Consider the following 71,596-nt stretch of genomic DNA (forward strand, 5'->3'; position numbering starts at 1 on the left):
AGAGGCGGCCGGCCAGGAGGAGGCGCGCCAGGGAGGAGTCCTACTCCCACCGGCAGTAGGACTCCCTCCTTTCCTAGTTGGAGTAGGAGAAGGGGGAAGGAGGAGGGAGAGAGGAAGGAAAGGGGGGCGCCGCCCCCCTCCTTGTCCAATTCGGACTAGAGGGGCAGGGGGCGCGTGGCCTGCCCTGGCCGCCTCTCCCCTTCTCCACTAAGGCCCATCTTGGCTCATTAAACCCCCGGGGGGTTCCGGTAACCCCCGGTACTCCGGTAAAATCCCGATTTCACCCGGAACACTTCCGATATCCAAATATAGGCTTCCAATATATAAATCTTTATGTCTCGACCATTTCGAGACTCCTCGTCATGTCCATGATCACATCAGGGACTCCGTACTATCTTCGGTACATCAAAACACATAAACTCATAATATAACCATCATCGAACTTTAAGCGTGCGGACCCTACGGGTTCAAGAACTATGTAGACATGACCGAGACACGTCTCCGGTCAATAACCAATAGCATAACTGGGATGCTCATATTGGCTCCTACATATTCTACGAAGATCTTTATCGGTCAAACCGCATAATAACATACGTTGTTCCCTTTGTCATCGGTATGTTACTTGCACGAGATTTGATCGTCGGTATCTTAATACCTAGTTCAATCTCGTTACCGGCAAGTCTCTTTACTCGTTCTGTAATACATCATCCCGCAACTAACTCATTAGTTGCAATGCTTGCAAGGCTTATAGTGATGTGCATTACCGAGTGGGCCTAGAGATACCTCTCCGACAATTGGAGTGACAAATCCTAATCTCGAAATACGCCAACCCAACAAATACCTTCGAAGACACCTATAGAGCACCTTTATAATCACCCAGTTACGTTGTGATGTTTGGTAGCACACAAAGTGTTCCTCCGGTCAACGGGAGTTGCATAATCTCATAGTCATAGGAACGTGTATAAGTCATGAAGAAAGCAATAGCAGAATACTGAACGATCGAGTGCTAAGCTAACGGAATGGGTCAAGTCAATCACATCATTCTCCTAATGATGTGATCCCATTAATCAAATGACAACTCATGTCAATGGCTAGGAAACATAACTATCTTTGATCAACGAGCTAGTCAAGTAGAGGCATACTAGTGACACTCTGTTTGTCTATGTATTCACACAAGTATTATGTTTCCGGTTAATACAATTCTAACATGAATAATAAACATTTATCATGATATAAGGAAATAAACAATAACTTTATTATTGCCTCTAGGGCATATTTCCTTCAAACTATACATATAAATGTAATCTTTTTAGTTTTATAGGTGCTACTTTTGTTCTAAATATTTATATATTTTACAGTACTATACGTATAGCAATTGTTATTTTCAATATCATATGAAAATAGCAAACAGATTTCGCTTAGTTACCGTCTCTTCTTGCAAATACGACTAACAAAATTATCTGTTTGAATTATTCTTTTTTCTTGTGGGTGGTGTAACCTGTTGGAAAAGCAAGAGATGAAATGCACCATGTTGGCCTTGGTTATCAAGCAGGGGCGAAGCTAGGAATTTTTTCCATTGGGTTCACTCACTAACTTGTTATAAAAATTTGGTATGAATTAGTTAAATGTAAAGTGAAATTTTATACCATCTCACAACCATATTATAGCACTAGGATAGTGTATTGGAGCTTGAGCTCATCTACACCCATTGTGAAAATTAAATTCGAAAAAATAGTAGCAAACATAAAAGAAACTTTTTTTTGCATCAAAGATGCTCAAGTGTACCCGATGCTTCCAAACTTTCGGGGTGAGATGCTCTGGACAAAATAAACAAAACCGGACCTCTCAAAAAGCTTTAGAAATAGACATTTTGATGCAATTTTGTTTGTTATGTACAGAGCACCACGACAGTCATCGTGGCAGCAAATTTTGGATGCACCCAGAACACTGGAGCATCTTTGAATTCTAGATATTTCAGATTTTATTTCTTTTACTATTTTTTCGAATTTTTTGTCCACCGAGAGTAGATGAGATCGGGCTCCAGTAGAAATTTTCAATATGATATCGCTTATCCAATGTTGTGCTACATTAAAAACTGAATACTGCCATCATAAGGAAACAAATCTAAATTAATTTTTCTACGAAAGAAGGCTTTGGAAGACTACCTGCAGTGGCATTTGATGCGCTTTGGCTACATCTTTATCTTAATCTGGTGATCGATTTCTCTTCGAGAAATGGCAACCCATGGTATAGATCAATCAAGTACGTAAAAGAAGTAATTAGAAAACTACGGCATGCAGAACAAAGAGGAGATTTGAGGACGACTCAGTACCTCAAATTTGGTCTACAACTGCAGGCACGGTCGCCGCTTCCGACCAGAAGGGGTGGGAGATCGCAAAGTTTTATAACTTTGTTGGCTCAGCGCTGGTCGAGGCGAACAGAAGAGGGTAGATCGAGTTGAGGTCTTGAGGAAGCGACCGAAAAAATGAAGGGTTTGTTGCGGCTGGCGGCTGGTATAGGAGAATAGGAATTGGGGCAGGAAGCCACGAACAAGCCTAGGAGGCTGCACGGAAGGTTTTACTTTGTGGGCTTTTGGGCTTGTCATCAAGCGATGCAAGTCGATGGGTTCAATCCTTATTTTTTTACGGGGTTCAAGCACGTACGTATATGTGTGTACATACCTGGACAAGACAAATCGTTGGGTACGCTCCTGTGCTGGCTCCGCCCCTGTCATCAAAACGTCAACTTTGATGCGTGTTGCCCGTTTGTGCTCTCGGCCAACAATACCATACAGGGCGCCTAGCTTGTACAATGTAATGAGATATATCTTTGTCGGTCGACCCAACCGTAATTTCGTGTCATACACACCAACGCCCGAACTTTATGGTGATTAACAATGATGATAAAATAATTTCTAATTTGTATTAAAATTTTATACTTATGTTAATTAAGTTTACATGCTTGTGACTTTTTTACTAGTTAGCATCATTAACTTTGTAATAATATTTCGGATTATATATTAAGGTAAAACAAAATCTTATATAATCTTAATATTTACAATGAAAATTTATTTGGCTACATTTAAATTGGATTTTTTTACTAGCATAAATTGTGTTAATTTAAGGCATTGTTGTTTTAAAAGATCTTTCGATAGACTAAACCATCTTAAGTAGAAAAAAAATTTATTTTATGCCTATGCATAATTTGTGGCATTTACATGAATTATAGTCTATACATACATATGTGTGAGGCCGCATATATGTTAGTATCCTTCAATACCTTGGTACCGAGGTCTATAGCGTATGGTCTAAGATATATATCTTGCTAGTGGTTTCTAGTGGTTATTATGGTTTTCGTAAATTGCGAAGTATAGAGCCAGAGTATTTAATGTTTTCAAGTGGATATTGTGGTTGAATTGTTGGCATTGTTTTTTTCCAGTCTCGGTCAAATATGTCTTACATCTTCACATGGGGTCAATAATCTCATGGCAACACATGGTTGTTACGTTGTTCGTATTGAAATAGCATCAGTTTTAACAAAGATGGAAGCTTTCTAGCTACTCTTTTTTTCTAAACTATGTGGCCAATATGTATTCTAAGGTGGAAAATTGAAGTCTCCAATTAAGTAGAAGTTAACAATGCTTTATGACATATGTGCTAGTTACCATGATGGAATTGGTTGTCATAAGCTATCAAGTATTTTAGGCTTTTGATACGAGCTCCTCAACATGAGCACTAGTGTTCTTGGATGCTTATGGAGACCGGACGTATTCTTCCAAATTACTACATACGTACAAGTTTGCACAATACCAAGAACAAAAATATGTACTATTCCTACTTGTTTTTTCAGTACTTAAACCCGGAGAGTCGTCGTCGTCTCGTTAGCAACAAGAGACAGACGGAGCGCCGAACCCCACGTCCACCGTTCCCCGTCGTTTCTTCTCTTCTCTCCGGCACTCTCCACGCACGCACGGCAATGTACCTCTCCTCATTCCTCTATCTCTCCCTTCTGCTTGCTCCGACGCAGCCATGCCACTGCACCACTGTTGCGCTGTGGCGTGAGATCCTATGAGTTAGGCCGATTTTTTTGTTCTCCTGTAGCCGCACGAGGTCTTGTGGTTTGTTTGCTTGCTAAAATCAGCTCATACGTCGCCGGTCAGCTTATATGTCGGCTCTGGTTTGAAATACAGTGACAGCACTACAGTTTGCTCCTTTAATTTGGTCTTCCCATGCTACATGCACTTGCGCGCCAACTATATATCCATGGTCCCCGGCCGGCTATAGCTTAATTTGCTTTCTCTCCATCCATGCATGCGTGAATCACCATCACCAGTTCACCACGACCCCAGACTTGTTGCCTTGTGCGCCAGTGGACACGAACGCTGCGTACGGCAGGACGGCCACTCGTCGTCGTCGTCTCGTCTAGTTAGCCCACGTCCACTCATTCTTTCTTCTCTTCTCTTCTCTTCTCTCCTCTCCGGTGTACTCTCTCCACGCACGGCACCTCGCCTCTCCTCGTCCTCTCTCTTACTCCCCTCTCCCTTGCCAGCTTCGTGGCACCGTTCAGGGCCATGGCCACCGCCACCGCCGCACTGCCCTCGGGCTACTTCGGCTCCGTCCAGGGCCGGCCCACGCGCCTCGCTACGGCAGCCAGCGGACGTAACACTCTGCTCCTCCGCTGCTCCGCGTCGGGTGGTGATGGCGCTGGCGGCCCCGACCCGGTCCTCGAGGAGCAAAAGCGGCGCCGAGACGAGCTCTCCGCTCGCGCTTCATCCGGCGAGTTCACCGCCCAAGGCCCAGGGTCAGTGCTCCCCGGCGAATTCCTCGTCCTCTCTTCACATTTCTTTCTCCTCGATCATGTAGCTCCGGTGGTGATCGGGTCGGGTGGGGCGAGGCATGATATTTTCTTGTTCAGATGGCTCATGGCTTGAATCTTCTCTTGTTCAGATGGCTGGCCAAGCTGGGCCCGCCGGGGGCGCTCGCGGCTGGGCTGCTCAAGGTAGCGGGCGTCGGCGCGGCGCGCAGGGGCCCGGAGCTGCCGCAGGTGGCTGGGTCGCTGGCGGCCGGGGACGCCATCTTCCTGCCGCTCTACGACCACTTCCTCACCCACGGCGGCGTCTTTCGCCTCAACCTCGGGCCCAAGGTGAGCGCGCCACTAAAGCTAGCGGATTGCTTAACAGTGTTTTTCAACGCTGCCATGTTGCTAATGATCTCTGGTTTTTCTTTGGTCCAGTCTTTTGTCATCGTCTCTGATCCAGATATAGCTAAGCATATCCTCAGGGACAACTCCAAGGCTTATTCCAAGGTTTGGTTCTAGTCACTTTTTTTTTCTAGAGTACGCCAATGACGTAGCATATTTTTATAGAAGATAGAGCATATTTATAAGAAGTGTAGCCCACATGCGTACATACGGGCGTCCACATAACACCCACACCAACACCGACACTAAACACCTAGGCTAACTTCTCACAAAACATTGTAAACCTTCAACACCACCCGCCGCCTGCCGCCAATCTGCGACCTCGCCTAGGATGTTCACGACAAGCTCCATGGGTGGTTCTAGTCATTTTCATTTTCATTTTTATCAAGAAGAGGGTATGACCCCGAGCCTCTAGCCCTCTACATTGACACACAACTTTCTTTTATTGCAAAGTTTCTGTAGTTACTTTTTTTTTTGAAAAGGGGGGGCACCCCGCTTGTAGTTACTTTCAGACAGTAAAAAAAAGTAAAAAAATGTCTGTGCTTCAGAAATAATGAGTAGCATGCTGTTTGTTCATGGTGGGTGTAGGGTATTCTTGCGGAAATACTGGAGTTTGTGATGGGCACAGGTCTGATCCCAGCTGATGGGGAGGTTTGGCGTGTTCGACGACGTGCCATTGTACCATCATTGCATCAGAAGGTTCTAGCTTTCTACTCACTGTTAAGGTTTTGTGTGTATTGCTTTCTTTCTTGAGCAATTTTATTCACTTTTGAATTCTGCTGGGCAGTTTGTAACAGAGATGATAGGTCTCTTTGGAAAAGCTTCAGGCCGGCTGTGCCAGAAGTTGGACAAGGCGGCGGCGGAGGGAGAGGTTGTGGAGATGGAGTCTTTGTTCTCTCGACTAACATTGGATGTCATTGGGAAGGCAGTGTTCAATTATGATTTTGATTCATTATCTTATGATAATGGAATGGTTGAGGTTATTATTTAGATCTTGCCGTATTGTTGTGTATATTATGAAATTTCATTCGCTTGTCTTTCTTTTTCTTCTGTTAAACTATTCGGTTTGTTGGTGTGTGATCAGGCTGTGTATGTAACACTACGAGAAGCAGAAATGCGGAGCACTGCTCCTATACCAACTTGGAAAATACCCATATGGAAAGACATCTCCCCTCGGCAGAGGAAGGTTAATGAAGCTCTTGTGCTGATAAATAATGTTCTTGATGAACTAATTTCTACATGCAAGGTAAGCCCTTTCTTATACTTCGATACCAATTGTTGTGTTTAGAAAAATCATGACCCTAAGACTCCTGCTGCAGAGGATGGTAGATGAAGAAGATCTGCAGTTTCATGAGGAATACATGAATGAGCAAGATCCTAGTATTCTCCGCTTTCTATTGGCATCCGGAGATGATGTATGACATACAAGCACTTGTAAAGCATTTGTGATATTTTGGTTTTCTGATATTTAGAGTGCTTCACTGTTAAACCCATCTACCTTAGGTGTCCAGCAAGCAGCTCCGTGATGATCTGATGACAATGCTCATAGCTGGCCATGAGACCTCTGCAGCCGTCCTGACATGGACATTTTATCTTCTATCTAAGGTGTGATATGGTTAATAACTCAAAACTCAATGTTGTAATAGTATAGCAATATCATGTGATATTATATCATTGTTCATCTTCAGATTCATTAAACCAATATTTTTGTTACTTATCCTCATTGTGTTTAAATTTGCAAACTTGTAGTATCCAAAAGTAATGTCCAAGCTCCAAGCTGAGGTAGACTCAACTTTTACCTCTAATGTGGTTTTTACATGGAGGTTCACACTTCTGGATTGTAAAAATGACAACTGACATTTTCTTTGCTCAATTATCCACAGGTTGATGATGTTCTAGGAGATGGTTTACCAACAATTGAGGACGTCAAGAAACTAAAGTATACTACTCGAGTTATTAACGAAGTAAGTACCAAATGTGTTACGTATCACATAATGAGTTTTGTCACCGAATGAGTACATTAACATTGTTGCAGTCTTTGAGACTATATCCACAACCGCCAGTTTTAATTCGTCGGTCCCTTGAGGATGATATGCTGGGGGAGTACCCAATCGGCAGGTAAACATTTTCTAGCAAAATTAAATTTATTAGTTCACTAATGAAGCGGTTGGATTTAGTCTCACTTCATGTGCCAGGTGTAACGACAATTTATTAATTTGTCACAAAAGCATCGTGATTACCATGGAGTTATAATCCTTTTGCCTAATTTGGGCTTTTCCTCATCCTTTTCCCTTGGATACTCATGTGAATAACATATTAGCATTAAGTGTCCCTGCCGACTATTTTGCTCAAAATTTGCTTTACCTGCCTTTCCTTATGTTGTTTCCGGTAGCTAAGTTTGTTTAGTTGTTGTTATTGTTGGGCATTTGCATGTGTGATGTTGTTTATTTCAGCATTTCCATAGAAACCTAAACTTTTTTAGTTCTAAAAAATACACTACTCTTTTCAAGAGGAGAAGACATTTTTATATCCGTGTGGAATCTTCATCACTGCCCAAAGCACTGGGATGAAGCAGATGTTTTCAATCCAGAAAGGTGGCCTTTGGACGGACCAAATCCAAATGAGACAAACCAAAAATTCAGGTTCCGTCCCTATTACTGCAATGGAATGTTGATGCCATGTGTCACCTAAGTTATGAAGTATATATTAGTTGTTTCTAATTTCTGTTGCAAGAATTGGAAGACCTTTGAAAGTTTGAATATGTTAGTGATGAATCATAAATGGTATGAATTAAGCTCGAGTTAGAATTTATGGTTAATGGAATGAAAACTCATGCTCATGGTAATCATGTTAAAAAGCTAGTCCAATCAACATCTTTTGCGACTATGTTGTTGATTTGTGAGTGCCCTTAAAAGGATTCACACAAATGCCCCGGCAAATACTTTAACAACGCACCCCTTTTTAGGACCTAGGAAGGCCAAACATGTATATGAATATTTTCTTCATGGGAGATATATTACTGGAGTTTGCATAATCCTTAGTGTCATGGGCGATAAATCATAATGCTCATGCAATACCTTTCTAAAGGGGCTGAGTGTAATTGATATATTCTTGATATTACATATTATCCTTTATTAAAAAGTGCATTTCTAAAGGAGTACGGACTAGGGGGTTTCTTCCGCTGTGATGAATCTGATAATTTAAATCACTATGAGGGAACAATTTGAATTATTGAAGAGGGTTGAGGCAAAGACAGATTACAAGATAAAAATCGTCTCCTAAGTATCCCTCTGAAACTCAAAACTAGTAAGAAAACAATATTCAGTACAATTACGTTCTTGTGTCTTTTTTGCTTGTGTTTCTCTATGTCACTATTTTTTCCAATTTACACCAGCACCATTATTACAGTAAAGTTGATATATGTCTTATGAGAGGACATATTTCAAATAAACATAAAAAGGTATTTGTCATGTTAAACTCTTAGATATCCATTAATATTGGGTGGTTGTGGTAACTTTCCTTTTGAAGAATAGTGATGCCATATGTTTGCTATCATTATTTAACTAATGGCTTACAAACCAATTATAGGTTATGACTATTGTATTTACATAGTCTTGTTGAATTTTCAGTTACTTACCATTTGGTGGCGGACCAAGGAAATGTGTAGGTGATATGTTTGCTACTTTTGAGGTACACCATTCTGATTATTTGGTGTTTGCAGCTGATAACTTCAAAATAGCATTTTGTGATATCATAAGCTTTACTAGATTTTAGTGATTTAATTTATTCGTGTTAAGGCCTTCTTATTTTTCCATATTTTAACTTAGACTTCCTGGAATCTATGATAGTTTTTCTGGTGAAAAGAAATATATGTGGCTTTCCTAGTCAATTCATGCACCAAGAAGATGCACATCCTACATTGTCATTTTTTCTGTGACTATTGAGAATCCCTAACATTTATGTAATTTTTGTGCAGAATGTGGTGGCAACAGCAATGCTTGTCAAGCGGTTTGATTTTCAGATTGCTCCAGGAGCACCTCCAGTATGTTCCCCACCAACTTTATGATTCGTCATTGTTAGAATAAAACGCTAATGCAAGATCATAGACGACACACCGAGGCACGATATTTGTTAACGAGGTTCACCGATATGGATACATCCCCGGGGCATGACTACGGGCGCTCCTCCCCAAGATACCGCAACACCGGCCGCCCGGGCGCCGGCACAAGCCGTCGGCTCCCCCGCGTACCTGTTGCTATCAAGTCGTCATGAGTTACAACGTGTGGTGCCCCTCCGTATATAAGAGGCCTAGGATACAAGTGTCCGACTCCTACACAACTCGTACCTAACTACACCAATTACAACTCCAAGTCCACGTAACCCCTTGCGTACATAATATTCGACACAAATATAACAAACTCCACCTTGGCGAATATTCTCCACCACTTAGAAGTCGTCCATGCTCGAACCTTCATGTACTCCGGACTTGGGTTGTCTCCTTTGTAGCTTACTGAGAGCTACCCGACGGGCTAACAGTCATAACTAATAAAATATATTCTAACATCTATGAGCACTATTATAGGTGGACATGACAACCGGGGCAACGATTCATACAACTAAGGGGTTGAACATGATTGTTAGTCGGAGGACAAAGCCACCTGTAGTTCCAACTTAGAGATGAAAGTCGTATCCGATAAAAGGAAGTGCATGTTCTGCTGCATCAGTGGTTGTTTCCACTGTTGGTATTGCTTCTAGAGGAGACCAACAAGCGGAGGTATCAATAACTCAAGTGATACATAATGAGTACGTTCCCATCTCAGATCTACTTGAAAGTTCTACTAGTTAATTTTGTATCATTACTTTGCAAAATGCTGTCATGGATCCACTTGATTTATTTGTTCCTTAATTCATCTCTTGCCTTTACTGATACCTATTCCAAGAAATTACGTTGTTTGGCTCGCAATGTGAGAAGGCAGGCTACCTTGTTCTACGAGACTCGTCTCTTGCTACTAGTTGTTCTCTCATTTGTCAAGCATTTTATTCCATGGGAAATTCGCACACACCAGACCATGTTTTATGATCATGCATCCAGTGTTTCGTTTTTTAATGGAAATGAAACATGGCAATGGGATGAAAGAGAGCTTAAATTCAAACATGCCTTTATTCAGTGGTTATGTATTTCTCGAATGAAATTGATCCATGAGGGATAGTTTGGAAATCAAATTTATTATCATGATTTATATGTTACTGGCATCTCTAGTATAAATTAGAAAGCAGTTTGTGAAACTTATTGGACAAAACGTTCCTCCATCCCAATCCAAGCTGGCTGTAATTTAGCTTTCATGAAAAAAGTTTGTTTTTGGCAACAACAGCTTAGCTTCTGTTTTGTGTCGATGTTCTTTAGCAGCTATCCTCTGGTTATAGAAAAGTTCTACTATATATATCCTGAACCGCTTGTGTCCTCTATGACAGGTGTGTTGATCATCTATCTTATACTCCCTCCGTGTCATAATATAAGAACATTTTTCAAGCTATTTGCCAACCATCACTCTAACGGTTGTCATAGTTTTCGGCTAAAGCGGCACTCGGCATTTATGGTCTGCAGAGGTACATCATGTGACATCCCAAGTTATATCATTGGTAATAATGCATCCATCCATGCTCGCCAGAGGAAAAGACCAGGATGGTCTGTGTCAGTGCCTGTTGGCTCGACGCATTTATAGTGAAGTTCGCTGAGATCGACGAAGCCAACCAGTCAAATTAGATTCAGATTCAAGTAGCATGTCGTCTATCAATGGATGGAGGAAATGGCCTAAAGTCATATCTCCCCTTGTGAGGGTAACAACCAACCGAGCTGTGAAACTGAGCAGGAAGCCCACGTGTTTATCGGCATATGCCATGGTGTAAGGTCCTATGTGTCGTGTGAAGCGCGCGGGCAAGCTGCAGACAATAGAAACATTTGGATCGTTGCGATTGGCCTTCGCAATTATACACCTTGCAATTTAAAGAGAGTTCACTCACGCATGTTCTTCTCAGTTTCGTGGTACCACTGATTGCCCTGTGCACCGCACTCCAATTGATAAAATAATCCTGCATATTTGATTTACTCAAGCTTTTCATATTTCGAAGTGATGAGAGCAAAGTATTGGTTAGCTCCAGGAGTACAAACATCTGTTGGGACCTCATGATACTCATCTCCTGTTTAAAGATCTTTGGAAAGCTACCAGCAGGATCAGACACAAAATCTTCTTTTGGTTGCTGCTTCATGACAGAGTTAGCTCCAGGAGTCTTCTCAAAAGGAAAAATTTCTTGCTTCAGAGTTATGAATGTGCCATCTGTCAAGATCATGTTGAAGAAACATCCCTACACCTCCTTTGGGATTGCCATTTTGCCCTCTCTTGCTGGGATTCTATTGCTCCACACAGATGCAGAGGTGTTTCTGCTTTTGATAATATCATTTCTCTCAAGCAATGCTTCCCAGCCCCGATTGCCATGGACATTGTGATTATGGGATGTTGGAACATCTGGATGCAAAGGAATGGGAAAATCTTCAAGGCTGTTCCCCCAGGAATTCATGCCTGGAAGCAAGGTTTATACCAAGATCTTTCTCTAGTCAAACATCGAACAAAAGAAAAGAACATCGCTGCTCTTGAGCAATGGATGTATTCCCTTCTCTCATAAGAACTCATAGATAATGTTAAATATGTTGGAAAAAACTGGAGTTGGCTAGATGGCCTGCATTTTTTTACCTTTGTATGTACATATTTATCTTTTTATAAATGAAAATATACCGATCGGAATACACAAATGCACACAAAATTTGCAGAAGCTTTATGTAAGAATGGGATTTTCGGCGCATGAATGCTTGATTTAAATCATACTGCTAGCTATAGTTCATAGCCCAGGAAGGAGCTACAGCCCAAGACCATTTTGTTGTATGGGGCTAAGGTCGCACGGATTCTATTCCCCGTGTATGTCCGGGAGGTGATCAAACGCGTACCCCCCTCGCGCCCCTCGTCATCTGTATGGGCCGGACAATTTTTGGGTCCCCGTCGGCTTTGGAAGGTTCTAGAACCTTCATGAAACAGTTTTCCTTCTTTTTGTTTTTTTTCCTGTTTTTTTTCAGAGACAAAGTTTTTTGAAAATTCGTATTTACAGCAAACATGAACAACTTTTAAATTAAACTTTTGTGAACCTCATGAACAATTTTCAATTACACAAATAATTTTGATAAATGTTCATCTTTTCCAAAAATGTTCATCGAATTCGAAATTTTGTTCATCAAATTCAAAATAATGTTCAATTTAAAGCATGTTCATGAATTTCAAAAACAGTTCATTTATTTTCAAAAAATAGTTTACAATTCAAAAAATGTTGATGAATTAAAAAAATCAAACAATGTTCGTATAATTAAAAAATCATCAAATAGAAAAAAAATCATCAATATTGAAAAATGTTTATAAAAATATAAAAATTGTTCATACAAATTTACAAATTGTTCATTTTCAAATAGTGAACATTTTTGAATTAAAAAATGTTTGAATTCATAATATGTTTTTAAAATTCAGAACATTTGTTGAAATCTAAAACTTTTTTTTGCAGAAAATACCCAAACTTTTTAGAGAAGAAAAAAACAGAAAAGAAAAACAAAAAGGGAATAAATACAAGGGAGCCCCGCCTCGTACCTGGGCAGGCCAAGTTCGTGCGCCAGGACGTGGAATCACTAGTTAAGGAGTACTCATTGCAAAGATCACTCCCACCTTTCCAGGTTGCGACAAGTGGTGCACTGCATGGGCGCTACTTGTCGCAACTTGAGTTTTCTCTTTTTTCGTAGATTTGTTTATTCAAAACGTTTTATCTCTTAAACTGTGCGTTCAAATCTCGAACCGTTTTCATCTTTGGCTTTCTCGCGTCGAGATTTTCAAAACTAGATCCCATGTTCATAGGTTCTGGCAAACTTTTTTTGCACGAAAAAAATCAGACGAAAAAAACCGGATGAAAAAACCGAACCAGGAGCATGGGTTATTTTCCTTTCCAAAAGAGGCACGCCTGTGCCTCTCGCGAAATCACAATCGTGCCTCTCGCGGAAGCAAAACCATGCCTCTCGTGAAAAAAAAGAGAAAACACATTTTTTTTCGTCTCCAAGAAGGCTCGGCCGTGCCTCTCACGAAAGCACAACCATGCCTCTCGCGGAAGCAAAACCGCGCCTCTCGCGAAAGAAAAAAGAAGCAGAAAATAAAATTTTTTTCGTTTCCGAGAGGCAAGCAAAACCGTGCCTCTCGCGAAAGTGAAAGAAAAATAGAAAATACATTTTTTCGTTTCCGAAAGGCACGGCCGTGCATCTCGCGAAAGCACACCGTGCCTCTCTCGGAAGCAAAACTGTGCCTCTCGCGGAAGGGAAAAAACAGAAAACATATTTTTCCCCGTTTGTGAGAGGCACGGCCGTGACTCTCGCGAAAGCAAAACCGTGTCTCTTGCGGAAGCAAAACCGTGACTCTCGCGAAAAAAAATATTTTTTCACGTGAAAAAGAATTTGTTTTTTCGTCCAAAAGTTAAGGGAGACCAGTGAAAAAACAAAATGTCAAAAAAACCAGAAAAAACTTTTAAAAGGCCGAAAATGCCTGCAGAAAAATAAAAAAATTCGAAAGAAGCGCCCAAAGCGTGACACGTGACGGACGGCTAAGAGCGTGTCAAATAACACTGATCGTTGTGAGGCTCCTGAATGAGGGCTCGTTAACTAGCAGCTCACTCCAGGACGAGGTGGTGCACGTTTGCTCGTTCTCGCCCGCACAAGTCGGGGTTCACCCCAAGAATTAACATCATCTCCTGCTCGCCCGAATGGTTAGTTTGGGACCCGACCCGTGCCAGGGTGGCCCAACGCGATACCATCACGCTTAAGGCCTACCTATGCCTGCCCCAGTAAACACACCACTCTGCAAACATATATTTTTCTCTTTTTTCTTTATGCATAAACATATATCTTTTTTCTCTTGTTATCGAAGAAAAAAGGCACAAAGTTGTTCTTCCACAGAAATATTCAAAATGTGTATTACATGCCAATTAAAATATATCATTGATTTAAATATAGTTTCTAAATGCCTTTTTTGACATGTTACAAGCTGGAATGGACGACTCAACCTTTAGGAGTCAGTGAAAGTTTTTTGTTTCTGAGCCGCACACATTGTATTAACTAATAAAGCATTGCACATATACATGACAAGTGTCTAGAAAACTTTGCAAAAAGGACCTCACATAAAAGAATATTAGAGATAAGCCCACCGGAGTCCCTGCAAACAAACAAGTTGGAATTGTCATCGAGCGCCAGCGCCGCCGAGATGCACAACGAGGAAAAAGGAGGAGCAATAACAAACCAAAATCCTGGCTAGCGCCATATGTAGCCTTGTTGACATTGTGAACGGGGGAGACCAGACCTGTAGAATAGGTGCTTGACGATGTGGCATGTCAATCGAGGACGTTCCCCACGCCGACCTGGATGCAGACAGACGTATCCCAACGCTGTTGTCGGGGAAGAACGCCAAATACGTCGACATTGGGCCACCAACCTTGTGCTGGCACCAATTTGTCCCATTTGCCGGCGCCGTCAAGAGAGAGAACAACCGCCAGACATAGGAAATGTAAGGTCTGCCACTCCAAATGAACGATAAGCAGACGAGGCCATCATTTTAGCAACGCCACCGAAGAAAACGCCACTGTGGTGAGGAAGAGCCCGAGGCCACCTCATTTGACCCAACATCAATCTCATCAAACTAGTCTCGCTTTTTTTTTGCAGGGAAACTAGTGTTATTAGACGAAGATGAAACCCTGTGAGAGTCTCTTGCCCTAACACATGGGATACGAGGGAATCCCAAGGCAAGCGAGCATCTGAAACACTGTTGGCCCAGCTCAAAATCGCCATTTTCGCTGGAAATTCGTAGGGGCACACGAGCGCAAAGGCACTCATCTGCCAAGCCTGCTGCCCGTTTGATTTGCCTCGCGATTTGCGTAGTAGTTGAATGTCGCACGAGGGCACACTAAGCTTTAAGTGAAACTTCTGGCTTTTGCATTTAAAATTGTAAAGTTTCAACCAGTTTCCCGGATATAATTTTATGCAAAAAATATTGTGTCGGTCGTAGACACAAAATAATTGATTTTTATTGCTCGCTCATACTAAGTTTCAACATTGAAACTTAGCACATTTTTTAGAAGTCGTCAAAATATATTCAAAATCAATCATATCTAAAAGTGCTGGTCACGAGAAATACGAATATGAAAACATAACTTAATTTGGATTTTTTTGTTTAGAAGATATAAAACTTTAAAAATCAGAAGCCAAAATAAAAGGCCGGCACTAGGACTTGAGTGCCCTGCACTTGTCGTGCCCTAAATTCTTGTCCCATTTTCGCGAAGTGTTCCTTTTATTTATTACCGATACAGATATTAACTCATACTCCCTCCGTAGTGATCTAAGTGCTCTTATATATCTTTACAGAGGAAGTATTTTTGTGTAATTGTGTGGTACTTCTGTTTGGTGCTGTGTCTCAAGAGGTCGTAGGCTGCATTCAATCACCATGCGCGCCTCCGGATTTCGTCCATGGCGTCAAGGTGACAGCTCGTTGACGGCACGCTGCGGCGCGCCTTCTCCACCTCGCAGCAGCTGCACGGCGGGCTCACCACCGGTGGCACGAGCTCGAGGTAGCCCTTACGTGCGACAATGACGGAGTAGACCATCTCGGCGTTCTCGGGATGGTGCACGGCCAACACCTGGAACCCGCCCCGCCTGACCTCCGCGGGCTCCACGACGGGGCACAGGAAGCCACGGGCCCCGTGCGCGCTCCGCACAACGAGGGCGGCGCCGGCGGCCATGTGCCGGCCGAGGTGCGCTATCACGCGGGCCTTCTCCTCCGGCGCCACGCCGACGGGCGCCGCCAGGAAGACCACGTCGTATGCGGCGAGCTCGTGCGTGAGGCCCTCGACGTCCGCCGTGCGGAACGACATGCGCGCGGCCACGTTGCCGGCGTCGTTCCCGCGGAGGAGCAGCCTCCGCGCGCGCTCGTTGGCGGCGCCGCACCGGTCGAAGCAGTCGACGGCCGCGTCGGGCATGTGGCGCGCGGCGAGCAGGAGCGCGCTGAGCGGCAGGGATCCCGAGCCGAGGAACGCGACGCGCGCGGGCACGGCGAGGTGGTCGGGCGCGTGGCGGGACAGCAGCGCGTGCTCCAGCTCGCCCAGCCGGACGTAGTTGTCGTGGTAGGGGAAGAGCCTGAGGTGGTCGAGCGGGGCGTCGAGGGCGGCCAGCGCGTCGGAGCAGCGCGCCTCGAGGCGCGCCTCGGCGTCGGCGCAGAGGCGGACGAGGTCGGCCCGCATCCTCCGGGCCCTCGGGCCCAGCGTGGCCACGTCGACGGCGGCGCTCGGCGGGGCGCACGCGGCCACGAGGGCGGTGAAGAGCGCGTCCGCCTCGGGAGACGGGCTCAGGGACGGTAGCTTGGAGATGGCGGCGTGCAGGCCGGCGATCTTCTTCACCAGCGCAGCCGCCTCCTTGTTCTCGCCGCCCATCTGATCGTTGTACGTGTCAGGAAAGACCGGCGTAGCTGCTGATGTCTGGACTCTGGAGCTCCGGACAATGGCGGGTTTGATGACCTCTGGACTTGACCGGTGATGGAAGTGATATATATAAGCTGGGTGGCACTGCACTGCAGCTCGATCGTGGCTCGCTTCACGCGTGCCATGCCCAAGGCCAGTTTCATGCCTGTGTTACGACTGGCACCTACGTTGGCTACGTACGTATCAGGCCAAAATTCAAAATTATGGTGGCACTTTTGAGCCCTCATGTGTGAAAGTTGAGTTTATTATTTCCGCCGAGATATTGCATCCAACACTTTCGGTGGAGCTTGTGTTGTGCGAAACCATCCGGGTCCAAGTATCTCCTGCTTCCTGCGCAGAGACGCTGTCATTTTTATTCACGGCGAGTTGCGACGGAATGCATATTATCATGGTGTCCAATAGGGCAAGGAAGATGAAGATCAAGGATAACCAAATGCTCAGAAACAATGACGAACGAAATGAGAGCCCAAGAACAGAAATTTGTATCAATACACGGGGTGTATCACAACTGTTAAATATCCACCTCAATAACCATTTTTCGCAACCAAGCGGACAGCTTGGTAAGCTACCAACAAAAAATTGCAATAAAAAAATAACCATTTTTGGCCCCAAAGAAATAACCATTTGAATCGCTACAGTGTCAGTGACCAAAAAAGGACTACAAACTCATGTGTGTAGTTTAACTCAGTTTCTTGCTCTCCTTTTTGTTGAAATGACTGAAACAAGAATTACATGTCGCATGAATATGTGATGGGAGGTGATTGTCCGTATAGCTTCGGGTTTTTTCTATTGGAGACCATAAGTGGATTGAAATCAGCTCATGGCAAGTCGCCAACTTCTCCAACTTTATAAACTATGCAACTGTTCTCTTTTTGCGAAAGAAATATGCAAGTGTTTTGACTCCACAAAATTTCATCGGTCCAATAAAATATAGCAACTTGATCGGTGATTCTATTGGCTCGGGCTTGGGGAACTCAGGGAAGATGGAAAAGCAACCGAATTTTTGGACTGCCTGTTATAAAGCCCCCCCCCCCCCCCCCCCCCCCCCAAAAAAAAAGCATATACTAGATTATTCATTGAATTGTGTCAATCCCAGTTTAGCTCATATGTATAAAATTGTAGGACACACCCAGGGCCGGTCCTGAGATTTTGGGGGCCCGGGGCGAAACTAAAACTCGGGGCCCTTAGTTATAACCATGATAAAAATAATAATCAATATCTCTACGATGTTTACCCTCCCACATTTTCGATCATCCTGTCTGCATGTCACACATGCAATGTTGGTTACACTGTATTGCAAAAAGACCCCAACTACTCCGCTCCATGTTTGTAGAAAACCCCTTAGTCCCCCTAATGCAGCCCCAACCCTTCGCCACAGCATCCATACAAATAGAGGGCATATACTTGGGTGAAATCTAACATATTTAGTGATATATAAATAGGTTTGTATTTTTTTTCATGTTTCCGAATAAGGATCAGTCATTTTGGATCTGTTGCCAGGCACTGGCACTATATATATTTAAATCCATCCAAAAACAATATTCATATGAAATAGTTTACACGCTCAAATACACAATGTTACCATATGGCCTGTGTAGTAAGCAACCAAGAAACAAACAATACGCAATGGTGAAAATAAAAGAATACATCATAAGTTGAACAGTGAAAAAGCTATGCGCCATATAGGTAGAGATAAATTACTTAATTATCTTTTTTTGAGACAAATTACTTATAATTCTCTAATAGGGGAATAGCAATATGGAATACCTCAGATCAATTGGATCGGCCTTGGTGATGGCCTGATCGAGTGCTCAGCGATGATGCGATGTTGATTGGCAGAGCGTGATTGTACTTGGTTTAGTCAGTATGTCTACCGTCGGCAATGAGGGATGACACCTGGAGCGGAGATTGGAGGGCATGGTACGCCGGCCGGTGAAATGGCGACTCATGATAAAAACCAGGGCTGGGACAGGATCGTGATCCTCATGAAGACGCGAATCGCGACCAGATCTTGCCATCTCAGAAGATCATTTAATTATTCAATAAATCTCGGAAGGGAATTTAATTTTTCAATAAATCTCGGAAGGAAATTAGGAAACCTAACAACCAGGCGTTGAAGGCTACAACTACGAGCTACACTGGACGATGGAACGCAAGCCGCTGCATGTGTGTGCAAACCTAGCCCAAGGCCAAGTGGGGGCCCCTGCATCTGGGGGGCCCGGGGCGGCCGCCCCCCCGCCCCCCCCCCCCCCTCAGGGCCGGCCCTGGACACACCGGGCATCCATGGGCTTTTCATTGAGCCCGAGAACTTCAGTATGCTACCGAGGGGGATGAAAGTGATACGATTGAGATGTTGTGGCTTTCGCACCGAGGAAGCAAAAGTCTTTGGGCAGCATTCAGTCTCCGGATGACTTTTTTTGTACATCATTGTAGAGGGAGATGTGGGCAACATTTTCCAGGCATGTGAAGAAGTCCTGGGCAAAGTAGTTTTCATCGAGATTGAGTGCTGGAGGATAGACATGCCATGAAAGGAAGGGAGTGGACCCAAGAGCGAGTTGTTCCTAATGTTGATGTTCTTGACATATTGGACACTGGAGATGCTTGGAGATAGGCAGCCCAAAAGGCCTGCAGATTGGAGGTTTATGCTTACAACATGCCTAATTGGACACGGGTTATATTATAGCGCCACATTCACTCGTTGTCTCCCCATGTTAGAGCAACTAGGAATACTAGTGAGGGAAGGGTGATGACGTCGACGTGCCTTCGACTTGCTCATGTGTTTGTAGTCGTCATCAAGTGGTCTATGAACACTGATGTACTTACTTTGTTCCTTTATGTAAGGTGTATTTTTTTGGCATGGTGACCAAGGCACCAAATTTTATAAAATTTAGGATGAAATTGTCCTTCGCTAATTTGTTGGTTAGCGACAAGTAAATCAATTAGGTCAGGAAAGGAAGTGATATATGCAATCAGGAGAGAGATACTTGTTTTTCTGGAGGGCTAAAAAAGGAATTATGAGAAATTGGAAGAAATGTTCCTTACATTGTAGAATTTTATCAGAAAACAAATACACCTTATATAAAGAACAGAAGGAGTAATTTCCATTACTTCTTCTGTTCTTTGTATTGTCATGATGTTTGATGAATAAATCGAGAATTTCCTTGCAAAAAATACTATAAAATCTAGCCGATAGACATGCATAGTGGCAAGAGTGACTTTGGCTTGATTGTTCACGGGAGATAGCATGGATGGATTGATCATCACCACTCAACTCGGGCCATGCCTTTCTACAGACCAGACATATTGAGTTCTTCTTTGGTCAAGTGGAAATTGTGGCGACAATAAGGCAGAACACATGGATAGTAGTTATTCTAGCATCTACAAGTCAAACAGACACCTGCCATAGAGGACACAAACGGTTTATAATATATGTAGGTTTTTCTATAATCAAAGTATAACCACTGAAGAACATCAACACAAAACATAAGCCAAGCTCTTTATATGTGATTGCCAGAAAACAGATTATTGTCATGAAAACTAAATTATATCGAGCTTTGATGGGGATTAAACTTAAGCATTCATTTGAGTTGGGATTAAGGAATGTTTTCCAAATAATTCCACAAATTACTTTCAAAGTTGTACTAGAGATGCATGGACAAAAAAGTCATGATAAAAATTTGGTTTTCAAACTACAAAGTCACCTAGCCGAATAGTCCCCTGAAGGGCTGAACTTTGAATTTCATCCCTCTTTCACCCTATTGTCATGTTTCATTTTCATTAAAAACAAAAAACGGAATGCATGTTGATAAGAATATGGTGATTGAATATCAGTGGCTAACGAGATGTTTTATTAGTGTTGTCGTTACATTCCTCAAAATATTTTTATTATCCAATGCATGGAAAATTCTCTGATTCTACTGTGCATGGAAAATGAGGTTCTGACAAGGCCTAAAAAGGTATAAATGAGAATGAAGATGTAATTACTATCAAAAGGCTCAGTGATGATTATGAACAAGGTAACGAGGAGCTTACAAATGAAGTAAATTTTATTGCCAAATTGTAGCACCAGAGTCGTGTTAGAATTCGTCGTCCTTGCATTCATGAATGGATAAGCTTATCATATATGAATACTTACCTAACAACAACTTGTGCCTTCCTTTTTGTATGTTATGTTCGCTTATCACTTGAACTTCTTAGATTGGCAATTGATATTATTTATAACAAACTAATGCTTGTTGACATTTCAAGATGCTGCACCAAAAATCATAGTTTGATTTGCCAACTAGATTCAAAATAATATAGGGAGTCGCGAGAGGATTTATGTATCTCCACCAATATTAAAGTTTCAAGGTAATTCATAGAGATCTCAAAGCAGGCAACATCTTGTTGTACGCATGAATGAATCCCAAAATACCAGATGTCGGCATGGCAAGGATCTTTGGTGGAAACTAGAACAAGCAAAAATGAATCGTGTTGCTGGACCCCTGAATTCAAGGATATTGCCGGATTTGTTACTAACTGATAGAAACCCCTTAATACAACGTTCGTTTTTCGCCATGCAGTACGAATTGCATGGCTGCATGCAGCCTTTGTGAACAAACAAACTTTGAAGAGCCGTTTCACCTAATCGTTTCTTTCTAATTGTTAGCTAGAATACATGGATGTATTGTCATCCAGAAGTCTTATTAAGAGAAAAAATGGAACCGCATGCAATATACAAAATCCATCAGCGAGGACTGTATCATTTAGCGAGCTAAAAACTTGAGGAATATGCCTTCCTCCACTAGCAGGTTTCTTTGGAAAACTCTATCTATTCTAGTGTGGATGGCAAGCGGGCCTATATTTTTTGGTTTCAATAGGACTCCTTACAAGCGTTCTTTTTATCGGATAGCCCAAAATGTCAATAGTTAGCTCTAGGTATTGCAGTCAAAAAACAAAGATGAAGGCGTGTAGGTGCACTATTACGCGGAAGGGGTTGCAATTTTTCTTGCTAGTTAGTCCCTTTTGGCTACGATGGAACCTAGATCAACGGGTCATTGGGTCAAGAGAAGTTTCGATTGGACATTGTAGGTAACTACTTATGCAACCCTTGCTCTATGGTTTTCATGGTGTAGTTTAACTCAATTTCTTTCTCCAATTTTTGTTGAAACAACTGAGATAACAAATTACATGTCGCATGAATATGTGGTGGAAGGTGAATTATCCGTAAAGCGGACATCTATAGCTTCAGGGTCTTTCTGTTGGAGATCATAAGTTTGAAGATCGGCTCATTGCAAGTCACCATCTTCTCCAACCTTATAAACTATGTAATTATTTTGAATCCACAAACTTTCATTAGTCCAATATAAAATATAGCAACTTCATCAGTGATTCTATTTGCTCAGGCTTGGGAACTTTGGGAAGATGGAAAATCAACCAAATTTGTGGGCCGCTTGTTATAATATATTCAATATGGATTCCTCAAAAAAAAATCTTTAATATGGGATCAAGTTATGTTTGAGATCTCTGTGAATTATGTTTAATATGGGATCCTACGAGAAAAAGACGAGGTGGGGGTGGGGGCCTTGGTCCCCTCCCCTCAAAAGCATACACTAGGTTATTAGTTCAATTATGTCAATCCCACTTTAGCCCATACATGTGTGGCTCCCTGTCATTACAATGTGCCCGGGATCAGGCCATTAGAGGTATTTGTAGGACAACGTCCAGCCTCTGGATGACATGTTTGATATATTGTTCCAAAGGGAGATGTGGACAACGTTTTCCAGGCATGTGAAGAAGTGCTGGGCAATTGAGCCAAAGTATTTTTCGTCGAGGTTGACGTGTTGTAGGCTGGACCTGCCATGGAAGGGAGTGGACAAGAGAGGGAGTTCTTCGTAAGTTTGATGCTCTGCAGATATTGGAGGCTGGAGGTGCTTGGAGGTAGGTAGACCACAAGCTCTGTAGATTGGAGATTGATGCTTACAACATGCCCAGCAGGGTTGCAAGTGACCCCTGTCACCCTAGGAGCGTGGTGGGGTCAGTGTTGTATGGTCGGAACACAACCTATCGATTGGTCATTGATCTTCGGATTTCCTCGAGCACCGTCGGGTTATTTGGCTGATGGTGGCACCAACGTGAGGCATGGCGGACGAGAGGAGGACGAAAGTGTTGTGCCCTTGCATCTCCAATAGCATGGACATGGGACCATGGGAGGAAGGTGGAGGAGGACATCAGGAGGATGATGGACGATGAGGATAGCGGGAACAAGATTGGCAAGGAGAGGAAGAAAAAAATCACAGGAGGTCTTACATCAACAACTCATTCCTTTTGGTGGTTAATACCCATCCAAATTTGGCGCTCGTCAGATTAACTCGAAGTGCGTGGAAGTCAGATTAATACCTTTTGTCTTAATCCCACAAATAAATGATGTATCCAATTAAATTCCAAAAGCTGTCGTGAATCACAATGAGGCATCCTCCGCTAACTAGATTTTACCTTTATATGTCGAAAATTTAGAGGCTAGGGTGCTCCTTGGCGCGGCTGCTGATCCATACATTTTCTCTCTCTTACAAACAATTACAAAAACGGTAAATAAATGGCACATACACAAACATTCAATTGGTAACTCTTATTCATTATGTGATGGTAGACGGCCCTTAAACTGCAATACTGTCCACACCACAAATTGCTAATGTTCTTTGACAAAATTGAGATGGTAAGGTTTTTATGCTCACTTAGAAAACGAATGACTACCCCTGGAAACAAAATGTTGATAATCATCATTAGCTTCAATGTTTCTCTTTGCCCTGGACTTGTCTTCAATCAACCCTAGGAAGAAACGAAAAAGATTATTTGCATAGGCTGTGGCTAGGTCTCAATCAAGATTTATCCAAGTCTCAGTCAAGTGCCATAGTATATAAGAAGAAAAACTGAAAAACTAAAAAGAAAAAAATTGCATGGGTCTTCATGCAATGCAAGATTAAACGAATATAGCATCGAAGTCTCAGTCGACTAGGACTTAGCAATATTGATTTGAATATATCATATATGAAGAGTGACCGCACTAACTCAGTTTTTTTCTGTTTTTTTACTTCCTGACAATGTAGGTGGCAAAGTAGAGATTGATCAGTGTACTTGCACCAGTTTGGATTAATCAACTCGTAAAATGTTTGAAGTTGCAAGTGCAGCGAATAAATAAGTTACATGCATGATGCATGTGTGCATGAAGGAGAAATTGGTAGAATTCCAACCGCTTTCCCCGCCATTTTCCTCTCCTCTCCTCTCCTCTCCTCTGCTTTCCACAGCCCCGCGAGGAGGAGGGCCACACGCAGACCACGAGCACCACCAAATCCCAACGTACCAAAACAAGGAATCGATCACCCCGGCATGGCTCCGCTCCTGCGGCTGCTGGCCGGCGTGGCCGCGCTGCTACTCGCCGTGGGCGTGTCCCCGGCGAGCTCCGCCGTGGACCTCGGCGTGAACTGGGGATCGCAGTGCACGCACCAGCTGGACCCCTCCGAGGTGGTCAAGATGCTCAAGGCCAACGGGATCATGAAGGTGAAGCTGTTCGACGCAGACCCCTGGCCCGTCGGCGCGCTGCTCGACTCCGGCATCGAGGTCATGCTCGGCATCCCCAACGACATGCTGGAGGCCATGACCAGCTACGGCAACGCCGAGGACTGGGTGGCGGAGAACGCCACCAGCTACGGGGACAGGCTCGAGCTCCGCTACGTGGCCGTGGGGAACGAGCCCTTCCTCAAGAGCTACAACGGCAGCTTCATGGAGAACACCGTGCCGGCGCTCAAGAACATCCAGAAGGCGCTGGACGAGGCCGGGATCGGCGACAAGGTCAAGGCCACCGTGCCGCTCAACGCCGACGTCTACGTCGGCGACAAGCCGTCGGAGGGCAAGTTCCGGCCCGACATCGACGACGTCATGACCGACATGGTCAAGTTCATGCACGACCACGGCGCGCCCTTCGTCGTCAACATCTACCCCTTCCTCAGCCTCTACCAGAGCGACAACTTCCCCTTCGAGTTCGCCTTCTTCGACGGCGGCCGCAGCATCCAGGACAACGGCGGCGTCAGCTACTCCAACGTGTTCGACGCCAACTACGACACGCTGGTGAGCGCGCTCAAGAAGGCCGGCGTGCCCAGCCTCAAGGTCGTCGTCGGCGAGATCGGCTGGCCCACCGACGGCAACAAGAACGCCAACCCCAAGCTCGCGCGCCGCTTCTACGACGGCCTCCTCAAGAAGCTGGCCAAGAACGAGGGCACCCACCTCCGGCCGGGCAAGATGGACGTCTACCTCTTCGGCCTCTTCGACGAGGACATGAAGAGCATCGCGCCGGGCAACTTCGAGCGCCACTGGGGCATCCTCACCTACGACGGCAAGCCCAAGTTCAGCATGGACCTGTCGGGGCAAGGGAATGACAGGCGGCTCGCCGCCGTGTCCGGCGTGGAGTACCTGCCCAAGCAGTGGTGCGTGTTCGACGACGAGGCCGCCAAGGACGAGGACATGGACAAGCTGGGGGGGAACATCCAGTACGCCTGCGCCAGCGGCGACTGCACGGCGCTGGGCTACGGCTGCTCCTGCAACGGGCTCGACGAGATGAGCAACATCTCCTACGCATTCAACATGTACTTCCAGATGCAGGACCAGGACGTGCGCGCCTGCGACTTCGACGGCCTCGCCAAGATCTCCGACAAGAACGCCTCCACCAAGACCTGCCTCTTCCCGGTGCAGATCATCAGCGCCGCCACCGTCCCGGCACGCCGATGGCCCGCATCGTGGTTACTGCTGGCCATGTTGGTCGCGCATGCTCTCGTGTCATGAGTCATGACGACGGGTTCTATCATGTAGACATCGGAGGAGGAAATCGGATGATTAATTTGTTCCAGTATCTTTTTCCTTAGAAATATGGGTGAAGGTGTAGACATTCACATAATCGCATGGACGTCCCATGAGCAACTCCGACTCCAAGACCATGCAGAAAAGCTTGAAACAAATCGAGAAAAATGAAAGCGCTGGGATGCACGGAAACCCTGAACTTAAACCGAGGGCGAGGAGAATGCTTGCTCTCAACTGGGAAGTGCAATGCATGAATTAAATTGTGTAAACAATCGAAATATGAAAAACTTGAGTAACTAAATTTTGTAGCTTACAACCCAATGATGGTGAAGGAAAACATCTCCATCGCCAGTGAGCCCCCACCCAATGACGGCAGCATGCTTCAGGATCGACATGATGGCGACGCTACGCATGATCGACGCACCCGTCAGGAACTTGGTGAAGTTCACCCACCTGCATCCAGGGGCGAAATCACATAAAAAAGTGGCAACTTTACCATGTTAGAAGAAGCATTTGAGAATGTCAGGAAGGAAGATTTGTTCATCACAGATGGTCCACAACATACTAGCCACCGTTTGAAATCTAGATATGGTGTAAGAACTTTTGTTAGAAAACAATACAAGTACCATACGTAACGCATATCTTTTTGAGTAAAAATTGTTATGATTTACTCCCTCCGTCCCATAATGTAAGACATTTTTTGACACTACACTAGTGTTAAAAAACGTCTTATCTTATGGGACAGAGGGAGTATTAATTTTCACAAGCGTGATTCATAACAAAGCAACAGTACTGGCTACCAGTTGAGGCACGGAAGGTTCGTCACTTACCCATCACCCTCATTCGACATGATCGATGGAGAATCGGAGCCCAGGAAAAGCATGAGTGGCATCGCTAGTACGAGGTACTTACGTGAGAACTGCACAAAATGCCATGGTTCATTTACATCTGAAACCAAGTACGGAATAAAGGTTTGTCAATTGTAAACAAAAGTTTCGAACCTGTTAACATTGGCCACCAGTTGTTATACAGAGCGCAGGCCTGAAGCAGACAGGGTTACAGAGATCTAGGCAGCGTCGAAAAAGACCGGTATTGCCAGAGCGGCAATTCTTCCCCTATGAAACACATGTCCTTGTACTACGTGATAGTGCCGTCGTTTCCTTTGATGTTCTTCAGACACAGATGCTGGAATGAGTAAAAAGCGGACAATCAAAAACATTGCAGGCATAGTGAGTAAAAATACAGTATGATTATCGTGAACTAATGAATTGATAGCTCCATTTGACTGAATTGCAGTCATATAATGTTTGCTGAGTAGGCATAAACAACCTATCTAGAATAAATATTCTCTCCACCAGTCTAAATACTACATAGATTCTCAGTCCATGTTTTCAGCGTACCTTGGACCAATGAATTGTTAGGTAGCTCTTGGCACTTGATTGAAACTGTGTGCAGCAAAATAAAGGGAATACATCCAGAGGATTGAATTTTGTGATCAGCATAGCATACACTCTGGGTCACCATACTGTCTGTGATTGACTAGCAGGATCGCTTGCAAAAGAAATAGATTCAAAATATTTGTCCCCAAGTCTGGTAACCGGAGACCTACATCATATCCATGAATTCAATCGTAATTCTGGTAACCAGAGACCTATACCTGCTTCCATTTAGTATTTTACACCCTAAAAAACAGCAAATATAAAGTGCAAATCTCAGCAGCAGCGCGACAAAGAGAAACATCTTCATCCTTTGGTTCAAGCAACTTCGACAGGGGTGCCTGTCTGTATTTTTAGGGTGTGGTTTTAGTTTAGTATACACATACATCTGGAAACCGATCCTAGCCACAAGACAGAATTTATAGTTCTGGAATCAACCAGCGCGATCCTGGAACAACCAACACTAGACAGGGTCTCTGAAACATCATCTTGGCAGTTCAGGCCTGCCGCTGAGTTGAGGAAATGAGCATAAAGCGCGCGAGGAGGACCACGGTGACAGACACTATAACAACATGCTCCGACTGCATCCAAGCAAGACATACATACAGCTGTTTACATGTAAGGTCATATATATGAACAGGACACGGGGAGGCGCATCCTGGGGTGGTGTGGTAGACAAAAACGCAGCAACTTCCTTCCTGGTGCGATCCAGGGACACAGAGCCAGCTCAAAATGGAAGCCTGAACAGAAAACAGAGGAAACAATGAGAACATGAGAACCCAGGTTGGAAGAAGCAGTAGATAGATGCAGAGGAAACTGTATGAGACTATGAGAGGTTATTCACTGATTGGAAGGTCATTGGACCAGCATGCCACTTGATCTAGTCATGGGAATATTGGAAGGATAGTTTGCTATTAACATGAAACTCAACACAAGGTTTAACTTTGTTGGTTCATAGGGTAGCGTAGCAATTGACCATTTACTCGATCTACAGGCAACAAAATAGCAACTCGCTAAAACTGCCCCAAACCAATCCTATTACGAAGACGAAATGGATAGACACTTGCAAAGTCTTCCTGCCTTCGGTGCTGCCTGCCTTTAGTTTGCATCTGCTAGTGTGACCAATCAAACATTTGATCCTTACTTCATACTTTCTATTATTATGACATTGTGGTGCCAGTGCCACGGATTGAAATGCATACTATTATGGTGGGTGTAGAAATGGTGAAAAACTAGTACTGAATGCTGCTTCAAACTAGGTCGGTCGGAACTATACATATCCGAGCACACTATGTACATACATATGCTGACTATGAAAGACATAATCATGAAGACTGGTTTGGTTACTTACAGTCGAACAGCAGAAGAAAGTTCTATTGGATGTCAATTTGCTCGGAAGGCACTCCATGGGCACAGAGGATCTTTAGGATACGGTCAACTATAACATCTTCCTTTGTTGAGCTGCGTATGATTTTGACTACCTTGAGATGCTTCGATAGTGGTGATTGTTCCTTTGGGTCATAGATTCCATATGTTTCCATCACATGCCATTTCTGTAGCAAACAGAAATATTTTCCTGAAGTCAGCAGGAGGTACATGGCGGCTTCAAAGAAAAAACCTATCAAACTTTGAGAATATATACCTCGTGAGTTTGAAAATCAAGCAGAAGTGTCAGCGTCTCTAGAATTGGTGAGTGCTGGAGGAAGTAAACCAATCCAGTGAAATAATCAGCCACACACCATTTGTTCAGCAACAAGCATTTGAGCTTGCTAAACATGGGGCACCATTTCAAATCCATTCTGAAAATAGATAACTGGACAGAATGAAGGGGGTTAAAAACAAAACAAGTACACGATGCTTTTTGAGATACAGAAGTACATGCTTTGGAAACTTTCTGGTGGTTCTTATTTTTCATAGATATTAAGTTAATTAAGTGTTACCAGATAATGAGATCTATATCCGAAGTTGTACTTTGCCAGTTTCTGGTCTACTCAGAAATATTGCTCACAAATTAATCTCAATCCTACATGTTCTAATAGTATACATATGACTAAAGTATCAAGTAGAGGTATGCATATTGCCAGACGAGTACATAGAAACATCAAGATTCAAACATGTGAAACGGTGAAAACAACAATGCACATAATGATCTTGTTCAATATGCTTGTACTGACAGATAACTGGATACAGATGACAAACAGCAACGGGAATTAGCAAAAATGGGAGCATACCTCATCATCAGTTGTTAACTCCAAATTTGTAGCAGCAGACAAGCCTTCCAAAACCACAGGAAATCTTGCTTGCCTATCGCATCCTTCACATGGTACATCAAAACAGTAATGATACTGCTGATCAAAGGATTCAACAGATGCTGTTACCAGCAACGGCATGCTATCAAGCAACGGAGTCAGACCCTGGCATGGAGCTAGTTTCAAGCTGATGAGATTTGGGGCAGAAATACGACGGCGGGTTTTATCATCAAAACACCCCCCTTTGATGGTAAGATGTCGTACTGACTGGCACAAGATGCTCGCAAGGATGTTACAGCCTTTCATTTCTAACACATCTAGCACCCGACAGCCCCTGAAATTCAGAGAGCCTTTGAACTGCATGAAACAAAGCTCTACCCTCTTCAGGTGCGACGAGACGAGGACCAGGTTGGTCGTCAACGAACCAGCAACAACTCGCAGCGTCCGAACGTCATGCGAGAAGGCGTACCGGAGCCACGGCTTGATGCGTGTGAACGCCTCCTCGCAGTGAAAGGTGTCGTATTCGGAACAGATGTCACATAGGTTCAGAGGTGTCGGGTGGCGGCGCAGCAGCAGCTCGTCGACGAACTTGCTCCTGGGCCCGCCGTCGCCCCGCGGGCCGTCCTCGAGGCGCAGGGCGGGAACGGACCTCCAGAGCGAGCGCCAGCGCCGGGCGAGCACGCACGTGCGCACGGAGTCGCGCGAGGGCAGGAACGACATCAGGTACGTCAGCAGGTCGTCCGGGAGGTCCCCGATGCGGTGCTCTCCGACGGCAGCCGTGCTCCCCACCTCGTTCAGCCTCCTGGACATTTCGTCGAACAGGTTGCCTGCGCCCAAGCTGCAGAGTTCAGCTGACGTTCAGGGAAGGGAGCGGGTGCAAACGGCACACCGGAGAAGATGTACTGTACAAGAATATCTATCACCGGATGGGCTCACCTCGCGCCGCCGCAAGAAGCCCAGCGTGACGGAGTCAACTAGGCGAGGGAGAGCAGAAGTGGGAGCGCGATTCTTTGGGATTCTTGGGGTAGGGAGACTTGGGGGTGGCCCGCAGTGAGTTCCGAGGGGGGGTTGGGGGCGATCCGCGGCGAGCTCCGGTGTCACGGCGGTGAGGCAGCCCGGCCGGACCGACGATGAGGCGAGCTCGTTGGGCGAAGGATTCGGCGCTGCAGGCGCACAGTTGTTTTTTTAGGACGCAGGCGTGCAAAACTGCAAATGCTAAAGGGTATCGCTTTTTCCTTTAAAAAAAAAGAAGATCATGTGGCTCCAAGGGCACACATGCCTACTGGCATCAAATACTCTCTCCGTCCGAAAATACTTGCCCGAAGAACGAATGTATCTAGATGTATTTTAATTCTACATACATCCATTTATATTCATTTCTACGACAAATATTTCCGAATGAAGGTGAGTAATAAATAAAAAATATAAACTTAGCTAACCTATCAGCTCATAGTTTCTACATCTAGACTCGCAAATAAACCGCCACTCTTCAAAATTGTACTCAGTGAGGTTCGCCTCTTTGATCACCACCGCATTAGCTCCTCCAAACATTGGCTTTTATATCTTTGATGATCAAACTATTGTCTCGAAAAATAAGAATATGTGTTGCCATAGTCAGTTGCTAAAGGCTGAACTTCTCTGCATGCTAAAGCTTCAAAGACGGCCACATCGGTGACACCATTAAGAGTAATAGATGAGATCAGAGATCTCATGTATGTTTTGTTTTGATCCTGACACACAGCAGTAGCAACTCCTCGTCCGCCCTGAAAATTTGACTACACCATCTGCATTAATTTTTAGGAAGCCGAGCGGCGGAGGGGACCAAGGTAATCGCCCTGTCGCACGGGCACTTGCAGCAGAATTCGGTTTTCGTTTCGAGAGTTGGCCAAGGTTACTGATGAAACTTTGGATAAACATATAGGTAGACATGGGCGGCTGGAAATGTACAAAAATCATTTTCATATACATGTTGACCTTTTTTAATACACGTTGAACATTTTTCGTATATAGGTTGAACATTTTTAAGATACACGTTGAACATTTTTTTAAAACACACGATGAATGTTTATATGAGGACATGTTGAACATTTTTTGTCAAATGCACATTGATTTTTTTTCCTAATACAGAGTGAACATTTTTAAACACAAGTTTAATATTTTCCACAAATTCGTACATTTTTTTACAAATGAGCGAACAATTTCCTAAGGGGTTATGAGCATTTTTTTTAAATGGCACAAGCATTTTAGACATGTTATAAAAAATTCAAAAATATGTGCCAACAATTTTATATTTGATGACTATTTCTTAAAATGTCATGGACATATTTTAAATGTGTGAACATTGTTTTAATGTTATAAACAAATTTTCTTGGTACGAAGAGTGTTTACAAATTATGCGAACATTTCTTACATTTTCATGAACATATGTTTAAACATGTGGACATTTATAAATGATGCGAACATTTTTTGAATGGTACGAACAATTGCGCTAACAAACTTTTACATCTCATAAAAAAAGTGTGCTTAAATAATGTATGTAATGTAGTTTTTTGAAATATATATTTACAATATTTCGAAATGGAAACAAAAGTAAAGAACGGGGAAATAATCAAATGAACTAACAATAGACCCTCCTTGAGGCAAGGCGGGTGTTTGTATCGCAATAAGCCAGACACAGAAACGACCCTGCAGGGGGCGCCTTTGTTCGTCTCTCTTGCTTTGATCGATCGGTTGGTCGGGCCGAGACCGACTAGCACGTGCCAAAACGATAAGGCAAGGTTTTTCCTTAAACCGAGGCAATGCCAGAAGAGATGTGGATTACTCCCAAAGCATGAACCCTATAGTTTGTAAAGTTCGACTTAGGATAAAGCTGATATAAATGAAAACAGAAGAGGTATACTTGATTTGGTGTCGATAGTTCGTGCTTCTCTTGTCATATCTACTTCCTCCGTTCCAAATTACTCGCCACAGAAATGGATGCATCTAGAACTAAAATACATCTAGATACATCCATACCTGTGACAAGTAATTCGGAACGGAGAGAGTATATCCATCGTCTTCTGTGACAGTGTGATAGTTGAAGGTATGCATACAAACCCAGTGTTTCACACCATGACAGAAGATATGCACAATCCACAGGCAAACAAATTCGTCAAAGTATCAGTTTCTGTTTTCACGAGGCACGCGTACATGATATTCTCATCAGAGAGCAATTCACAGTGGTATCTTTCGCCGTTTTGCTATCCTGGTGTGGTGTCAAGCAAGAACACCCAAAAAAGAACCGGAAAAGGGCGACGACACTTCATTCAGACATCATGTCCACTACTACACCGAACCGCCGACTCCAACAGGTCCATCAAAGTGTATATCTGAAGCTGGGCTCAGGACTCCTGCTGCACCTGAGGAGTCTGGAGGAACAGGAACTGCATAAAAAAGGTACGCATGTTAACATTTAAGTAAAAAGTGACCGGTGTGCATAAATAGTTGTTTGTGTTGATGATCTGGGCCAGGTGTGTGTTACCTCGAACGACTTCCCTGATCTCTCGTACTCGAGCATGCTGAGGGCTACTTCACAGCTTTGGGAGACGATGGGCTCGGGGTCCTTGGAAAATTCCTCCAGAAGCGCAATGCTTTCTTGATCTAACAGCAACAACATCACCAGAGTGTCAGGAAACTCTGAAACATATGTGGATCGACTGGAGAAGTGCCAGAGTTCTGGCAAGTCATGTGATGTTAGTTACCCGCAATTGAACCAAGGGCCTCAGCAGCTTCATGTCTGACCATCGGGTGCTCATTGACGTTCTTCAGCACACCAGAAAGTGCATCTGAAGCAGCCTTATTTTGCAGCTGACCTAATACATAAGCGACCTGCAGAATAGTAGAAGAAAACATATTATGCTGCAGAAAACACTAGGCACTAAAACAGCAAGAATATTATAAAATGGTTATGTGACAGAGAATAATTTATCAGTAATCCTAGTTATCAGAAATGCAAGAAGATGCAGGCCGAATACTTGTTTTGGTTTATTCATCTCTGTTCTTTAGCATGACAATTGGCTTTATTAATTTAAATGAAGATACCATCTTTCATAATTTATGCTTGTGGTAAAACAGCAAACAGAAAATCGTAAAAGTTCAAGCAAACCTCGTGGCGCAGAAGAGCACTTTTCACACCTAGAGATTCAATGATAGCAGAAACAGCATAATCTCCGCCATCATTCCTAAGCGCAAAAAGAGCTGCATAACGTTCATACATCTTTTCTTGCTCGTTGAGGAGAAGCTCCCTGAAAAGTATCCACCATGCTAGTAATATCAAGATGATGCATACTAGAGACAGAAAAAACATTTAGAACTGTCTTGAAAGAGACACCTTAGTTGTTCTACTGAAAGTCCTTGCTTGGCAGGCAGTGCTGGATCAACTGATAGATAAGGCGAAATTGTTGTGCTTTCAGCGCCACTAGCATTCTTCTGCCCTTCTATCCGTCTAAGAGCCAACTCGCATGTTTCTTGCACCTCCACGGCAGGATCAGCTGCTAAACTCTCTTTCAACAGGGAAATGCTCTTTTCCAAGCCAATAGCTCCCAGGGCTTCAGCAGCCTGATCAATAAACATATAAAGCTTCTCAAATGGATAGCAAGGTACTAGAAAGGGCAGATAACATCAACTTCTGCGATGGTGAAGTACCTCGTGGCGGACAATTGGATGCAGTGAAAGATCCTTGAGAACTCCCTCTAATGCAGGGATAGCTTCAACATCCTGCATTTGTCCAAGCGCAAATGCAGCCTCATGGGCAAGCAAGTTAGAGGGATCCCTTGCAGCTGAGCATTCAAGAAAATACATCAGATTTTCTAAACCATTTCTTTCGGGCACATAATTTTCAGTAATAGAGTAAACAAAAACCAGTAGAATTTTAGAGCTAGGAGCTTCATCAGTAGGATCTGGTACTAACAGCAGATCTGAAGTAAAATACCAAATAATTTCAAAACTAAGCAAAGTGAACAAGGAAATCCTAATGGAATATCATCTAAAAGTGTTGGACACCAGAACTTTGAGCAATTCATCATGTATACATGTCGACAAATGAATAATCTGGAGACAGAGAAACAGAAAGAAAAAAGTGTTCGGCACCAGAACTTTGAGCAATTCATCATGTATACATGTCGACAGATGAATAATCTGGAAACAGAGAAACATACACAGGCAAGGGGACAGGCAACGATCCTAGGATCACTAGTGCATACAAGGTGCTAGCATCCCAACTTTCTTAGAGATATCCATCCGCACGAATCACTGGCACAAGCAGATAATAAACGCGCAGAACCACACCTGATTCCAGGCATACTGAGCAGGGCCAACCGAAACCAGCAACATTTAACAGTGTGAGAGGACTTTCATAAACTAAGTGGATACACCCGAAACTAAACTAAATGGATGTAAGGCGCCAAAACCGCCCAGCTAGACAACTGAAGCATCAGATTCCATGGAGGGCAATCCAAGCTCAACCTATTATCAGCACGGAATCAACTGCTTCAGGCTCTTGAGATCTATGGCTCAGTCAGGGGCGTAGAACTCAAGCTATTATAACAGATTAAAGCATCAAGAGCTGAGTATAGCTGCGATCTGCGCTCAATCAGGTCCGGGATCCCAATTAATATTCCTCTGTACTGGCAGCTGAAACTAAGCAAGCATCAAGAGCTGCTGCTACAGGAAGCATAACCTATGAAAGCCGCTACCCGCAGCATCAAATTAAAGCTGGAGTACTTATAATCGACGGGGAGGGGAGGCACCTTGGAGGAGCGCGTGGCGGGGGCCGTCGCCGCGGAGGTTGCGGAGGGAGAAGAGCGCGCGGAAGCGCTCCGCTATGGGCTGCGCCGCGTCCAGCAGCCGCTCGCACAGGAACCGCTCCGTCTCCGCCGACGACTCGAACCCCATCGACCCCTCAGCGCACGACCGTCGGCAACGCGCTCACGCTGCTGCTCACTCCCCCGGCGGCGGCGGCGGCAAGAGAAGAGAAGAGGAACTGGAAAGAAAGAAAGAGGGAAGAAGAATGTGCGCGTTAGCTCTACGCAGTCCCGCGCGATCCTGGCCGTCCGATCGGGGCGGGACACGTCACCGCCTCCATCCGGAGGCCGCCACGTGCGCCGAGCAACCTGCCGTCGCTGCCAGCGGGCCCCGCCTCGCCCGGCCCCGCGTGGCAGTTACGAGCTACCACTATACCGCCTCCCTCTTCCTCCTCCCCTCCCCCTGCCATTCCCCCACCTCCTCCCCGACGCCGACGCCGACGCCAGCCACCGATCCGGCGCGAAATCGAGAGGCACAGCCGCCGGAGATCCGCGGGTACCCCGAATCTACCTACCTCTGTGTTTTTTCCGGAATTTTCCCCTTTGTTTTCGGCGCCCCTGTGGCCGGGTCTCTGATCGCTGGCGGTGCTGGGTTCTTCTGCAGGGGGCCGTGGAGGGAGCCGAGCCGAGCCGCGACCATGAACGCGAGGGGGTAGGCTCTGCACTGCTTGGTCATTTCATTGCGCCCTTTCGAATTTTGGGGCGGCTGATTAGGGGCGGGGGTTAGGGTTCACGAGGGCGGGCGAGATTCGTCGCCGGGGACGGGCCTCGCTCCATTCGCTGCTGCCCGTGCCCTCGCAATGATTGTGAGATGCCGCGGCATGTGGAGTTCCCGTGCGATTAATGGGATTGGCAGTGTGATGCGTGCTGTCCGTTTGTGAACTAGGGAGATTTGGGTGATCTGTTACTCTAGTTATTATGTTGCTGAACCCCGTGTTATGGTTCAACGGTGTAGAGTTTCAATGAGTTGGTTAGGTTGCTGGGAATGGCGGTACGCTTTGGTGATACTCTTTCCAGCGGACTAGCTGCGATATTCATAAACAGGGGCCGTTTCTGACTGAGTGGCTCCGGTGGTCGCTTGCGTTCGTATTGTCATGATGCGGTGCTGTGATATGAATTCACGTGCGTGTTCTGAAATGGATGCACTGATGCTCTCCTAAGGACCTTACGATTAAGGTGATCCGTCAATGCATTCTTGTTGTCGAGTCTTGCCCTCTGTTTAAGAGTTTGCATTTCGGTAAATTGGTTAGGCCGCCGGGAATGGCAGTATGCTGTGGTGAATCAAATGGGGTTCCTGGCGATACTCTTGCTAGCTGGCTAGTTAGTACTGATACCTAAGTGTTCTAGTTAACCCTGTACTTATTTGTCTCTTAGAGGTGTCTGTAGCCTGCCTGATAACTTATTCTGAATAATTGGAACCAGATCTATGTGTTTTCGCTGATCGGCTTCGGTTATTGCCTTGACACATTTGTTTTGAATTTCAAAATGAATATGCTCAAAGTGTTGCGACTGGTTCCTCTGTTGAAGATCTGAATCCTTTTTTGTGATATAGAATTACTCAATCCTGCACGTGTTTTGTCAAAGAATTACTTAATCTTGCACAGGACAGTGCCAATTTTTTCCATTTCCACCAAATTTGCAATAGATGCTCCACTTCTTACACTGCCATGTGCCATCATCTCGCTGTTCGTTTGTCCACTCTAGTTGAACGGAGATGCATATCTGCTTAGTAGACAAGGTGACTTTCTGACATGGCATTGATCTTACCCTCCCATCAGATCAATGAACTAAGAACCTGGACTCTTGGAAGCTACTGTTTGAACATGATAGGCTATAGCGGAATAAATTGCAATATTATGTATTCTTGCATTTCATACTTATTACGAACTCTTATGATAGGGCATGAAGATAGCATGTTCTGTTAGTATGATAGACTCTCAGTCTGATAGCATGGATCTTGCTCTGTTTTTTTTTCTACTTGGGTAATAGGCATCCCAATGTTGATCCAACATGAATTTGAAGGCAGCTAAATGGAACAAATGAGCAAAATATTGAATGAAACATAGGATGTTGGGAGAGAAATTAAGGTGGGCCGATATTCTATTTAGCTGTGAAGACTGAACTTGGTGCCAAACATTGGCGGCGCGAAGTAAACGCAGCAGCCTGCCTGTTGTGGCACTATATATAGTAAATAACCTAACAAGAAATCTGCTAACACAAACAACTTCTATCAATTCCAAGTGCTTATAGCACATCTCATGTCTTGCACTCTGTCTCCGGGTGTAAGTTGTACTGTAACATCTATATCCTTTGACAGCTTTATGAGTAGACATCCTTATAAATAGGAACAAGGGCACATTGTGTTGTACATATTTTTAGTCTGACCATTATCAAAAGTTTGGTGATGGGTGCTCTGTCCTCACATTGATTTAACATACAGTTATGTAAAGTTTCTTTATCTGATTAAATGCCCTCCCCCTCAATACATTTGTTGTAGGTGATGATGTGTTCAGAATTTATTGACTTTCGAATTTAAAGGAAAAAATATAAACATTGGTCCTTTTCATATGCGAAGTAATTTAGTTTGCGTATGCATTTCTGTGTTTCTTTTGGACTTTATGTTTTCTGTGCACTTGTCAAATCTGTATGCATTCTTATATAACTATTCTCTGCACTTTTGATAGCTACCGAAGCACCAGAACTGCTCTTTTTGATGGCATTGAAGAAGGTGGAATCCGATCATCAGCTTATTCTTCACATGAGATAGATGAACATGAGAATGAGCGAGCTATGGATGGATTGCAAGATCGAGTCAGCATTCTCAAGAGGGTGAGTGCCACATAATAATTGAATATCTGAATGCTCTATCTTCGTTTTATGTAAAGAGTTGGTGTATTCACATATTGATTATGCTTGTTTATCTTTTAGTTGTATTGCTTAGCTAAGATCGTAAGAAGATATTTGTAGCACTTTCTAAAAAGGAACATCTTTTTCTCGCAAAACTAAGAGATAAACAACTTTAGGAATTGCAACTTTATAGACAATACTAATCTAGACTGGTATCCATGGTAACCATGTGCGTTCCTGGACCATTTAGTTTGAATAGCCAGTGAGGAATTAAGCATTGATTTTCGGCATGAGTTCCCCCCCTTAAAATTGCTAGATGAGAAGGAATCTTAAGTTAACGGCTTTTCTGAATTGTAATATACTATTTGGTTGAACTGATGCAATTTGACCAGCCTCCTCATATAATATGTATTGGATCAACTCCTTTTGAGTGTGGGGATACATTTGGCTCTGCTTTGTAACCTAGTGAATGAATGAGCTGTTGACGGAATCTTTTGTTGTTCGATGAGCTACTGGGAGTAGCCTGCAAAGTAAAAGGCGTGAGGAACGTTTGGGCCCAGAGCGTGGGATGATTCTTGTCTAACTGTTGGCGTTCTCAGTCTGAATTTTGCTTGTGAGACTCAATGTGGGCAATTAGGCATGGCCAGCAGCTTTAAGTAGTAGAGTTGTTGAAGGTTCAGTTCTCAAATGACAAATGAAATGAGTAGCAGTCGCTTCCGTAGTTCTTGATGTTCTGCTCAAATGTGTGTATCTGCCTGCTGGCAGCCTTTCCAGCTTGAGGATTACTGAAGCTGTTTACCATTCTGTAGATATCAGGTGATATAAATGAAGAGGTGGAGGCTCATAACCGGATGCTGGACAGAATGGTATGTTGTATCTACTCTGTGAACCTTTTCTTCATTCAAAGATCTGAATCTACTGCTGCTGGTATCTTACCATGACGTACCTTATTCAGGGGAATGACATGGATTCATCAAGGGGGTTTCTCTCTGGAACAGTGGACAAATTCAAGACAGTAAGCGGCCGGATTAACCAACTCGCCATGCATCTTCTCGTACTCTCCTGAGACTGACTCATGTCTTCCTGAACGTAGGTGTTCGAGACCAAGTCGAGCAGGAGGATGGGGACACTCGTGGCGTCATTTGTCGCGCTCTTCATGCTAGTGTACTACCTGACCAGGTAGAAGGTTCCTTGGGTTGCATCCTCTTCCCACCTCAGGCTATGTGTGGAGTGGGGGTGCCCAAGAACATGCTGAAAATGGTTGCGCCGGTCGATCTACATGTCGTATGTACTTAATCTGTCAAAAGTATGTCGATCCGAGTGTCGCTAGTTTGCACCGTGTGTGGATTACAACCCTTTACTTCTTTTTGCTCTGGTGATGTGTAAGTAATTACAGAATATGGAGTCAACTCTTTGCCTGTTTGCACTGTCATGCTATATGTATGATAACTACCAGTAGTATACTTGGAATGCTTGCTACTACAAGTTCATTATTTTTCTCCTGGGGTTCTGGTTACCAGTAGACAGGAGTTTACTTGAACGCTTATCTGGGGTAGCCGCGAGCGCGACACGCGTCCCGCCCGCGGCCATAGGTACAAGTCCAAAACCGAAATAACAATGCAGCTGCTGCATTGTGTAAGCATAGTTTTTAGGCCAAGACTTGAGGTCAGCGGGTGGTTTAGTCGCGCGATTAACAACTGGCGCAGCGCAATTATTGAGGCGAAGATGCCCTAATCGTGTGGGAACAGACGCCGGACACCTGTCATTACCATAGATAATTGCACGCAGCAGCCATTCTTAATCAGATGCATGACCCTCATTTCTTTACCAGTGGCACCAGATACATGCATGTGAACAACCCTTAATCTACTACTGCCTGCTGTGGATGCAGCTAATTAGTGCCTGATATGCATTTGTAATTGTTAGGGATGTGTTAGATATGTCATGCACACCACCCCATTCAAAGTTTGACAAAGCTTAGGTTATCCATCCCTGGGGGATGTGCCACCATCCTAATTGATTACTGGGCAGTGCTTTGTGGAAAGAAGGAAAGAAAAAAGAGATTAGGGGTTTGCATGCTTAATTAACTGGTTGCATTTGGCTTTTGCCCTGTCCTTTTCCTTTTGAGATTGGAGTGGGGTGGAGGCATATGAGCATGGCAGGATCTTTACTGTACTTTGCATATCTTGTATATCTATATATGTATTTGATGCATCTCATGCATGGACCACATGAGTTAGGCATGCATCTCTATGATTTTCCTCTCTCCCCATATCAGCTGCAGGTTGCTTGGACATGCTAGGCCGTGTAATTAATCAAATGTAATTTCTGCAACTAGTATATTTACTTAAAAAGTTTTTTTTTCAAATAAACATAACATGAAGATTTGCTTATGCTGTGAAAGTATTGCTGGAATGACTTGGGCTTACACTGAGAATTTCTAGAGCATGTTGTTATCACCGGGTACATCTTATCTAACCAAGATCACAATGATTAATTTCATGAAATATGTTGTGATTAATTGGAATCTTCTGTCATGAAGTTCACCGATTAGTAAAAGCACGTATATATTTCAGCATCGCCGGACATCATCATCTGTTTGTTGGCATACAGAGAGATCTAACATAAAAAGCATACACGGTTTTTATACGTTGCCATGATTAGTTAAAGCCTGCCTACCTGTAGGTAGCTTCAAAAAATCTCATTACTCTGCCAGCCTGAAGTACCCTTTGTATATCCTGCCTACCTGAGTACTGAAACGTTGAATAGGCACTTAATTAGCTCTAGGCCTCAACAACATATTTGGCAATAAATTCCATGACATTTCTGTTGCCATTGGGGCAACCATATATATATACAGATATACTAAATTCATGTTGGAATAAGTGACCAGTAGTTGAAGTCCTTGACTACTCTATGCATACATGTTTAATTAAGAGTTCCAAGTACTAGTTGAAGATGTTCTTCATGAGTATGTCATCTGATTGATTGCTTTGTCTCCAACTAACTGGAAACATCAAACGTAGAAAAACTTGTACGCATTATTGTAGAATGATTCCTTTTTGTGCTTCATACATTAATGCATAATGGTATTCTTGTCATTAGTTGACAACGACAAGAAAGGGCATCAACAATTGCAACTAATCTACTCTGTGAAGCTTCTCTTAACAATATGAGAAGTCAATAACTGACACCTAAATAAATATGTCCACGATTGGCAAAGTGCACACATATATCCCGCTATAAAATCCAAACTATAACCTAAGATTTGTACCTAGTTAATTAACAGATTAGAAGAAACTTGTCAGTGGATTATCGGGACATATGTGCAATGCACTGGAATTTTTGCAGAGGTCAAATTTATTTATTTTCTTCGGAAACAAATTTTAGGTTGATGATTATACGGTTTCATCTTGACACTGAAAACGACAATTGTCAATTTAATCAATTCATGTGAAGAAATATATCACTTAATATGGACCCAGGGAAGAAATATGTTAATTAAATCAGTTTGGCTGCAAGTGAGGCTGGTTTTGTTTAGTTGGGATGTCGGGAGCTTTGTGAAAAGGACATGCACCGTACATGCACCCCACCAGCCACCCCAACGCACACAAAAACCCTAATACCCAACTAGACACATACTTCCATCTAGCACAGTCCTAATTACCATCCATAATACCAAAAGAAAAAACACTATGCCCACCCCACCCTTATCATGTACCATCCCATTTCAGGACAAACCAAACCTACAAGTTAAAGTAGTATGGTGGTAGGAAGCCGAAAATGTCACACCCGATTAAAATTTGTTGGGGACGACGGGTAAACTGGTCATTTCACATGAGAGCGCTAGCTGCTGCGGATCGGCCTGTTAGATTCTTACTCGTCACAACTTACACATATTAACAATTAGTGGACATGTCCAGTTCTCTCAGCCACGAATAAAGGAGGGAGAAACTTTAGGGGTTATTTTTCACGCCTACCGAACGGCGCACTGCCACCTCAGTAGGGGACCAGTCCAAGTGTGCGATATAGAAGAGTTTATGTGGAGTAAAGAAACGAATAGGGACCGGTTCGCTTGTATGAATAAAAAAAAGCCCTACTCCAGAGTGAAAATTTAACGTGTACCGGGGGATTTGAATATAGCTCGCGATTTGAATTCACATGGGCAATAGGGGACCAATGGCCAGCCAGATCAAAGCGAAATCCGAAAAAACCCCTTAGGAGCAGCATGCATGGGGGGTGGTGGGGGTGAGCTTAGAAGGGTGCACCTTGGATAAAAGCCTCCCTGCTTAATTAATTATTGTTGATTAGTTTATAGTGGCACCCAAAGTCTCTCCCCAGCCTCCATCAACCCTCTTTCTCCTCCTCCTTTCTTATACCCACTTGCATGCCTCCTCCTCCTCTACACACTTCAGAGAAAGCCACAGCTCCCCAATGCTTCTCTAGCTAGCCCATTATCTCATTATCTCATTATCTCTCTCTCTCTCTAGCTAGCTAGATCACAGGTGCAACTTGGTCTCCTAGCTAGATTCATCTTCAAGGTATGCAAATTGAATATGTGCTCATGCTTGTGCATTAGATCTCCCCAAATATTTGTATCCATACAAAAATCTCTTCTCCCTTTCTGCCCTTTTCTTATTGTGAGAGGAGAGGATAGACAAATTCATCTTGTTGTTTTTCTTATGATCTACTTGTATTTGTTGCACTATGAAGGAAGCTTACATGATCTGTGTGTTTGTGCTTGCATGTGGTGACCGAAGACTTCATGGCGAACCGGTGGTGGGACGGCCATTTGGGGCTGCCGGGCGTGGCGCCGGAGCAGCCGTCCGGCTCGTCGGGCCCCAAGGTCGAGTCGCTCGCCCTCGTCGTCAAAGACCCTGAGACCAGCCCGACTTCCGGTGGCGGCGAGCACGCGGACGAGAACAAAGAGACTGTCGGTGGCGGTGAGCCGCGCGATCTGGGCGCGGTGGTGCCCGCCCCGAACCGGCGGCCCCGGGGCCGGCCGCCGGGTTCCAAGAACAAGCCGAAGCCGCCCATCTTCGTGACGCGCGACAGCCCCAACGCGCTGCGCAGCCACGTGATGGAGGTGGCCGGCGGCGCCGACGTGTGCGACGCCATCGCGCAGTTCTCGCGCCGCCGGCAGCGCGGCGTGTGCGTGCTCAGCGGCGCCGGGACCGTGGCCAACGTCGCGCTGCGCCAGCCGTCGGCCCCCGGCGGAGCCGTGGTGGCCCTCCATGGCCGCTTCGAGATCCTCTCGCTCACGGGGACCTTCCTCCCGGGGCCCGCGCCGCCGGGGTCCACGGGGCTCACCGTGTACCTGGCCGGCGGGCAGGGGCAGGTGGTCGGCGGCAGCGTGGTGGGCTCGCTCGTCGCCGCGGGCCCCGTCATGGTGATCGCGTCCACGTTCGCCAACGCCACCTACGAGCGCCTGCCGCTGGAGGACGAGGACGAGGGCTCGGGCCCGCCGATGGCGCACGACCCGCTCATGGCCGGCGGCGTCCACGTCCACGGGCACGGGCACGGGATGCCCGACCCGTCGGCGATGCCGATGTTCAACATGCCACCAAACAATGGGCATCTCGGCGGCGGCGGCGGCGACGGGTTCCCATGGGCGCCACACTCCCGCGCTCCCTACTGATGGGTGATGGCGCGGCAATGGCGAAATGGCGTGGTGCATGCTGCATGGTTACTGTTCCATTGGAGTCACTTGGCGCCATTAGCTAGGTTAGTACATATGACGATCCAAGCTATCTAGTGGTGATTAATTAGAGCGAATTCGTACTGCTACTTAGTTTCTTATGTTGTTATGGTCAAATAATTTTCTAATTTGCTGGTGTGTTTATTGTTGTCTACTGAATTATCAACTGAGCTAGAGATATAGCTAGCTCTGGTCAATTCATGCAATGTGTTTGGTTCTGCTTAATTTCTCCAAATGGCCAGATGTGATGAACTTCAAAATTCAGAGCAAACTTTTGTTTGTTCTCTTGTTTGGATTTGTTTACTGCTACTTGTTCTAGTCCCTACTCCCTAGTCCCTAGCATGTGATTGTTGCTAAGTTATTCCGAAGGAACACACGCATTCATACATGCATGATAGTAACCAGTATATAGCACAACACTTTTAGTACTGTAGCTAGTTTGTTGATCAAGTATAGTTAGTAAGTAGCTTGGTGTCAGACTACTGTCAGTTGGTCCCAGATCTCTCATGATGTTTCGATCCAGTGCAAGCTCTTTACAATGGTCCCCCATATTTTTTTAGTTTGAACTTAATTTGATTGGATACGGCGACGAATGTGAAGGTGCATCTGTAGCTCATTGGCGGTGGCAATGGAGATCCATAGCACAAGTGGCAATGACATGTGCATGCATGGTTACTGTTCCATTGGATCAGAGAAGATAGCCCGATGTGTGGATTTTCGCACGCGATTAGCTAGGTTAGTACCTATGATTGATGATCAGATGATGATTAATTAGGCTCATGCATAGTCATGCCCCGTTGTTATGGCGAAACAGAAAATTAGTGGAATGTTTATGTGTTCATTAATCGTTTATACTTAGTTAGCTGAGCTAGACAACTATAGATCGATCATATTGGATAATAACTGTAGATATAGCTATCTCAGTCGGATCAATTTCACGCACTTCATGTTCGGTTCCTCGTTTGTCGATCCATATATATATGCTTAGTTTCTCTAAATGGTTAGGGGTGATGAACTGCAAAATTCAGAGCAAACTTTTGCTTGTTCTCTTATTTGGATGTGCTTCTTGTTACTTGTGCTGGTCTCTAGCATATGGTTGTTGCTGAATTGTCCAAAACACCAGCATTTATATGTGCATAATGTTACTATATAACACACCACTGTTAGTGCAGTTAGTTTGTTGATGATCTAGTCTAGTTAGTAAGTAGCTTGGCGTCAATTGGTCCCAGGTCTCCCACACTATCTGAGAATGCTAGCTCTCTATATTGGTCCCCCATGTTTCCGAATTTGAACTTAATTTGCTTGGATACCGCAACGAAGGTCAAGGTCAACTAGCCAAGAAAATCGATCTCTAGCAGCTGTGCATCTCACTTCTGCAGCTCAGCCGCGATGTGGCTATGGCATGTGTGTGCGTGGTTACTTTTCCGTTGCATTGGAGGAGATAATCTGATCGTGTCATAAGCTAGGTTACTACATATATATCCATGATCAAGTGTGAATTAAGTAGGCTCTTGCGTACTCGTGCTACTTTGTTATGGTGAAATGATAAGCGAAAATGTTTGTGTGTTAGTAAGTGTGTGCTTAATTAATTTAGTTGGCTAGATAGAGATCGGTCATATTGCTAGCTCAGATCAGTTCATGCATGAAATGTTTGGCTCCTGAACTACCATGATTCATGTTGAGCTGATTTCTAGGTGTTCAATTTTTTTTTCTCTACTATGGGGCAAGTGCAGTTCAGACTTAACTGTGTTAAGTCTCTCCTCCCTCGTCCCTTTCTTTGAATCTGTTTCCTACAAACATGCGTTTGTGATTATATATAACTAGGTTATTGCTCGGGAGTCACGTCCATACATACATGCTAATTAGCAAAACAGATGATTTTAGTGAAGAACATTTCTCTGACCCTTCCATAGTAAAAATTAAGTTGCTTGGCTCCGGCCCCAGATCTGAGACTGTCTCGAGTGAGCTGTTTATTGGTCCCCCATTTTCTCCAAACTTGAACTTTGTTAATTTGGATGTCGTAGATCAAGAGCGAATTAAGAAAACCCCCACCATAGGTGCATCTACGCAATTTTTTAGATCTAATAGTGTAATTAAGTTAGGAGAGTACAAAGTATTATCAGTAAACTGGACTGTATGTGCACTCTAGCAAAGCAACCGTTAGTTCTGAATATCACTAGTAAACTTGCATGCAATATGCATGCCCAGTTAGCTCTACACAGTCCTGGAGTAGTTGGCTTATATGTTTTTATTGTAGTATTCGCTATTGTGATTCCAATGAATTTGATAGCTAAACCTTTGGCGTTTTTTCTTGTAGATACCATTGCTTATTTGTGTTAATTGAATCAATTTTAATTTGTCCATCTTTGCAATATCTAGATACCAATTTAGCGATGTTATTACCATGATGTTTATCATCAAGTTGGACTTAGTTAGTCTTCAAACAAAATATACTCAACACTAATATGAGAGATTTCATGTTTTTCAAACAAGATCTTTCGGATCCCATACTACAAGGACCGACTAATTAGGGAGCTATCATATACCCAAATACATTGCAATATTAATTAGGGAGGGGAGATTAGTATTTTGCACATAGTTGATGCATGTATGGATCAAATAAAACATGATTAACCAACTAAGCAAAATTAGAGTAACAATTGGTGTGTTGTGGTCATTGATGCATGGTGATATGAAAGATGTCTAATATGGATTTGTTTATATATGAGAGTGCACTACTAGGGAAACAATAGTAGCAACGCAGGGCCCATGCTCTTGCTAGTGCGTTGCAGCTAACTTTTAGCAGTAACGAGGGGTTGAACCCTGCGGTGCTGCTACTTCTGGTAGCAGTAGCGTGGGGTAGGACCCGCGCTACTACTACTTACTTGTAGCGCGGGCCAGGACCCAGCGATGCTACTAATTTTATGCGTAGCAGCAGTGTCGGCCCCGCGCTGCTGCTACGCTCTTACCCCGCGCTACTACTAGCTTTTCTTTATTTTTTTTTCTTCTGGCTACACATACACGATATTTGGAGGACGGGTGTATTGGAGCACCTTATTTTAAATATTTTTAAAATAATATTTAAATTTTCAAAGAATTCCGAAAAGAATTTTGCATGATCATATGCATGTATATTACACACATGTAAAGTTTGGTGATGGAATAAGTAAACATGTGAGATATACTAAATGACGGTGTGATTTCTAAGTAGTGAATAATACATGCACTGTTCATCTTTCCAAAATCATGATTTTATCATTTTTGTGTAACTCACATGATTACTTATTTCATCATCAGAATTTGCACATGTGTAATATATGTTCCATATGAACATGTTACATTTTTTCAGAATTTTTGAAAACTTCAAAATACAGGTCCGACACTATTTAAATATAGGGCTCACTGGAGCTCATGCACCAAAATGACTTTTTGTTTATTTACTAGCATGCATGGCTCTTTCTTGCCAGGGTGCAACGGTGCAAGCTAGTATCTTTTGACAATGAAACAAGAATATTAAAAATATATGTTTCAGCGATGATTTAAGAACCTAATTATGTTTTATAAAACCATATATCTAAGGGTCTAACTAACTCAAGAAGCTAAACCTACATACAATGGAATCATCATGTTCGTCCATACAAGACCACTGGCTGCGGATATTCTTCAAACTTGATTTTTTTCATGTTTATCATGTAGGAGTTATCATATTATCCAACCGGCGAGATGTTTTGCTCAACAGTTTATATTTTATGCATATATTTATCTCTAAAATGATACTATTTATTCAATAATTAACAGAGCGCTTAAATGTGCGGTTATTTTTCATTTGCCTTACAAATAACAAAATCATTGATATAAGTTGCATGTTTTCAAGTGTTGATCCTTTTTTTAAACTCTGAGATTCAGCTGATTTGTTGAGTGTATCCTATTTGTACTTGCCTATGGAAAACATGTATTTTTTTCTTCTGCTAGAAAAATGAACAATGCTCCTATAGACTATAGTGCATTTGAAATACTGTGCTTGCCTTCGTCCAAAACCTCTCGGTGAAGATTGGTTGTGATATATAGAATGTGATCGGGAAGGATGATGGTGGAGTACAAATTGCATGATTTTCACCAGACATGGAGTTTTAAACTCGAGCTCACATGAGCTCGATTGAACGGTAAATCCAAAAAAAACTATTTTTTAAACTGATTTTTTTTAGAGAAACAACTCGAGCTCACAATTGCACTTTCGGGCTTTTACCTTGATACTAATAGTCTCGTTGTTGGAATAACTATATAAGACTATGGTCAATTAATCTAAGCGTACATGCATGGATCGATAGATGTAATCGGCTGATTGGACATGGTAATTTAAGAAAACCACAACAAACTACGCGGATAAGTTATCGAAAAACCGCCACCTTTATTTTCTACACATAACCACCACTATGAGGGCAAGGTCATGACAGAAAGCACTGATCCATGGCTAAGCATGTTTTGATAGCGGATATGACTTGTGAGTGTTGGGGCACGCGGTAGGCTACTCTAGTGCATAACAAAAAATTCGACTGCTCAACCAAGAACATACTATTGGGTGTAGATCACGGGATCAAAATTTACCACTAGATATGCAGTCAAGGCAACCGAAGGAGAGTAACGATGTGCGTCCCTATCTCCTTCTCGTGGATCCCTCGCACAGTTCTTCATAGTTCCCTCAAATAGTTCGTCAGAGCGTCGTAGGTGCAACGCCTCCAAGGTATCCGCACGTGCAGGGAGGAAGGTTGGACGACATACTGCTAGATCCGATCACATGATGTGAGAGCGTGGAAATGGTGGTGGCTAGGTCATGAGAGTGGTCAAACACTTTCGAGGATATCACCCCTCCACTGGGCCAGCACTTGAGGCCCATTAGAATTCCACACCCAATTTTGAATCAGATCAAAACTGAATGGGCTCCCGCCGCTTAAGCGCGACCCCATAGGTTCACGTACAGATGGAGATGACCCGAGTCAATAGCTGGTAACGGCTCCTAGGAGAACATGGCAACTCTCATGTGTGCGCAAAGTCATATTGATAAATATTGACAATGTGTCATCTGCAACATTCATTTTGCCTCACGATATATGTTGTCGAACTCAAGGCGAGTATGTGTCACCTTTGTAGGTAGCTCGACCTCTCTTCCCGTCAAAATCATGATAGAGATTCCTGAACCGGGTTAACACTTAACCCAAGTCGTATGGTTATCCTTTTCGGAGTCTGGTCACTCGAGAGGGCTGAGTGAATATATCTCCTAATTGAACGGGCAAATCCCATCTTGATCAACCATTTCTTGATGCATGTCTCATGACTCACCCAAAAGCTATCTTTAAACCAATTGAAAGATCGTGGATGTCGCCTAGAGGGGGGGGGGGTGAATACGCGCTTTAAAATAATTACGGTTTAGGCTTGAACAAATGCGAAATAAACCTAGCGGTTAATTTGTCAAGCACAAAACCTACAACAACTAGGCTCACCTATGTGCACCAACAACTTATGCTAAGCAAGATAAACTACTAGGTGATAGCAAGATATATGACAAGAAACAATATGGCTATCACAAAGTAAAGTGCATAAGTAAAGAGCTCGGGTAAGAGATAACTGAGGCACGCGGAGACGATGATGTATCCCGAAGTTCACACCTTTGCGGATGCTAATCTCCGTTTGGAGTGTTGTGGAGGCACAATGCTCTCCAAGAAGCCACTAGGGCCACCGTAATCTCCTCACGCCCTCGCACAATGCAAGATGCCGTGATTCCACTAAGGGACCCTTGAGGGCGGTCATCGAACCCGTACAAATGGCAACCCTTGGGGGCGGTCATCGAACCCGTACACTTTGGCAACCCTTGGGGGCGGTCAACGGTACCTGTCAAATTGCTCGGGGCGATCTCCACAACCTAATTGGAGACACTAACGCTTGCCCGGAGCTTTAAACCACAATGATTGAGCTCCGAACACCACCCACCGTCTAGGGCGCCAAGGCACCCAAGAGGAACAAGCTCTAGGGTGCCCAAACACCCAAGAGTAATAAGCTTCTCAAACTTCACTTTCACGTATCACCGTGGAGAACGCAAACCGATGCACCAAATGCAATGGCAAGGGCACACGGAGTGCCCAAGTCATTCTCTCCCAAATCCCACCAAAGCAACTAATGCCAGGGAGGAAAATGAGAGGAAGAACGAAAGAAGAACACGAAGAACTCCAAGATCTAGATCCAAGGGGTTCCCCTCACTTAGAGGAGAAAGTGATTGGTGGAAACATGGATCTAGATCTCCTCTCTCTTTTCCCTCAAGAACTAGCAAGAATCATTGGAGGGATTGAGAGTTAGCAAGCTCGAAGAAGGTCAACAATGGGGGAAGAACACAAGCTAAAAAGGATAAGGTTCAATGGGGAAGAAGACCCCCTTTTATAGGTGGGGAAAAATCCAACCGTTATGCTCACAGCCCGCACCGAGCGGTACTACCGCTCCAAGGAGCGGTACTACCGCTAAGGCGGTAGTAGCCCTTTGAAACGCAACAGCGAGGAGGCAAAAAAGCCAGAAAAACCGTCGGAGCGGTAGTACCGCTTGACATCACGGTACTACCGCTAGGGGTAGCGGTACTACTACTAAGGGTAGCGGTACTACTGCTTGCGAGCGGTACTAAAAAATTATATCCGTGCCTATCACCGCTGGACTTGTGACGAGTTTTTGGTCCCGAGCGGAAGTAGCCGCGGTAGTACTGCTCCAAGCGGTAGTACCGCTCCCAAGAGCGGTAGTAAAAAATTACTTTCGCTCCTACCCGTGGCAGTACCGCTGCAGCCTTTTCAGAACACCAAAACTACCACAACTTCTGCAAACGGACTTCGAACTCGACGAAACCAAGTTTGTTGGAAAGTTAGCGACAAGGGCTAACACAATCTTGATAGAAATACCAATAATAAGCAATTTATAAAAAGGCCCAAAAGAAAATGGTGAGAACCCTTCCTCGGATAAGACCGGTAAAACCTCCAACACCGAAAACATCATAGAAGACGCATGCAAACTCCGTTTTCGATGAACTCAAGCTTGTCATCAAGATGACCATAAGCTCTAAGACTCACAAACAGAAGCAAACAAGAACCCAAGAAACATGATGCAAGGATGCAATGGTTTGAGCTCTCGACGAACGATACGATCAAGCTACTCACTTGAGAGCCCCCCTTGATAGTACGACTATCGATCCTATAACCCGGTCTCCCAAGTACCACCATGAGACCGGTAAAATAGAAAACCTATCAAGGGAAAACATTTGCCTTGCACATGATCCACTTGAGCTAGATGATGACGATCTTGTCCTCCTCAAGATGGACCACCTTTCTTGATTGCGTTGGGTCGATAGAGACTAGATGATTGCTCCCCCATACTCCACTATGGATGAGCCACTCTTCGGCACATCTTCACAAGTCCATTGACACCAAATGGATGGAAAGCTTCAAGCACTTGATCTCTTCGTGATGCTCCACTTGAACTTGCACACGGCAATCTTGATGACGATCACCACTTGATGTCATCCTTTCCATGGGTTGTATGATATCTTCCTCTTGACGCAAGCCCATGGACACGTACCTAACCCCACATAGACTCTCACATAGACCAATGGTTAGTACACAAAGTGCAATGGACAATGCTTACCATACCATGGGATCACTTGATCCCTCTCGGTACATCTTCTATGCTTTGTGAGTTGATCAACTTGATTCACTCTTGACTTAGTCTTGATCAACCTTGAATCTTTCCAACTCTCTTCGTTTGGATGATGTCTTAAAGGTAAACATGAATGATCACACAATCTTCTTCTTCAAGACATGCTTGTAATAAGCTCAACACTCACATGACCAATCTTTGGATAATTCCTTAATAGCACCTTGGTCAACCCATAAACTCCTTGAAACCAACACATGGACTTCAAGAAATGCCTATGGAAAAATCCTTCAAATATAACTCAATACAACCATTAGTCCATAGAGAATGTCATCAATTACCAAAACTACACATGGGGGCACCGCATGTCCTTTCAATCTCCCCCATTTTGGTAATTGATGACAATCACTTTCAAGAGAGTTTATATAAGGAATTATGCATCACCGTGCAATGCAACAACCAATAATGCATGCGAAGGAGATGCGTATGCTTAGGAACAAACCAAAGCCAGAAGAGACAACTCTCTAAACTTCTCCACAAAACTCTCTGAAACTTCTCCCCCATTGGCATCGATTGCCAAAATGGGCTACAAGCTTAGAAGGCCAATATAAAATGTGTTCCTCCATAAATTGTGTATTTCTCAACAAGAGAGTGGAATGCAATACACACATCCAACGGTAAATACTTGGAGGAAGACAAACTATATTGAGGCCCAAAGATTGCAAAAGGAAGATATGCCACAAAGACATAACAAAGAGAGAAACAAGCAATCAAGCAATCAAAAGATATCTATTGAAGCAAGCTATCAAAAGATACCAATTGAACCAACTAGGCCAATGATCCTACGAGCCACATGAATAAAGGATATAATGATAAGAGCAGAGCAGTGTTCTAAAGAAACTAGAGAAGCTCCCCATGATTTGTGCACATCAAGAATTTTTGTATCTGGATACAAAGTGCACAAAATAGGATCATAGCTCCCCCAAAATCAATAGAAACTTACAACAAGTGCAAGAGAGCATATAGGAAACTAAGCCTAGTACTTGCAACAAACACATGGTTGAGCAACAAGTAAGAGAGGCAACTTAAGAGTGGGCTCAACCAAAAAGATGTGTGTGAGTCAAGGCAATGCACTTGAGAAGACTAATGTACATAAGAGCATTAAGCATCAATAAAGTCTTGAAAGAATGAGGCACACGGTGCAAGGCCTATCATTCCCACACACAACTAGCAAATGGGTTCACAAGCTTACTAATAAGCATATAGAGAACATATGCTTGTGACAACCCGCGGTGAAGATAGAAAATGAAAGGCTCATCAAGACGAGGGATACCAATTAAGATGGCAAAAACCTCGTAAAGATAAGAATGAGGAAAATAATCTTCACCACACAAGAGTGCATCAAGATGCAACGATAGAAGACACACACTCAAGGCAAACGCTTTCATAGAGCCACCAAAGAAATAACATAAGAAAGACAAGGTGGACGCGAAAGAAAGGATATCATCTAGATATGCAACTTCTCTCAAGTGTATAAGATTCTAGGTAGACGAAATCATGATGATATATATATATATATATATATATATATATATATATATATATATATATATATATATATATACAAAGAAGGATGTACACCCAAAATAGTTACAACACGAAGGAACAAGATATCCAAAAGGAAGTCATACATATACCAATAAGATATTTGCTTGGAAGCATAGCACATGGCTAGATATGGTCTTATAGTATATAAATGAATTCCTACCACACACCCATCAAAGACATCACAACTAGCAACATGAGATCATCGTTGAGATGCTTTGAGAAAGGAAACAAGTATCACAAGATGGAATGAAAATCATGCAAAGATGCAACCTACACAAGGTTGAATGCAAGAAAAGAATGCATGAAGAGATACTTGTTACCGAGATATCATTGGAAGGATGTAATAGATACCAATTAAAGGTAGATAGTAGTGTTGGGAAACGTAGTAATTTCAAAAAAAAATCCTACGCACACGCAAGATCATGGTGATGCATAGCAACGAGAGGGGAGAGTGTTGTCTACGTACCCTCGTAGACCGAAGCGGAAGCGTTGACGCAACGTAGAGGAAGTAGTCGTACGTCTTCCCGGTCCAACCGATCCAAGCACCGTTACTCCGGCACCTCCGAGTTCTTGACACACGTACAGCTCGATGACGCACCCTGGGCTCCGATCCAGCAAAGCTTCGGGGAGGAGTTTCGTCAGCACGACGGCGTGGTGACAATCTTGATGTTTAACCGTCGCAGGGCTTCGCCTAAGCACCGCTACAATATGATCGAGGTGTAATATCGTGGAGGGGGGCACCGCACACGGCTAAGGAACGATCACGAAGATCAACTTGTGTGTCCTAGGGTGCCCCCTGCCCCCCGTATATAAAGGAGCCAAGGGGAGGGGGCAGTCGGCCAAGGAGGGGCGCGCCAGGGGGGAGTCCTACTCCCACCGGGAGTAGGACTCCCTTCTTTCCTAGTTGGAGAAGGAGAAGGGGGGAAAGAGGATGAAGAGGGGAAGGAAAGGGGGGGGGGCGCTGCCCCCCTTCCCTTGTCCTATTCGGACTAGGAAGAGGAGGGGCGCGCGGCCACCTCCTGCCTCCTTCTCTCTTCTCCCTCAAGGCCCATGTAGGCCCAATAACCCCCTGGGGGGTTCCGGTAACCCCCCGGTACTCCGGTAAAATGCCGATTTCACCCGGAACGATTCCGATGTCCAAATATAGGCTTCCAATATATCAATCTTTATGCCTCGACCATTTCGAGACTCCTCGTCATGTCTGTGATCACATCCGGGACTCCGAACAACCTTTGGTACATCAAAATACATAAACTCATAATGAAACTGTCATCGTAACTTTAAGCGTGCGGACCCTACGGTTCGAGAACAATGTCGACATGACCGAGACACGTCTCCGGTCAATAACCAATAGCGGGACCTAGATGCCCATATTGGCTCCTACATATTCTACGAAGATCTTTATCGGTCAGACCGCATAGCTACATACGTTGTTTCCTTTGTCATCGGTATGTTACTTGCCCGAGATTCGATCGTCGGTATCCAATACCTAGTTCAATCTCATTACCGGCAAGTCTCTTTACTCATTCCGTAATACATCATCTCACAACTAACACATTAGTTGCAATGCTTGCAAGGCTTATGTGATGTGTATTACCGAGAGGGCCCAGAGATACCTCTCCGTCAAACGGAGTGACAAATCCTAATCTCGAAATACGCCAACCCAACATGTACCTTTGGAGACACCTGTAGAGCTCCTTTATAATCACCCAGTTACGTTGTGATGTTTGGTAGCACACAAAGTGTTCCTCCGGTAAACGGGAGTTGCATAATCTCATAGTCATAGGAACATGTATAAGTCATGAAGAAAGCAATAGCAACATACTAAACGATCGGGTGCTAAGCTAATGGAATGGGTCATGTCAATCAGATCATTCAACTAATGGTGTGATCCCGTTAATGAAATAACAACTCTTTGTCTATGGTTAGGAAACACAACCATCTTTGATTAACGAGCTTGTCAAGTAGAGGCATACTAGTGACACTTTGTTTGTCTATGTATTCACACATGTATTATGTTTCCGGTTAATACAATTCTAGCATGAATAATAAACATTTATCATGATATAAGGAAATAAATAATAACTTTATTATTGCCTCTAGGGCATATTTCCTTCAAGTAGTTCATTGATCATCCTAGCTTGACTCCAATTAGCACATGATGACACCACCTTCCTTGTGAGTGAGCCAAGCATCCAATGCATCTCCAATTGTTCCTGGAACAACAACACAAACAAAATGGTACCCAAACTCACTGGGACCAAAGAGTTAGAGAACCAACAATACATAGGACAAACTCCACATAAATATGTGCATATAGATATGAAAATTAATTTCATGCACATCTCATCCAATTTGAGACTTGGTGGAGTTTCCCTTATATATTGGGTCAAATAAGGAAAGCATGCCAAAGTAACTACATGAAGTTAATATGCATGCTCAATACTTTCGAGAACCGATACCAATTGACAAAGAATTACCAAGTGAAGAAGAGATACCAAATGAATAAGTCAACACTTGGAGGATATCAAATGAAAGATACATCAAGGAATGAGATATCCAATGATACACGCAAAAAGAAAGATGTCAAACTCCCAAAAGAGAGAATGGTTCCAAACAAACCAAGTGCTCTACAAAGTTTCATGATGGCACAAAGTACCAAAAAGAAACGGTTTGCATTCCACCAACATACACTTGATAAGGATCACAAGGTGAGCGTTCTAAGAAAAATAGGATAGCTCCCCCAAGCATTGTGCATTAAAGAGAATTTGCATTTGAATACAAAAAGCACAAGATGGTATCACCACTTTCACTATATCTGTACAAACACTAGACAAGCTCAAGGAAATAACAAGATCCACAAGTGGTATGGAATACAATGGGAGTTGACACAATCCTAGGCACGAGATAAGGAAAATAAAAGCAAAGGCCAATGTAAATATGATGAATAATTTCTACCACACATAAGTGAGTACCAATTGTCAAAAGACAAGAAGTATTTGGAAATGATTCCCGTTGGTAGATAGCAAGGATAACCAACATCATCTTCACATCGAACACAAGCAAAGTGCAACTTGTAGAGCTAACATGCCACCTAAGAACAAGATGATTTACAATATCAATCCTAGGTGACAATATCTCAAATGTACACATTTTCTAGGCTTGTAATATGCACATAGCATATTATTCCCCCATAATGTGATACCAATAAAAATTATTCCTTCCTCGCCCTCCCCTTCGGCCTCGACTGCCACGACCACGTCCGCCTCTTGCTCCTGTTGTTGCAGCCGTCGATGTGGAAGCACCATCTTTGTTTAGGTCAGGACAACATTTCATCCTATGCCCATAAGCCGCGCATAGCAAACATTGTCTGGTTGCTCCACCAGCTTCAGATTGGTCCATATCATTTCGGATTCGACGGGCCTTACGTCGACCCCTGCTTGTTCACCAAAGTTCTGGATCCGGGATGTATACTCTCTCACCGTCGTTAACCTTGTTGAAATTGCCAACTAAACCCTATCATCTCACTGGTCCATGTGTTCAGTACAACCTCTTTTAAGTAGTATGGCGACACAAAGGAGACGGCAGCCAACTCAATCTAGCCACAGGCAGCCAACACATGTGAGCAAGGCAGGTGCAACAACTTTGGTTTGTTGCATGTACACTCACACGTTGGATAAAATTCCGTTCCAATTTTTACCTCATGCGTCTTCACCTCATTCGCAGAACCAAAACCATCGGTAGGTAGCTGAACCTCATACCTCCTTTCCTGATTACCTACGAGTCTCACAGTGTGCTTCTTTGCTTTCTCTATCTTCTCTGCCATATACTCCATGACACGGCTACAGTAAGGTGTGTTCTGATTATCTATAATATGTTTCTTTGCTAACTCGTGTCGGTCTCTGAAATATCTCAAAGTGCCATGGAATACAGCCTCCACAATAGCTGTGAGTGGCAATGCTCTATTCCCTCTGAGTACAAAGTTATACACCTCTACAAGGTTGGTTGTCATGTGGCCATACCTAGCTCCATGGGTGTCATGCAACAAAGACCAATTCACGGGAGGCTCTTTTTCTATCCACTCTGAAAAATCCTTTATTGCCCTCCCCTTCTTTCTCTTAGTATTAGGAGGGTCAATTGCTGGCAAGTCACAGAGACCAACTGGCTCCTCTAGCTCCGCCATGAGTGTTGCTAATTTTTGTTGGTCCTTTTACATTTTCTTCCTGGCACGGACCTGCTTCTTAGTAAACTCATCAAGTTTTGACCAAATAAATTGGTATTTACGCTCCTGGTTCTGCTTGCACAATTTTTTAAACAAGTTCATCAACCGCTTGTTCTTAAACTGTGAGAAAAAGTTAGCCCCAAGATGGCGCATGCACCACCGGCTCTGCAAATCCTTCCAAGGTGTTGGTTCGTCTACTGTTGGATTCCTTAGTGTCTTCACAGCCTTCAATATACCAGCATGCCTATCATGAATGACACACACGTTTGGTCGATCCTTCACGATGGCAATTTTCACTTGCTGAAAGAACCACACCCAGCTCAGAAAGTTCTCACCCTCCACAAATGCCATGGCAAGTGGAATGATTTGATTGTTTCCATCCACACCAATGGCAGTTAGGATTTGCCCTTTGTACTGACCAGTCAGGAATGTACCATCCACAAACATCACAGGAGGACAATGCCGAAAAGCTTCAATGCACATAACGAAAGAGAAGAATACTCGTTTCAACACCTTGAAACCTGGTATACTCAGCAACCTTGTATGTTGTACGTTAACATAAGTGCAGGGATTCCTCTCCTTCAGTACATCCAGGAGACGGACAACATTATCATATGAGTCAAAGAACGTCCCAAACCTTTCCTCCATAGCCTTCTGCTTAGCCCTCCAAGCCTTCCCATAACGAATGTCATAATTCCATCTGACCTTCACTGCTGTCTGGATGTGTTTTGCTTCCATATCTTTTTTCTCCACTATCTCAGTATACATGAGTTGCGCAATGAGAGTTGAAGTCAGGTTTGGATGACGAACCAACAAGTTTTTCCTCACACAATTATGTGGGACCACATTCGTGACAACCCAGTGGATGTTATACTTCGGCACGTGCCCGTGCACCTTCGCAGGACAACCTGTTTCAACACACTTCATGGTATAGTTTGTTGGGTTTGATCTGTCTGTCCAGAAAACCCTCTGAGTAGACATAGCCCACTTTATCACTGCATACTTCAATTTTTCTTTCTATCAAACATAGCCCCTATCTGGACTTGGTTCAGATTATATTGCCATGGAGTCTCATGGCCATCGTTCACAGTAAGGCCGGTGGATATGTCCTGATTCCATGCAGAAGGAATCGGTACCTCCACTTCATCCTCAGAATTTTCAGAATCCAGATCCTCTGCATATCCATCCTCATTCTCTTCCTCCATCACCCTCTGCATTTCATCGCCTTCCTCATCCCCATCAGCAACACCAGAACCAGCTAATATTATCGACTAAATATTCTGCCCAGTATCATGACCACAAACATTGTCCAACATGTAGTCGGACTCCTTCTCGGTTTGGCTAGGATCCACATCCGGTGGCTGTGACCCGGATAAATGAATCTCGTTAGCCACTCGACTACCCTGGCCGGGTTCATACCCCACATGGAGTTGTACGGTATTCTCCTCCTTCGCCACTGGCTGCACTAGGACATATGGGTGGATTCTTCGGTCTCGGCAACGACTTAACAGGGTCAACCAATGCTGGCTCCTATCTATCGGCATCAACTCCCACTTGACATTTTTACAGGATTTGGTCCACAATGCATGAATACTGACGGAACATACTTCAGAATCCAACCCAAAACTAGTAGTCAACCAGTGCTTCAACTGTCTAATGTCCACTCTGTCCGGGTCTGAAAGTGTCATGACGCCATTTTTAAACTCGCTAAGATCAACCCCCAACTCATTATATCGAACATTACCAGGGCCATAGTAAACAGTCAAATTTACTGATACAGACATTTTCACCTGTCAGACATTGCCACCTTCTAATTAATCGCAACGAACAAATTGTTACTGGCTACACTAACTATCCGCTAAAATGCTAACACAAACCAATTAACACTAATAAAATGTGACGCGTGATTATACCTTCGACGCGTGTGGCCACCTCACGAAGAACTTGCACCAACAGACACCACCAACGCCACCCCCTCGGCGGCACGAAGCTGCACCTCCTCCTCACCAGCCAAACCGCCTCCTCCTCCTCACCAGCCAAACCGCCTCCTCCTCCTCAGCCCACCATGGCCTCTCCTCCTCACCCGTCATGACTCCACCTCACTTGTACGCACAAATAGCTATCCCATTGGGAAAAAATGACCGTAGGCCGGTGGAGATGGCTACGATCTACCGTTTCTGTGCTTTGGATTCGAAAATAGGTGGAGAAACAAAGAGATCAGCGAGGGGGGCGATGTACAGAGAGGAACGAGAGAGACAGAGGAAGAACAGCGAGAGGAGAAAGAAGATGCCGCTCGGGCCTTATCCGCTACTCTTCGGCCATTGGTAAGCCGAAGACCTCTTCGGTCGCTGGCTGGCCAAAGAGGCCCATCTTCGGTCGCTGGATGGCCGAAGAGGCCCGTCTTCGGCCCAGTTCGCGCATGCTTCGGCCTGGCTTAACCGAAGACGTCTCTTCGGGCTTCCGCAGGCCGAAAAGGTCCACTTCGGCCAACCGTTGACCGACGGGCTGCTAGTTTTGCAAATAACGTATCGACACTGCTAGTTTCCGAAATTGCTATAAAAAACATGCTACTTTTGAAAAAAAATCGAGTTGAAGAGTTACTCTCATTAGAAGGTGGGCACGGGTGATCAATCCGCTCTTCCTCCTTTTGTTCTTCACTCTCCTCCTCATCTTTTTCATCCAATGAGCTCACAATGTCATTAATTTCTTCTTCCATAGACTCTTGCAAAATATTAGTCTCTTCTTGGACAGCGGAGACTCTCTCAATAAAATCATCAATATCGGAATTGAATTCATAATTCTCATAGCAATATTTAAGGATAGCTAAATTTTCAGGTCTATAAACTGAATCATCAAAAATTTCACACTCTTTAAACAAATATTCAATTTCATAAGCACCCATAAAAGCAACAAATTATTCTGTTTGTTCCACATCATAGTAATCATATATGCCATTAGCATAAGAAGCCAAGGTTTTATAATCATTAAATTTGCATGAAAAGGGAAGGTGTGGAGCCTTCATCCTAGAGCAACAAGTATAATCATATCTCAAGCATAGTTCTCCCAAGTACTAACGTTCATTAAGGTAAAACCCAACCATAGCATTAAGATGGCGTAGGTGTTGGTGAAGATCGTGGTGATGATGATGGCCTAGGCCGCGTTCCGGCGCCACCGGAAGCGAGGGGAGAGAGCCCCCCCCCCCCATATTCTTCTTCTTCCTTGACCTTCTCCCTATATGGGAGAAGGGTTTCCCCTCTGGTCCTTGGTCTCCATGGCATGGGAGGGGCGAGAGCCCCTTCGATATTGGATCTGTCTCTCTGTCTCACTCTATTTCTGCGTTCTCGGATTCTGCCCTTTCACCGTTTCTTATATATCCGGAGATCTATAACTCCGATTGGATTGAAACCTTCGCCCAGATTTTTCTCCGAAAATTACCTTTCTTGCGGCCAAAGAAGAGCAGCAACCGCCTTACGGGGGGCCCATGAGGGTCAAGGGCGCGCCCCCTGCCTCGTGGCCCCCTTGGGCACCGTCTCGCATTGATTCTTCTTCCCATATTTCACAAATATTCCAAAAATATTCTCTGCCAGTTTTTATCCCATTTGGACTCCGTTTGATATGGATTTTCTGTGAAACAAAAACATGCAACAAACAGGAACTGGCACTGGGCACTGGATCAATATGTTAGTCCCAAAAATAGTATAAAAAGTTGCCAAAAGTATATGAAAGTTGTAGAATATTGGCATGGAACAATCAAAAATTATAGATATGATAGAGACGTATCATACATCCGCAGTGGACTGAAAGTGCAGTTCAGTTAACTGAACTGTAACAGAGCTAGCTAGACGTGTTGGGCCAGAGGCCATGTAAGCAAGTGTGTGTTGGGCCTGAGGCCGTGTGTGGGTGTGAGAGGGCCCAAGTGGGCGGCTACATAGTGTACCGTGGACGAGACGCTGAGCAGTAATGGAAAAGATCTCAATTCTCCTTTCCCCTCCTCCAAGCTCTCCTCTCACCTACTCTGCATCTCGATCCCCTTTCTCATCCCGATCTCCCTTCATCTCTGGGTTGTGACAATCTGGTATTCAGAGCCAAAAAAATTCCCACCACCTCGTCGCTGCCGCTTATCTCACACCCTCTCGATCACCGGTAACATCCACCAGGTTAGGTGCAAGCCGCTCCGGCGAGCTCGCACAATATCCTACTCGGGGTTCGGTTGATTTGGAGCGAGACCACGGCGCCGCCCTCCAAACCATCGGCCCAGACTCGTCGGGTGCTCGACGCCATGTCGGAGACGACCGACAAGCTATAGAGTTTGCTCGAGTCGGTCATCCATCGTCTCGACACGAACCAGAAAACTGCCGACGAGCGCCACCAAGCACAGCTCTCCTACAACAACCAAGTCTCCGACGAACTCAAGCACCTAGCCAAGCAGATCGACCTCACCCAGGCCGACGTGGATGAGGCCCGGAAGACCCCGCCAGCGCCCGATACAGCCGCCACGACCGGCGCGGGCACCTCGTCTCCTTCAGCGACCGCGGACTCCTCCGCGCGTGCACCACCACCACCTCCACCACAGATCTGCCCCACACCGACCCCCTTCTACATGGATGGCATGACACAACTTATGTTTGCGCGGCTCGTCAACCACGGCCCCCCGCTGCTGATCGTCGGGGCCCCGTCGCCCACCGAGCGTGAGCGCCAGGATGACTACTACACGAAGCCGCCCAAGCATGATTTTCCTCGGTTCGATGGCACCACACTGCGCATCTGGCTGGAGCGGTGCATGTCCTACTTCGAGCTGTACCGCGTGCCGCCGCACAATTGGATGACCACCGTCATGCTGTACATGGAAGGCATGGCGGCGATGTGGCTGCAAGCATACGGACAGAAGCATCCCGGGGTCAGTTGGGCGACATTCATAGCAGCAATAGAGGAGGAATTTGGGCCAGAAGAATTTGAAACACAAATGCATGAATTGGTTCGGTTACGACAGACAGGGAGTGTGCAGGATTATCGGCAACAATTCGAGACCCGCATGTATCATCTCTTGTCCCTGGACCCAGCCCTGAGCACACAGTTCTTCATATCACAGTTTCTGCTTCGACTTAAAGACGAGCTACGGCTTGGGGTGCGCTTGCAGAGTCCTTCCAGCATCACACGAGCAGCCATGTTTGCGCGCATCCAGGAAGAAGAATTGGAGAAACAGCGTCTGCCGCACCATCGCATTGTTCCAGTGGGCCGTCCTCCTCGTCCACCACCAGCTCCAGTTCCTGCACAAGAATGAGCAGTGCTACCTCTTTAGCACTGCGTTGGTTTTCCCTTGAAGAGGAAAGGTTGATGCAGTAAAGTAGCGTAAGTATTTCCCTCAGTTTTTGAGAACCAAGGTATCAATCCAGTAGGAGATCACGCTCGAGTCCCATGCACCTACTTAAACAAATAAGAACCTCGCAACCAACGCGATAAAGGGGTTGTCAATCCCTTCACAGTCACTTACGAGAGTGAGATGTGATAGATATGATAAGATAATATTTTTGGTATTTTTATGATAAAGAGAAATAAAGATGCAAAGTAAAATAAATGGCAAAGGAAATAACTAAGTGTTGGAAGATTAATATGATGGAAGATAGACCCGGGGGCATAGGTTTCACTAGTGGCTTCTCTCAAGAGCATAAGTATTACGGTGGGTGAACAAATTACTGTCGAGCAATTGATAGAAAAGCGAATAATTATGAGAATATCTAAGTATGATCATGTATATAGGCATCACGCCCGAGACAAGTAGACCGAAACGATTCTGCATCAACTATTATTACTCCACACATCGACCGCTATCCAGCATGCATCTAGAGTATTAAGTTCATAAGAACAGAGTAATGCTTTAAGGAAGATGACATGATATAGAGGGATAAACTCATGAAATATGACATAAACCCCATATTTTTATCCTCGATGGCAACAATACAATACGTGTCGGTTCCCTTTCTGTCACTGGGATCGAGCACCGCAAGATTGAACCCAAAGCTAAGCACTTCTCCCATTGCAAGAAAGATCAATCTAGTAGGCCAAACCAAACTGATAATTCGAAGAGACTTGCAAATATAAACCAATCATACACAAAAGAATTCAGAGGAGAATCAAATATTGTTCATAGATAATCTGGATCATAAACCCACAATTCATCGGATCTCGACAAGCACACCGCAAAAGAAGATTACATCGAATAGATCTCCAAGAAGATCAAGGAGAACTTTGTATTGAGATCCAAAGAGAGAGAAGAAACCATCTAGCTAATAACTATGGACCCAAAGGTCTGAAGTAAACTACTCACACATCACCGGAGAGGCCATGGAGTTGATGTAGAGGCCCTTCGTGATCAATGCCCCCTCTGGTGGAGCTCCGGAAAAGGCCCCAAGATGGGATCTCCCGGGTACAGAAGGCTGCGACGGCGGAATTAGGTTTTTGTGGTGCTCCTGGATGTTTGGGGGGTACGTTGACTTATATAGGAGGAAGAAGTACATCGGTGGAGCAACGAGGGGCCCACGAGGGTGGAGGGCACGCCCAAGGGGGGTAGGCGCGCCCCCTGCCTCGTGGCCTCCTCCATTGTTTCTTGCCGCCCACTCCAAGTCTTCTGGATCACGTTTGTTGAGAAAATCATGTTCCCGAAGGTTTCATTCCGTTTGGACTCCGTTTGATATTCCTTTTCTCCGAAACCCTAAAATAGGCAAAAAAAACAGCAATTTGGGCTGGGCCTCCGATTAGTAGGTTAGTCCCAAAAATGATATAAAAGTGTAAAATAAAGCCCATTGACATCCAAAATAGATAATATAATAGCATGGAGCAATCAAAAATTATAGATACGTTGGAGACGTATCAAGTAGCGGTGCCTCCATGTCAGGGTGGGGACGAGTACGCCCGGGAACATCAACTGCGCAAATTCAGGCGTGCCAATGGCCTTTGTTTCCGCTGTGGTGACAAATACTCCCGTGAGCATCAGTGCAAACGCATAGGAGACATTTTGATGATTGAAGTGGGCGATTTCGGCGAGACTTTGTCTGATGACACGGTGCATGCATTACAGCTGCTGGACGCACCAGTGGCGCAAGAGCCTGAATGTTGCTCTCTGTCTCAACATGCTGTATCAGGCGAGGAAGGCCCTGCCACAATCCGTTTGCATGCACAAGTGGGTGACCAGGTTATGCTGCTGCTGGTGGATTTGGGGAGCTCGCACAGCTTCATCAGTGAAACGTTCACCGCTCGGATCGCTGCTTGAACAGAGGAGTTGCCCGTGGTGACAGTTCGAGTGGCCAATGGTCAGAGATTGCACTGTAATAAAATTGTTCACTAATTGGCATGGCAGGTCCCATGGCACACTTTCCATACTGATCTTCGGGTTCTGCCGTTGAGCGCGTATGATGGAGTGCTGGCATCGACTAGCTCTCAGCACATAGCCCCATGCTCTGTCACTGGCAACTAAAGACGATCCAATTCGACGTCAATGGCAAAATTGTCCACCTGCAAGGAGTAAAATCTTCAGACCTGCCTCGAATCTCGGAATTGGATGCCTATGAGTTGCATTGCATGGAAGTGGCGAATGACATTTGGACAGCAGCCTTGGTTACCGTCAAGCGGACTGACAAAACACAACCTGAACCTGTTCCCCCAAATATTCAGAAGGTGGTATCTGAATTTGAAGATGTGTTTTTTGAACCCACTACTTTGCCACCCCGTCGTCAGTATGACCATGGCATTCATTTGGAGCCTGGCACCACACTATCAACACCAAGCCATACTGTTACTCACCGGCACAAAAAGATGAAATCGAGCGGCAAGTACATGACATTCTCAACTCTGGTGTCATCGCACACAGCATGAGCTCTTACGCTGCCCCGATCTTGCTGGTCAAGAAGAAGGACGGTAGTTGGCATTTCTGTGTCGATTTTCGACGACTCAACTCTGCAACAGTGAAGAACAAGTTTCCCCTCCCTGTGGTTGACGAGCTCCTGGACGAATTGGCAGGGGCCAAGTATTTCTCCAAGATTAATTTATGTGCTGGGTACCATCAGATTCACATGCGGGAGGAGGACGAGGAAAAGACTGCCTTCAAGACACACCATGGCCACTACCACTTCCGGGTGATGCCATTCGGCCTATGCAATGTGCCGGCAACCTTCCAGTGCTTGATGAACACGATGTTCGGCCGCTATGTGCGTAAGTTCATCATCATAATTTTGGACGACATCTTGGTATTCGGCACTAACCTGCAGGAACACGAGGAACACTTTTGCCTCACACTGCAACTTCTCCGTGAGCATCAACTATTCGCCAAGGCCAGAAAGTGTTCATTCGCACAAACAAGCATTGAATGCATCGGGCATGTGATCTCACAAGAGGGATTTGCTATGGACAACAGCAAGACCAGCGCCATGCAGTCCTGGCCCGTGCCCACTATGCCCACCGAGCTGTGCGGCTTCTTGGGGCTGACGGGCTACTACCGCAAATTCGTCCCCCATTACGGCATCATCGCTAAGCCCCTGACGCAACTATTGACGAAGAAAGGGTTTCTCTGGGATGACAAGGCGCAACAAGCTTTTGACATGCTCAAGCGCGCCATGGTGAGCACGCCCGTGTTGGCGCTGCCCAACTTCACGCGTCCGTTCACCATCGAAACTGATGTGTGCGACACCAGCGTGGGCGCGGTGCTTATGTAATATGGCTATCCAGTGTCCTACCTCAGCAAGGCTCTTGGAGTACGCAATCAGAAGCTCTCCACATATGAGAAGGAATTTCCTGCCGTCATGATGGCCATCGACAAGTGGCGGCCGTACCTGCCGCGTGCTCCATTTGAGATCGTCACTGACCACAAGAGTCTATGTGCACTCGATGATCAATAACTGGTAACCGATCTCCAGCGCAAGGCCATGTCCAAGATGGTGGGGCTGCAGTTCTCCTTTCGCTACAAGAAGGGCGTCGACAGCAGTGCTGCCGATGCACTGTCCCGCGTCATTCACCTCTTGGAGCTCGACGTGTCGTGGAAATATCACGACAGATGTCCTAGAGCAAGGACTTAGTCGTAGGGCCATCGCACTAGGAAGCTTAAAGGGGTTAATCGGGACAAAGGACACAAGAGGGTTTTATACTAGTTCGGCCCCTTACGATGAAGGTAAAAGCCTACGTCTAGTTGGGATTGGTATTGCTGGGGTTTCGATCACCAAGAGGCTCAACTCGCCGGCTTGGTTATCAACTTGTTGTCTCTTTTCCTAAGCCGCCACCGGGTCGTCCCCTTATATACATGGGTTGACGCCTGGCGGCCTACAGAGTCCCGGCCGGCTCATAATCGTGTCCATCTCGGTGACTTCCTTTACATGCCTTTCTTTACAAGTCTTTCCTTACATACGGCGGTTTACAATACCGGGTTTTAAGCCGGCCCCAGGCCTTTGGGCCTTCTATAAGGTTTAATAAACTATCATCTTGAACGTTCACTGGGCTTCTTATGTAACCCGCCATTGGGGCTGACCCGTCCCCTCCTGGGCGGGTCATACTGATAGTAATATCCCCAACATTAGGCCCCAGGTTGACTTTGAACTTCGTTCTTGGTCAATCTTCGATACTTAGACAAAAATCCATCTTCTTATCTTCGCTGAAGTTGTTGTAACCCGCCGTGACGTCATCTTTTGAAAACGCAAAAAACTTTTATGGCGTCATCTCCCAACGGATCTTTTATCTTTAATGTCTCCCAAGAATCGAGGTGCCTGTGTAGCTGGATAACCATTATTCGGCTCTTCCTTGATTTTCGCGCCCGTCTGTTCACATCTTTCCCTTATAAATAGGCACGCCTTGGCTTTTTCATTCTCCCCTCTCGCAAACCCCCTGCTGGTCGAGCTCTGCCACCGCCGCGCCTCATCTCCGTCCCCGTCGACTTTGGCCGCTGCATCAACCCGACCTGATCCAGAAAGACCGCGACGACCTCTGCAGAAGACCTGCAACCGTAAGTTTTCTTTCCTTCGTTTCTCATATCTGCATTAGGGTTTCCAAGCTCCTGCATGTTCTCCATAGTTCATCGCAGTTCATCATAGTTCTTCCACCGCAAGCCTTTCCTGATCCAAAAAGCTATATATACGCTCGCGCGGTAGTGTTTTTGTACCTCTTCTTGATCCACAGATCCCTTTCTCTGATTAAAAGGCTGCTTTAGAACTTACCAACTTCTCAGTACTGAACTTTTTAGGTCTAGAATTTTTTTTCATTTTGAACAGCCATTTTGATCTAGAATAATACCAAGCAATGTAGGAAAATTGTTTGTCTCCACACTTAGCTGAATTTTTACCTTCTTCAAATATTTGTAGTCATGGCGGCTTACTATGCCGGCTTACTTTCCTTATATATCATTAGCCCTTAACTAAGCCGCCATTACTTATTTGCATCATCATTACTTAACTGTTAATCTCATCATCGAATTGAACCGGCATGCTATTTTTCTTTTCAGTTCGTCTTTGAACACCATGCCGTCAAAAGCACCAACCATCTGTAACTGGGTTCCCTCAACCATGACTGAGGAACGTTTGAAAGAGTTCTTCAAGATAGGATTTCTGCCAGCAAAAACCGTCATGTCTTACCGTGCCCCTGACTCGGAAGAAGAACGGCCCAATCCAAGAGATGGCGAAGTAATTGTTTTTACTGACCACATGAACCGTGGCTTCTCACCGCCCGACTCAAAGTTCTTCAGAGAGGTCCTCCACTTTTTCAAGCTCCACCCTCAAGATATCGGGCCCAACTCCATATCTAACATTTGTAACTTCCAAGTGCTCTGTGAGGTATATTTTCAACAAGAGCCGACCGTGGAGTTGTTTAGAGAATAGTTTTACCTGAACCGGCAGAACGAGTGCACCAACGGCCTTAGCTTAGAGCTTGGAGGCATATCAATTCAGCACCGGTAGGGTGCCATCTTCCCCCTCATTGTCTTACCAAGTCACCCAAAGGACTGGAACCAGACTTGGTACTATTGCCAGGACTCTTCACCAGCAAACGAGAAGCCACTGTCAGGTTATCGCCCCGATCGTCTTGACTCCAAGTTCGCGCTTCCTGATAAGCTTACCATCGCTGAACGCAAGAGGCTGATTCCATCCATCAAAAGGATCAATGCTCTGTTGGGGAACGGGTTAACTGGAGTTGATCTGACCCGCTGCTGGATCTCATGGCGGGTCATCCCTTTGAGCCGCCGGTCAAAGCTGATGTATGAGTATGGTGGAGGCCCGGATGACTCTCTTCGTCACAGCCCCGTTCAATTGACAGAAGAAGATATTGTCTCAATGTCAACTCTTCTGGTGAACGGGAAATACGAAGATTGCAGTGTCGTCGGGTTAAACCCCTTCTGCCAGCTTAACCCGGTGCCAGAAGTAAGGATGTCGTTATGTCTCTCCTTTGTATTTTCCCAGTCGTACTGTTTTAATACTTGCCTGACTCTTTATATTGTTTTTACCTGTCTGCGGGCCAACTCTGACTTCTGGAAAGTTAAGTATGACCACGAGGCTGCCAAGAAAGCGAAAGCCGCCGCCATAAACGCCAAGAAAACGACCCGGAGGTCGAAAAGGAAGAAAAAGAGCACTGCTGAAGATTTGATGAAGCTTGATGATACATTTGATTCAGATGTAGCCCTTGATTCCCTTGGCTAATTTTTTAACAATCTTATTGACACCGATCATTAGCAGGATGACACTGGAGCCATTCAGGCTGTGGAAGCAGAGGTAACTATCATTTCCTCCGACTTAGAGCCCTTGCCAAGACAAAAAGTTCGACGAGTGATCCGTAAAGTAAGGTTTTCTAACCCTTTAGCTCACTTGGATCCCAACTTTCGTTTGAAAAAGCAGCAACATGAAAGCCGCCGTCAAGCTTGGACTGAAGATGAGCCGGCTGTCGTTCATCAACAAACTCCTCAAAAGCGCCCGAATGAGGTTTACTTCTTTCTGTCTTTAACTCTGTTTAATGGATCCTTCCCCTTGTATTACTTTTAACTCTATTTTATCCTTTCAGGAGGTGTCTCGCTCTTTTGGTGACTCATCGCAGACGCAATTTCCGGCCTTCAAGACTGCCCCTGGGTAATGAAAAATCCTCATGTTTTCCGGGTTGTTCAAATTGTATCTTTATACTGACAATCCTGCAACATTTTTCTTAGTGGCCAAGCTAAATCCAAGAAAGCGAAGGTAGCTAAACTGGTGGAAGACCCGCCAGTGCTTGCATCGGACCCAGCCCGGCCATCTTCTCCATTAATCGACGCTCCAGCAGACCCGCCTCTTGATGTAGAAGCAAATCCTCCTGAGCCGTTGTTTGATGAGACCACTGTGAACCCTTCTGCTACTAGACCATCAAGCTCAGCCAACCCGCCATCACCGTCTGTACAAGACGTTCAGATCACCGGGAGCCGCTTTATTGAACCAGGGAATCCAACTGTGCTGGCTTGGTGTACTGCAAAACAAGAGGCATTGGGGAGGCAGAAAGTTCGCTTTGACGTTGCCAACTATGACCATCTGAATGCCAATGATATTTTATCCGGCTATCTCAGCCATGTACACTCCAGTCGCGACTCCGAGATTGAAATGGTCAAACAACTGCAATTGAAATACGAGGTACATTCTTCCGGCTTATCTATATTCCTTCAGCCCCCAAGTCTTCAGATTATGAGAGAACCGGAATGATCTGTAGACTTTAAAATATAGGCCAAGACCTTTACCTTTGAAACTTTTCTTGAATTCAATAGAACAAAGCTTCACCTGTAGTCCCCAAGGGTCGGTTCATTTTGATCATAAATGAGCCGGTACTTTAAATTATTTGGTACCATATTCAAAGGACTTAATACTCCGGCTTAACCTTGAGAAACTTGCTGAACTGCATACATTAGCCCCCAAGTGCCAAGTGCTATTACTTTGTAAAGTACTTGGGACTTAAAGTATGTCTTTAGAATCATAAAAATTTGTTTTGGCATACATTAGCCCCCAAGTGTCAAGTAGTTTTTTGTAAAGTACTTGAGACTTGAGTTTTGATTTTTGATTTTTGAACTTTGAAGCAAAATCTTGACTCATCTTAATGTTTTGCAGAATGCCTTTTCTGAATTGAACTCGCAATTGACTGATGCAAAGACCCGGCTAGCGAGTCAGGAGGCAGAAATCAAATCTGCTAACTCCAAACTGCAAATAAGTCTCTCTGAGACGGAAAATTTAAAGACCAGCTTCGCCGCCAAGAAGAAAACCTGGGAAGAGGAAAAAACGCTTCTGACCCAACGTGCTGAGAAGGCCGAAACAGCCCTTGAAGAGATTTCAATAGAGCTGAACTGTTTAAAGGGTCAGGTGTCTCAAATGATGGCCGCCATCTTTGGTAAGCCGTTTATCTTTTAATCTTATATACTTTTTTCTGATCCGGAATATAAGCCGCCAGCTGACTATGTGTATGAAATATATGCAGGCCCACGAAGCAAGAATCTGAGCCAAGATCCTTTAATTAAACTGAAGGCAGTATGTACCTTAGTAGAACAATTGTATATCAGCGCACAAAGGGCACTTGCCGCCATCTCTCCTGCCAATCAAGGACCTAACCGGCTCAGCAACATGTTGAAGAAGCTGTCGATTCTGCCTACCAGATTTCAAGAAGTGAAACGTTCTTGTGCACGAGCCGGAGCTTTGACTGCCCCGAGCCGCTCCAAGGCTTGGGTGGTAGACCTAGACCCGGCAGACATGGCCAGAGGCTATCCCACCATGAAAGAAGACGGGTCCCCCTTTGAGCAGGATGACTTCATGGCTTGCGTGCACGGAGTCCGGCCTCATGCAACTATCCTTGGAGATGAAACCAACATCGACAAGTACTAGCTGGATTTTGATAGTGAGAATAAGAAGATGGCCACTCCCTCGTACAAGGTAACAGATTTGATCCCGCCTATAAGAGAAAACACATTTGCCCCGGAAGTTGACCCGGTCGGCCTGATTGACGACGAAGCCGAATTTGTCGCCGTGAATGGTTTTGATTGGTCAAAACCCAACTTCCAGCCAACAGAAGGTGGTGAACCGGTGAGGGAGAAACAATGATCATCTTCGTGGGCTTATAAAGCCTTGTAATAGCTTAACTGTGAAAACACTGTATGCTTTGCTTATGTCATCGCGCATAAAACACTTCTATGTGATTCTGTGTTTCCTGATGTCAATGTATGCATCGTATTTAATGATTGTTTCTGCAATATTTGAACTCTGTTCCTGTAGATACAAAGCAAAGACTGGCTTGGTGGTTTAGAACCAAACGGGTTAAAACACCCGGCTTATAGCCAATATGTTTACCACAATAGTAACTAGAAACAGATATAAACAAAGGACAAGAGCTGAGACTAACTCTTTTAGTTAAGGCAGCAGGCAATTGCA

General features: G+C 44.6%; 5 protein-coding genes and 1 pseudogene across 7 annotated transcripts; 3 read left to right on the top strand and 3 right to left on the bottom strand.

The window, feature by feature from the left end:
* Positions 1–4,474: 4,474 nt before the first annotated feature.
* Positions 4,475–9,988, top strand: LOC123129043 (protein LUTEIN DEFICIENT 5, chloroplastic-like; annotated as a pseudogene).
* A 5,774-nt stretch (positions 9,989–15,762) lies between these two features.
* On the bottom strand, positions 15,763–16,749 carry LOC123131371 (nicotianamine synthase-like 5 protein). The gene has a single exon (XM_044551061.1). The coding sequence runs from the start codon at positions 16,747–16,749 to the stop codon at positions 15,763–15,765; it is 987 nt and encodes a 328-aa protein (XP_044406996.1).
* A 7,265-nt stretch (positions 16,750–24,014) lies between these two features.
* LOC123129044 (glucan endo-1,3-beta-glucosidase 8) lies at positions 24,015–25,675 on the top strand. Its single transcript, XM_044549183.1, has one exon. The coding sequence runs from the start codon at positions 24,163–24,165 to the stop codon at positions 25,609–25,611; it is 1,449 nt and encodes a 482-aa protein (XP_044405118.1). The 5' UTR covers positions 24,015–24,162; the 3' UTR covers positions 25,612–25,675.
* Positions 25,676–27,451: 1,776 nt separating this feature from the next.
* Positions 27,452–30,515, bottom strand: LOC123129045 (F-box/LRR-repeat protein At3g26922). 3 transcript variants are annotated; one of them, XR_006463579.1, is made up of 5 exons: positions 30,248–30,515; positions 29,294–30,138; positions 28,705–28,861; positions 28,414–28,615; positions 27,452–27,802 (listed from the first exon to the last, which is right to left on the bottom strand). XR_006463579.1 is itself a non-coding variant. In XM_044549184.1 (5 exons), the coding sequence occupies exons 2-4, from the start codon at positions 30,119–30,121 to the stop codon at positions 28,436–28,438; spliced, it is 1,179 nt and encodes a 392-aa protein (XP_044405119.1). In that variant the 5' UTR covers positions 30,122–30,138; positions 30,248–30,515; the 3' UTR covers positions 27,452–27,802; positions 28,414–28,435. The 3 variants fall into 3 exon arrangements, 2 of the variants coding, with proteins under 2 accessions (XP_044405119.1, XP_044405120.1); XM_044549184.1 differs by having other exon boundaries at positions 28,705–28,875; XM_044549185.1 differs by having other exon boundaries at positions 28,705–28,875; positions 29,294–30,149.
* A 1,920-nt stretch (positions 30,516–32,435) lies between these two features.
* On the bottom strand, positions 32,436–35,360 carry LOC123129046 (deoxyhypusine hydroxylase-B). Its single transcript, XM_044549186.1, has 7 exons — positions 35,098–35,360; positions 33,995–34,128; positions 33,681–33,907; positions 33,456–33,594; positions 33,052–33,178; positions 32,832–32,950; positions 32,436–32,733 (listed from the first exon to the last, which is right to left on the bottom strand). Exons 1-7 carry the CDS (start codon positions 35,240–35,242, stop codon positions 32,692–32,694), a joined length of 933 nt encoding a protein of 310 aa, XP_044405121.1. The 5' UTR covers positions 35,243–35,360; the 3' UTR covers positions 32,436–32,691.
* A 6,987-nt stretch (positions 35,361–42,347) lies between these two features.
* LOC123129048 (AT-hook motif nuclear-localized protein 20) lies at positions 42,348–43,921 on the top strand. The gene is made up of 2 exons (XM_044549187.1): positions 42,348–42,539; positions 42,759–43,921. The coding sequence occupies exon 2, from the start codon at positions 42,764–42,766 to the stop codon at positions 43,634–43,636; it is 873 nt and encodes a 290-aa protein (XP_044405122.1). The 5' UTR covers positions 42,348–42,539; positions 42,759–42,763; the 3' UTR covers positions 43,637–43,921.
* Positions 43,922–71,596: the final 27,675 nt, after the last annotated feature.

The sequence above is a fragment of the Triticum aestivum genome, chromosome 6A, assembly GCF_018294505.1.
Source record: "Triticum aestivum cultivar Chinese Spring chromosome 6A, IWGSC CS RefSeq v2.1, whole genome shotgun sequence".
Lineage (NCBI taxonomy): Eukaryota > Viridiplantae > Streptophyta > Magnoliopsida > Poales > Poaceae > Triticum > Triticum aestivum.

Coding starts and splice junctions, on each gene's coding strand:
- LOC123129045 (XM_044549184.1), bottom strand. CDS start 30,121: ATGTCCAGGAGGCTGAACGAGGTGGGGAGCACGGCTGCCGTCGGAGAG. Junction 28,876..29,293: donor AGTTAACAACTGATGATGAG/GTATGCTCCCAT, acceptor CATTCTGTCCAG/TTATCTATTTTCAGAATGGA. Junction 28,616..28,704: donor TTGATTTTCAAACTCACGAG/GTATATATTCTC, acceptor TGTTTGCTACAG/AAATGGCATGTGATGGAAAC.
- LOC123129048 (XM_044549187.1), top strand. CDS start 42,764: ATGGCGAACCGGTGGTGGGACGGCCATTTGGGGCTGCCGGGCGTGGCG.
- LOC123129044 (XM_044549183.1), top strand. CDS start 24,163: ATGGCTCCGCTCCTGCGGCTGCTGGCCGGCGTGGCCGCGCTGCTACTC.
- LOC123131371 (XM_044551061.1), bottom strand. CDS start 16,749: ATGGGCGGCGAGAACAAGGAGGCGGCTGCGCTGGTGAAGAAGATCGCC.
- LOC123129046 (XM_044549186.1), bottom strand. CDS start 35,242: ATGGGGTTCGAGTCGTCGGCGGAGACGGAGCGGTTCCTGTGCGAGCGG. Junction 34,129..35,097: donor CCGCCACGCGCTCCTCCAAG/GTGCCTCCCCTC, acceptor TTGAATGCTCAG/CTGCAAGGGATCCCTCTAAC. Junction 33,908..33,994: donor ATCCAATTGTCCGCCACGAG/GTACTTCACCAT, acceptor TTTATTGATCAG/GCTGCTGAAGCCCTGGGAGC.